This window comes from Brachycentrus maculatus, unplaced genomic scaffold (assembly GCF_059751285.1).
Source record: "Brachycentrus maculatus isolate JH-2025_06_01 unplaced genomic scaffold, ASM5975128v1 h1tg000409l, whole genome shotgun sequence".
NCBI lineage: Eukaryota > Metazoa > Arthropoda > Insecta > Trichoptera > Brachycentridae > Brachycentrus > Brachycentrus maculatus.
In genome coordinates this window covers 71,932-144,020 of record NW_028281158.1, presented here as the reverse complement: position 1 = coordinate 144,020, position 72,089 = coordinate 71,932, and the positions used below count along the sequence as shown (strand labels likewise).

The window sequence follows — 72,089 nt, the reverse complement described above, 5'->3', positions numbered from 1 at the left end:
GAGATGATCCGGAGGACGAGTGAAAATTTTACTATGAATTTTCTTCCCCAAGGGGGGAGATGTAATAAAATAACTAGGTACCTACCTATACATTTTATTAAGTACTTACAAAAAGTACCTACATATTATAAAACAGTTCTACCACAGATGTCGCATGCGTCGCACAGAATTAAACAAAAGAGATCCGATAGGAAAAAATAACTGTCAGAATCAGATAGATATAAAAATTATTGTAAAGATTAATTAAGAATAAACTTTTATTGTCGTTTCTTTAATTACAAAGCAACACATTGTTTATTTTATTATTATACACCCACTTTACATATTATTTACACTTAATTTTCAAAAGGAAAATATTACCACGTTATATATATATATATATATATATATATATATATATATATATATATATATATATATATATATATATATATATATTTATATATTTATATATATATATATATATATATATATATATATATATATATATATATATATATATATATATATATATATATATATATATATATATATATATATATATATATATATATATATATATATATATATATATATATATATATATATATATATATATATATATATATATATATATATATATATATATATATATATATATATATATATATATATATATATTTATATTTATATATATATTTATATATATATATATATATATATATATAATTATAATTATATATGTATATATATACATTTATATATATATATATATATATATATATATATATATATATATATATATATATATATATATATATATATATATATATATATATATATATGTATATATATATATACAATATATATATATATATATATATATATATATATATATATATATATATATATATATATATATATATATATATATATATATATATATATATATATATATATATATATATATATTTATATATATATATATATATTTGTATATATGTATATATATTTATATATATATATATATATATATATATATATATATATATATATATATATATATATACATATATATATATGTACATATATATATATATATACATATATAAATGAATGAATATGTATTCCAGACGATTTGTTTCAAAGGCGTCTCACGCTTCGATCAGCTACAACAACTCTTGTGAGAAAATAATCTAACCAGCAAAATAAATGAGAAAAACATAAGGTAAGAAGCATATTTAAAATAAACCAGTGAAAAAATATAAAAAAACATAAGGTAAAAACAAAATAAGAAAATATGACTAATTACTACATAAGTATTTATGTATCTTTCCATAAAGTACTTTTCAGATCATTTATTTTGGATTCCCAAATGCTGCAAATTTAGTAGTGTTTATCGGCTCCAAATGTATTTTGTTATATCTTCGTGAATTATAATTATGTTTTTTTTATCATAAGTGCATTGGTGTAACAGCTTCTAAATAAAGATTTGGAGATGCAGGATTGTTGAGGATGTACCCTAAACTTGTTCGATATGCACAGATCTCTGCAAGTAGGATGCCCAAAGTCTGTCTGCATACGGCAGCTCTTAACTTGTATGTAGTAGCTTTTACAATGTGAAGTCAGGTTAGTTTCTAGCTGTAAGGTTTAGTGAGTAGTGAGTGCTCTTGTTACTGACATGTTCGATGTGTACTCGTGTATCTTACATTTCGCAATACATACATTACAAATAGGTACTTAACCTAGTCGTATCGACCAGGGGGATTAAAACCCCCCGCATAAGAATTTTAAATCTATAATTTTAGTATTGTAAGAGCCACTTACTCAATCAATTTCGTTACATCTAAAATAATATTTATAAACCACAATCAGTCCGTATCGCGAGTTCCATATACTTATATCTCAAGACATTTTTTTGCCTGAAAGCAACATATTATTTCTCAAGGAGAGAGAGAGAGAGAGAGAAAGAGAGAGAGAAAGAGAGAGAGAAAGAGAGAGAGATAGAAAGACTATTAGATTACTTCGCTTTCGTTTGATTCGGTTTCTATCCACTCACTTAGTCGGCGCTTAGCTACGCACTGGAAAGGATGTGGTATCTGTGACTCATTTACAAGATGCGTAATGCGATTTCAATACAAATATGAACTGGGGTATTTCGGTACCCACGTGTTATTTTTGGATGAAAGGTGCGGGAAAGGTAAACAAAATTGTATTAAATTTCAACATAGATGAAAAATAATATGGATGTTTTATCTGTATAATGAAATTTTCATTCGTATAATTTTGTTTTAATCGTGTATAATAGTGTGTTTACGAGATCTTACAAACAATAATTTGATTTTGAAGTTCTTTAAGTTAACATTTAATTAGATTAGCACATTACTGTTAAGGGGTATTACTCAAGTCTTAAAACGTAAATAGTAACGTAACACTTCAAATATAATCATAATATTAATACAATGCGTAGTGAAATACACGTTTCTGTATAACATAACTTAAGTTACCGTCGACTCACAGCCATACATCTTGTACTCATAGTAGCAACAGAAGCAAAACTTTCAAGTACTTACCGAGCAATAGGCTCTAGAACTTTTAGAACTTTTAAATACAAGTATGAAAGGTTTGTTTTATAAATGAAATATATCAGGAAATGTCAAGTTGTTTTTTTAGTAACACATTATCATTATTTTATCTTAACATTGATATTACATATGTTAAATATAATATAGCACAATATTTTAAATGACTCTAAATACTCATTCACAAATCTGGGTTTCTCCACTTATGATTCATATTTACATTTATGACATCTGAAAATAGAGGAAGAAGAATATAGACGTCTGTGTATTTAATAATAATAAAACCCTTACCGCACCCCAATGGTGCATAGGGCACTGCTTCATATAAACGCAGTGTTTATCTCGATCGATTACACATGAAGGAAAGGTGATCAGCCCTCCACTTCAGGTACCAGTCCAGTGTAATATTGAATAAATATTAGAGTGAAAAAATCACTTATTTTTATTAAACCCCCCTGGGAATCGAACCCGGGACCTCCAGAACGGTAGGTGAGCATGCTGACCATTACACTACGGAGGTGGACTTTATGTGTATATAGCTATAACCTATCATAATAGTCTATTTTAGGCTATAAGTCATGTAAATACCCATATTTTAATATTCTACTTCAACTAAATTGAAGTGTCATAAATGTTTGTTTTATAATTTTTTTGTATAAACTTAAATATGATTGAAATTCAAAAATAAAATTGACAAGAAAAATAATGTTAAAGTGTTTGTATTAACAGAGCTAAAACGACCTGTTATATGCTAGTTTAAGTGAGTAGTATGGTTGTAACTCATGGGTGAATATTCACGAGTATCAAGTGATCACTTAAACCAGCCTGTGAGAGGTCATAAGCCCTGTAAATAACCAGACATCCGTATCCTTCTATGTTAAGATGTCAAAATAGGTAATTTTTTCCTGGAGTCATCGTTTTTTTACGTTATCAGGTCGATATTCTCTAGATCAGGGGTCAGCAACCCGCGGATAGTAAAATTATCTACTACGACATTTTTAATTACCCACCAAGAAAATATAATGATTATACTATAAATTTTTTAATATTAAATTAATAATTCTTTGAACGTAACAAGAATCACAAAAATAAGGTGAATAATTAATAATGTTTTTTTCACGTAATATTTTAATGTAAATAACAAAACTTCAAATGTTTGGGAATAAAATATTTCAATAAACTCCCCAAAGAATTTTTTTTTAAATATATAAAAATTCTTCAGAATTACATACTTGAAAAAAAAGACTAAAATAACATTAATTATATAAAACATTAAACCTTAAGTATAAGTCCCTCAGTCTCTTTTTTGGAGAGGCACAGCGAATCTAAAGCTATAAGTTTGCCATATGTTTAAATGCTTAGAAATTGTATTATGTTGTACTTAAAAATGTAAGTATTTTTAAAAAAAAGGTAAATTTTTACACTGTTATCATCGAACGTGAAGTGGCAACACTCCCTGACTAATGTGACACTAATAGTTCTCCCGACAACATTAACATTTGGTTGTGTGGCATCTATCAAACATTGTTTTTTCTCTCTCAAAAATTATGCATCAAATATCCATATCGAAGTTAATAAATAAGATTTTTTTAAAAAGTCCATTTAGGAACTAATACATTTATATATTTTTTTTAATTCAATTTATTTTTCACACAGTCTCTTGAAAAGTTTCCGATCACTGCTCTAGATATTATTCAAAGACGGGAAATTTATTTTTATACTATTATTATGGATAAAACATTGCTCCCAGAAATTTAATAAAATGAAAAACGTTTTTCGTGAAAACGCCATTTTTCTGTATTTGTCGAGGAATAAAATGGCCCGCAATATCGTCACATGGTAGATCATTTCCCATATAAATTCAAATGCGAGGGCGCCTCCTATTTTCTAAGAATATTTTCCCGTGTTTCCTTAGGATTCAATTTTTCCTGGAAGAAATTGAAATGTACTACCCTGTTTTGATAGACGGCGTGCTTATTTATTTTCCCTTTAGCTCCGTTAAAATGGGAAATAAACATTAAATATTGCCGAAAATAATTTTGAATTAAACTTAACATTTTTGATATCTCAACGTGGATGAAGAAGGATATGAGAATCTGTATTTACAGGGCGTATGACCTGTCATAAACCATATTTTGTATATTGAAAGCATAAATAACTTTGTGGTTTAGTAATAAAACACTCTCCGTATCATTCATTGTTTACTTTGTGTAATACCACTTTTACAAAAGTGGTATTACACAAAGTAAACATTGGATGATAAGGAGAGTGTATCATAAACTAGCCTATGGCAGATATTTTCACCAATATTTACAGGGCTTATGACTTATCAAAGGCTGGTAAAATGATCACTTTACACACGTGCATGATTGAATTCACAACACCAATCTATGATTGGATTTAGAAAGCTTTTATTAAGTAGAAACTCTTTATTAAGTAGAAAACTTTACGTATGCGCGTGCGGTTTCATATTGTTTTTGGGCGATTCTATTCGAAGTTGTTATCTACGCAATGCACAATAAAAATAACATTTGGGAGTTTTTAAATCATATTTTTAAATCATATTTTTCAAATCATATTTTCATATGTTGAACGGAGTGTGTGGAAGTTTTTGGTAAGGGAATGTAATTAACTTTGAGTATTTTAATATTTTTTAGTATTTGATTGTTTAGGAATTTAATAAACCCTGGTGATGACAAGGTCCTTGTCGAAACCGGTTGGTTAAAGTGTACTAATAATAAAATATAAAAAAGTGGTTAAAACAAAATTGTTTAATTTGATAAAGTTTATAAAATGTGCCACAAAATATCTGCGTAAGCATTCAAGAAAAGAAACTCTATTATTTGTTTGCAAGATCCGAATGCAGATTATTTCAAATACACACTTGAAAACGCCTGAAAACATGATTTGAAAAATTATTGAAGCATTTACTTTGATGCATGTTTAATTTTAAATATTTCAGGCATTGGCAGTCACATGGGAACATTAGCTAAGTATTTATGTATTTACGTATTTACGTGTACGTCAGGTAGTCCTACAAACAAATACGTGATTGGATCACGTGGTGGGATTCAGCAGTCCAGTCACGGGGCTGTCCGTTTGACGAGGTTTGAATGTGACCGAGGCAAACGTGATGGCAGGTTTCAAATACGGTTATTTGAATACACCCCTGAGAGCTTTAGTTAGTTGATGCAACGGGCACAAATGTTCACTTTTTACCATATATTAATCTGAAAATATTGTATAGTTAACTGAGTCACAATATTGAATACATGAGAAATTGTTTTCAAAAAAATATGATTTACACATATTTTAAAGAGACTGCAGGTACATATGATAGAAATCAACAAAAAATGGCCTTTTCATAGGTAACTGTTGGATAATATATCCAAAATAAAACAAGGTTTTTCGTTGGATTGAATTCTACATTTATTTATGTATATCTTAATACCTGACGCGTTTCGTCTTATTAGGACATTATCAATCACATATTGGAGTGTTTGATAATGTCCTAAGAAGACTTAACGCGTCACGTATTAAGATCTACATAAATAAATGTAGAATTCAATCCAACAAAAACCTTGTTTTATTTTGGATATATTACCCAACAATTCAATAAGGAATTCTACCAACTGTCAGCAGTTACAATAAATACTTTTCATATGTGTATTAACTTATTTTGTTGTGCATTTGTCTGAAACAATGCATTTCGACTGCATTTAGTCTACTTTCATTCTTCTTTTCCTCCATTCTTCTTTTTCATACATTAGGGTTGAAGCCAGAACTCCGTTAAGAATTTTTATTTGCTTTAACTAGATTTATTGCGCCATTCAGTCTTTTCGACTTACATTGACTCTGTTGACCATTCACAACATTTTAAGAGTGTCGAAATACTTATTTACAAATTTAAGATTCTCTAACGAATGGTTTGATCTTTGCATACAAAATAAAAGGGTCTTAATCCAATCATATATGGCTGTTGTAAACTCAATCATGGAACGTCATGAGATCAACATTCTCTAACCATTCATCGTTCACTTTTTACTCAAAGTAAGGAGAGTATTGTAATACCATACCACAAACTAAAGAATGCTTTTGATATATAAAATACGTCATGAGATTGATCTTATACGAGTATGTATGACTTATAAAAATTGAGTAGTAAGGTCGTCAATCATGGTTAGAATGGTGAATGTTACACGTGTGTAAAGTAATAATTTTACCAGCCTATGACATGTCGTAAGGCCTATTAGTACCTACACTTGTCATTTTGTCTCTCTCTTGTCAATCTCTCTCACTTGTATATACATACACTCCCACGACACGTGATTGTTTCTGGCCTGAAATCATTCACTGGAGAGTAATGTGACATTGTATTTATAATATATATCGTAATATATATTATAAGTATATACTTTGAACATGAGGGGTGCAAGATAAAGGCTAATTTTTTTTTAGCCTCATAGAGAATGGCCATGAAGAGCGGAGGCAACACCGCATGCAAATAAACCGCAGTAGCTAGGTCTCAAAGCCACTCTTTACGACGTTAGTCAACATGTGATATTTCGCAAATAAACAATAAGAAAACAAATAAATTCTTTACGCGTAGATCATGCATCACTTAGATCGCTCAGGCGTAGGAGAAAAAAAGTAACATTTCATTTTTTTATAATTTCATTCACTGAATTTGATATAATGAATATCGTTTTCCCTTTGTGAAATCTGGATTGATTAGGTCACTCGGGTTAGGTAGGTCAACACTCCGCAATAATGAAGCAATCACTTAGCTGAGGGATCCTTAGTTAAGTGAGTGCGATGACAATCCGCACGGCCATTAGGTGGGTCCACAGCTCACTTGGGCCGACCGAACCCTCAGCTTTTTAAAGGGCACTTTGAAAACAATGTACCATAAGTCCAAAGCACACATTTTAAGCATAATTTTTAAATTCACAAAAGCCACCTATAGAAAAATGCTGGTCGGTAAAAAATGGAAGTTATTAATGCTATATTATATATATATATATATATATATATATATATATATATATATATATATATATATATATATATATATATATATATATATATATATATATATATATATATATATATATATATATATATATATATATATATATATATATATATATATATATATATATATATATATATATATATATATTTATATATATATAAATACAATATATATAAAATCGGGATGAAAGTGACTTACGTATTTTTTTTTTTAAATAATCAACATGTCATTCCATAAACTTAATATCGATTGAATAAATAATATATAAAAGGGAAAAATTTAAGGCTGAGATAGGGCGTGATGTAATGTTTTGGATACGTAGAACGAATGAGTGAGGAAAAAGTGGTCATGGGTAATAAGGAGGAAAACTTGGGATGTTTCTTATGCCTATTTATTATACCTGTTTATTGTTTTTATATTTTGCCATGTATTAGTTTTGGTTAGTTTTTTTAAATGTTTTTTGTTACTTTATTATTCGTTTTCCAGTCTTGTTAACCTATATCCCATGTCCCAAAATGAGAAATAGAAATTACTCCTCGGGAATATTATTATATGACTTGTGTATGTAATATGTTTTGAAAAATAACGAACTAGCTAACTATCACGCCGCTTCCCCGCAGGGGTAGGCACAGAGAAAAGAACGCCACACCACTCTGTCTGCAAACATTCTTCGCCTCTTCCACGCTCATGCATCTCCTCATACATACCCGCCGATTATTACGACTCCTAATCTGACCACTTTCAAGTATTTGGCATACCTGATTGTGCCATGTTGAAAAAAATTGATATATCGCTCACTCCTTTCAAGAACGTCATAAATCAAAAATTGTAAATTTTCAGTTGTGCGTGTTTTCGGAATGTCCAAAAAATGTACTATATCCCAGCAAAAGCGGCATATTTTTAACTTTATATTTAACCGCTACAGGGCAGAAAGTGTTGTTTTTGCATATTGAAGAAAAGGCATTGTTTAAATTTTTTTTTCAAAAAACTAAATATTTTTCAAATGGAGAAAAAAACTTCAGATTTTACCTAAAAAGATCTGTTGCACAGTAAAAAGTTCAGTAAGTGGCTTGATATTTATTTTTAATACATTGTATTATATTCTTAAACTTTAAAAACGTTCTCCTGAAAAATCAAGTATTTTGATTTATGACGTTCTCGAAAGGAGTGAGCGATATGTGAATAACCCAGTGTCTGATTAGAATAAAAAACGACAATAAATTTCATTGAATAATTTCCACTGCACTTGTTACTCTGCAAAGATTTTAAGATGTTATAAATGATACGGAATATAAAGTATAGTCGCAATTTAAGTGTATTTATTCAGGAAATACATCCTGTTCCATTCCATAAAGTTTCCTATTCACTTCCTAAGTACTCCATTCAGCATAGCTAAGCCGAGGCATGATCCGTGTACCCTGATTCGTCATTATTAATGGTTGGTATTTCAAGGAACGTCGTTTCGTTTTAAGCGACGTAACCTCATCTTAAGTATGTTCTAAGGGAATATCGCGGGTCCTCTGCAGTGCTGGAAATGGAAACCTATCGTTAAAAAAGCTTTGTTTTATAGCATGTTTTATTGTAAAGTTACGATGAATGTAAAAATCGGAGACTCTTAACCATAGTATGGGCGTTGGTGGACGTCATGTATCATAAAGCTTGATTTTTCAGGAGAAAGTTTAAAAATATAAAAATGTATTAAAAATAAATATCAAGCCACTTATTGAACTTTTTAATGTGCAACAGATCTTTTTTGGTAAAACCTGAATATTTTTTCTCCATTTGAAAAATATTTAGCATATTAAAAAATTAATTAAACAGTACTTTTTCATTCAAATTTTCAGTTGTGCATGTTTTCGGAATCCCCAAAAATTTTACTTTATTTCAGCAAAAGCGGCATATTTTAAACTTAATATTTACCCGCTACAGGACAGAAAGTGTTGTTTTTGCATTTTGAAGAAAAGGTTATGTTTATTGTTTTTTTTAATATACTAAATATTTTTCAAATGGAGAAAAAAACATTCAGGTTTTACCTAAAAAGATCTGTTGCACAGTAAAAGTTCAATAAGTGGCTTGACACTTATTTTTAATAAAATTTATTATATTTTTAAACTTTAATAACAATCTTCTGATAAATAAATTTTTTTTAATATACATGACGTTGTTGAAACGAGTGAGCGATTTGTCACTCACTCGCCCGTTAATGTTTGTATATGCCACTTGCCTAGTTCAGAAAAATAAAGAAAAAAAAAAATTCATCAAAAATATTTATCGATTGGTGTGGTGCAAAGCGAAGTAGAGTCTAAGCGCAGTCGAAACAGTAGGAAATTGGTATTTTTATGAGGAACGTAATGCGTTGTATCATTAACCCCTTGATTGCAACTTTAGTGTAATGACACATATGTCTGTGTCATTACACTAATGTGTCTGCTATGCGAACACCACAAAAATGTGTATGATTTGTTGGGACTTTCCATGGATTATTTTGAAGGATTAACACTTGATGAGATTTTTTTTACTATTATGATAATGAGTCAATAACTGATAATTTTTTCCTACGTTCATATTTCTTTCCCGTTTAAGATTTGGTGTCGTAAATATAAAATGCTATAAATACGTAATATGCAATCAAATTTGTAGACTGATTGCAATTATATACTAAGAATAATCGAATCCATAAACCGAATTAAGGAGTGACTTCTTTATAAAATTCGTCATTTGTCTTTTATTTTAAAATCCATTTAAATATATAAAAAATATTTTTTAATCGGCGTTTTTAGCATTGTAAAAACATGGAACAACAACCGGTTATAAATTCTATAATCATTGGATGCAAAAGTTCACACGTAAAATTAAAGTAACTTTATTTAACCTTCCTTTCCCGGCGTTGTGTACCTTGTACACATTGCTTCTAATAACCATCAATATATCTATAAGTATTTTTTAAAAAAAAACATAAGGCTAAGATTTAAGGTATTCCTCCATAACGTATTTAAGCATTGATTTAAAAAATAATATTAATAATAATTAGAATTTATCGGGTACATCGGAGGTATTTAGTGAATATATAAGAAATAGTTTTTAAATGAGTGTTATAAAATATACCTTAGACACAGTAAAACTCAGTGAGGGTACATTATTGTAATGTATTATTATGTGAATTATAAAATAAAAGCAAATAAATTATAAAATAATAATGTGCTGTGCACAAAATCATCACTTAAATCAACACTGAAAAATTAAATGATTTGTAAATGGCCAAAGTATCATATTCCCATATCAAAATAATTATTCATCTTTTGTAAAATATCAATAAAAATCTTGATATAAACTCCCATACGTTTGTGCGTGAGTATAAACATATATTTAATATATTTATGAATTTATAAAAGAAAAACACTTATTTTTTACCAATTCAGCTTATTTTAGTATAACGACTAGTTTTGAGTTTATATTTAAACCTTAAGATGTAGGCATAGCTTCTGAAACTAGTCGTTATATTAAAAAAAAACTCAATTAATTTTTTTACATTTTTTTCATGTCTTAACACAAAGTGAATGCCGAAACAATAAATAAAATACGTAAGAATTTCTTGAATGTTTTTTTAATTTAATACATAAACCCTGATGATGACAAGGTTCTCGTCAAAACCAGTTGGATAAAGTTTACCAATAAAAAAAGTGGCAAAAGCAAAGTTGTTTAATTTTATAAAGTTTACGTAAGAGTTGATTGTGTACAGTTGAATCACTGTTTTCTCTGATAAATCGTCTTAGACACCCGAATTTCAGTATCAATTTATCACTCAAGTAAGTAGATATTCGATTCCCCGCTGGTTGGGGTCTGTAATGGTAAGAATTAACCCCTTTCACCCTTCGTTTGTTGAAATAATGTATGGAATGAAAACGTTCTCGTATTACCGAATCAATCGGATCAGTTTCAGAATCCCCTTACAATATACTTCAATCAATCCGTTAGAGCCAATATTGTAACAACATGCTCCCAATAAATTACAAATTATGTTATACTCATATTGTAATATAATATTATACGGTAATTCATCATATTTCTAGCGGATTGATTCGTGTTTAATCAAAGGTTACAGCAAACATATGTAACGCAAATACTTTGTTTTGCTATTCCTGCTGTTTCCACAATATTTAACCAACTTTAAACTTTATCGTAGTGCTTAGTACAGAGTTTTTTTTTATCATCTCATCAAAGATGAAGAAGAATATGGAATATCTCACCAATAGATGCCTCTAGTGAAGTTCTAGTGATTCAAGAACAAGGTTTATTCTTTGGTTCATATATGTAGAACTTCCAAGCAATGGGTAGAATTGGTGAATGTTACAAGTGTGTAAAGTCACTCAAACCAGCCTATGACGGTCGTCAGCCCCGTAAATGCCCAGACTTCTATATTCTTCTTCATCTTTGATGAGATAATATGAAAGATAACTCCTATAATTGGAGATAATCCAGATTTGTGAAGAAGTATTTAGACACACTCAAAATGTCGTACATATTATGCAGCTTACTGTATTTCGCTGAAGGTTCCGGGTTCGATTCTCACGAGGGCCAAAACAAATGAAACTCATTTTCAATTTATTTTTTTGACAACTCAACATAGGCGAAGAGGAAAATGGGAGTCTGGGTATTTACGGGGCTAACGACCCTCATAGGCCGGGTTATGTGATCACTTTACACACGTGTAACATTCACTTATTCTACCCATGATTGACAATCACACTATCCAAATTCTCGGAACTTCTAGATAACCTTAACCGAGTACAATTTTATTATTTTTTATCATTGTGCATTTGATAGGTCCTTGAGATATCTGCTTTAAGGAATCATACATAACAAGTTCCTATGGCTCTCATAATAAGTAATTGAGTATTCAGACGATAGCTTTGTTTGTTTTGTGAATGTAACATAATTCCATCTTCGGGCTTTATAGTTTCCTTAATGAATTCGCATGCCTTGAATTCTTAGGGGTGAAGCCTTAATTAGAACTCCCGGCTTATTCTACTAGGAGTGAATGAATATAATAAATAAGTGGTCTCAACAGTCTTAATACAAACAGGGTGACATGTGAAGATACGGGGTGATTTATTTATAATATATGTGCATATATTCCATTAAAATAAATATATGTTATTCTGTTCATTTCTTATACAAAACATATGCAAATCGACTATCTTATTCCAATAAAGACGTCATATGACAGACGTAGATAAGGGGTGAATAGAAGGGGTATTTGCAAACACAGAATTTAATCACCGGCTGACGACTGGAGAGGTCATACGTCAATCCACGTCCGATTTTTTTGAAGAATATAAGTATGTTGTTGTTTTTTTTTAGCATGTATAGAAAAATATAATTGAACTCTTTTCCTTTAAATAAATCTTTATTTTCAAAATCGCGTAATTATTTCGAAAGAAAACTTATTTTTTCAATGAAAGAATGATTTTTAAAGAAATCAATCAATTACGTAAAATGTTACGTAGGTTTAGGGAAAATTAAGTTGCAACTCTGGGCCGTAAATTTGTTTTAAAAACTTAAATAAGACCACTTTTTTGAGTTTATTATCACGACCAATTTAAGAACTATAGACGTTCTCATCAGCAAGTGAAGATAAAAAAATATATTTTTTATTTATTTGTAAAATAAAACACTAATATTTTATAAAGACCTTTTTCGAGTTTAAAAATGAAGTAGTTTTTATTTCACCAACCCGACCGATTTAAAAAACTACTGAAATTCTCATCACCAGTTAAATATACAAAGTGAGTTTTTATTTTAACATTTAAACTATCATGATATTTTACAAAATAAACGCCTAATCAATCAATAATATATAATTTTACGTAAACACCTACTCGTACATTCACGACTCTATAACTTTAACCTTTTTTTACGTAAAGTTGCGTAATATAATGTATTTATAAATAATCGGAGAAGGTAGATAAGCTATTTTTATATTCAAAAAAATTCATTTCATTTATAGATTTTTTATTACTTTATAACAAACTATTTAAATAAAAAAATTAAATAGTATGTTTCCATTATTATTTAAATTTTTACCTAATTATTCTCAAGAAAATAAAAGTTGAATGCGGAAATACTTAAGCTGCATAATTTTGAAAGAAAACAAATAAAAAACGTAATTATTTATATGACAATGACTTAATACTCGTTTTTTTTTTTAAATCAAGTTCCCATTGACAAAAAGCAAAAATATAATAAATTAATTAAAATATAAAAATAAGAAACAGCTCCTACCCTTCATTTTTCACCGTCCCAAAGACACAACGTTAAAATTTAGACTTATCTTCACATTAGGCGTTTAAAGATGATACGGTTTATGTTGAAACATGTGTTTTAATAGATTTGAAGAAAAATTGGTTGTTACTTAGTGAAATTGAGATTCAAAAAGAACAAAAATTGAGCTTAATTTTCATATCATAAGCAGATTTAACAGTATCACTCTGTATATTGTGGATAGAATTTGTGCTTGTAGCACAATTACTTTGTGGTCAAACCATATGTGGTTTGTCGAAGAATTTGGAATGTTTTAATAATAAAGGGTTTGTCGTAGACACATTTTCATAATATAGTACAAAAGTTATAATCTTAGGGAAGTTACAAAGGGTTGTCGTTGAAATTTTTGAAAAGTTGATCGTCTGTGTCAGACAGAAATAACGATTTTTTTCTGATATTCAAATATGTTTGTATCATTAATTGATTCGGCAGTCACATTGTGGTAAAATGTATCCATTTTCAATTGATGTTTTATTTAGTAAATACCACTTAAAAGTGGTATTTACTAAGTAAAACATTAATTAAAAATAAAAGTGTTTGTATCAATTTATTAATGTAACGTTAATTAAAATTGAGAAAAAAATCTAATTCATTCATTTTTTATGGTGTAAAATTCGTCAATTAGAAAACAATTTTTTTCTTTTTAAAACATAAACCATCTTTTCGCCTTGTAAGCTCATTTTCAAATTAATGTAAATCGAGAAAAGATCTTTATAAAGCTTTATAAAATTCCAGATACTTAAACATTGATTAATTTTTATTAAAGTATCCAATATTAAAAAATTATATAAAGGCTTGTCCATGAAATCTTCACAAAAATTTTAAATGTCCCAACAAGGCAAAATAATTATCACATAAGTATAGTTTTTATGTTTTTAAAATGAAATAAACATTTTACAAGGCTCAAATCAGTGTTTGACTGAAATATTAATGTAAGTTTATATATTTTATACAATGTCTGTCAACCTTTTAAAAAATATAAAAAAAATAAGTAAATGAAGGAGACATTCTTATTTCAGTTTTGTGTTACTATCGCAATTTATACCATGGAAAGATTTCAGAAAGGTTGACGAGGGGATATCAACTAACCCTCTTTTCACGCCTTTCAGAACTTCATAAATCACAATCTTGAAAAAACCGTAGTACTTAGTTTTAAAAAAGTGGATTGTGTATGATTTTATGTGTGTTATGTAAACACACCACACGTATGAAAGTATAAGACATGAGCTAGATATTGTCAACAAAATTATATTATTATTTTACTCTTATATGATTCAAAATTTATTTGGTTAATATTATTAACATCAATTCAATTCAAACCCTTATCCGCACCCCAATGGTGCATAGGGCACTGCTTTATATAAACACAGTGTTATCTTGATCGTTAACACACGAAGGAAAGGTGATCAGCCCTCCGCTTCAGGTACCAGTCCAGGGTAATATTGAATAAATATTAGAGTAAAAAAATCACTAATATTTATTTGATCCCCCCTGGGAATCGAACCCGGGACCTCCAGAACGGTAGCCGAGCGTGCTGACCATCACACTACGGAGGCGGACGTAATTTTATAAAGTTATAAAAATGTGCGTAATTTTATAAAGTTAATAAAATGTACCACAAAGTATCTGCAAAAAAAACATTCAAGAAATTATTAATATAACGCTGTTTTCTGCAGGGGTAAGCATATCAGAGTGTCGGTGCAACGTAACAATGTTTACATGATCGTTGATTATACTAAGGCAAGGTGATCAGTCATGCGCTTTATGTACTAGGTCAGCCCAATGTTTTATAATATGTATTTGATTCAATGCAGCTAAATGCACAAACCGTTGAACTATGAATATGGAAACAGTCAACTACGAGTATTTCAATGTTTTAGAATCAGTACATTAACCCTGAAGATGACAAGGTTCTTGTCGAAACCGGTTGAAAAAAGTGTACCAATAAAAAGTGGTTAAAACAAAGTTGTATTATTTTATAATTTTTATAAAATGTCCCACAAAGTATCTGTGAAAAACATTCAAGAAATGGAAACATTCATTTTCTGATTACTTTTGACATTTTGCTATTGCTTAAATTGATAGATAAACTATCTAAAAATATATTTACAAAGTAGTAGAGACCAATTTTAAACGTTTCCAAGAATTTGAAGCCAAAAGCGGATGAGTGACGAGACAGATTTACTCCTACAAGCGTGCGCCTTGTTATTGAAAACTTTGAAACGCTTTTTCTTTGGTTTTTATATTCACGTTTTTTAGAAATTGGTGGGCGCTGTAGCTAAAAAACAAAACCACTTGTTTCATTCAAATACCTTAGGGTAATTTTCACGTCAGTCAAAAAATCTTCTCAAAAAAAGTTTTTTTCAAACCCACCAAAAAATACAAATTTTCCTCCGTGTTCGAGTTTGTCCAAAAGAAATAATGTCCAAAAGAATAATATAAATATGTTAAATAAATACATTTTTTGATTTTTGTTTCAGTCAATAACTACTAGGTGGATTTTTTCCACCGATTGAAGACGCACGGGTAATGAACTTAAAAATCGGTTACGTATATTTTTACTCTACATTTTTAAGTATTTACTAAATATATATACAACCATACCTCAAAGGTCAGGACACCCCTTAAATATCAGAAAAAAGTCTTAAAATCGACAAATATAATTAAATGTTTTGATGCATTTTATATTATAATATTGTTAGAACATATCACTACCTTGAAGCAATGCATCGAAAATAATTCCCTTTCATGTGCTTACCTTGAAGAAAAGCTGTATTCCTTGCCATTATTATGCAGGCGACGTTTCATCCTCAGCGCATCCTGTTACCGGAGCAAGACGCAGACAAATCCAAAAGGAAAGCTTCCTTGTTTTTGGATCCAAGGAATCAGAAGAGCTTTCTCGTGCTAGCTTTGAGTTGCTATGAAATACTCGTTACGGCCATTGTGATACCTTCAACCGAGCTTTTCCTGGGTTCCCCAGATGAATTATTTAGATATTATATACAGAACGTTAGTTTTACGAGTGGAATAAATTTTAACACAAAGTTCAAGAAAAAAATATCATGAAAATGGTCGCAACGGGTCAAATAGATTTTATTAAAAAAATATTGAAGTCCGTGACAATTTTTTTAATAAAAGAAAAACAAAAACAAAAAAACACTTTTATAAACTCTAGTCTGGTGCGTACTGTTGTATGGAAACAAAACGTGGACTATCGAGCAAGCAGAACGTGGTCGTGATGTGGTGCTACAGTCGCATGTTGGAACAACGGGACTACGAACCTGACTTGAGAGGATGCAACGGGGCTGGGGACAACAAAAAAGCCTGGAAACTGTTTGTTGACTCCGTATGCTCAATATTGGGAGCGGATATGGTTTAATAATAAAATAATAATAAAAATGCATTTTCAGATTTCCGTTATTCTGCATATAATACTGACATCGATCGATATATGACGTGTCATCAATTAGATCAATGCATGGTGAACGGTTTAATGCTTTAGTTGCAAATTGCAACATTGCAACCTTGCACAATACGATATGTTACGTAGTCATTACAACATACAGAGATAAATAAATAATTAAACAACATTTTGAGGGTGTCCAAATACTTGTTCACAAATCTGAATTATCTCCAATTATAGGAGTTATTATTTTTTTTTTGACATCTCATCAAAGATGAAGAAGAATATGGAAGTCTGGGCATTAACAGGGCTGACGACCGTCATATAGAGCTTCCAAGAGTTTGAGTAGTGTGGTTGTCAATAATGGGTAGAATTGGTGATTATTTCACGTGTGTAAAGAGATCTCTTAAACCAGCTCATGACGGTCGTCAGTCCCGTAAATGCCCAGACTTCCATATTCTTCTTTATCTTTGATGAGATGTCAAATAATAATTTACACAATTTTAAATGAGTTTTTAACACAGACGATATTGGTAGATCCCCACCTAAGGTTTAAAAAAACGGTTTACTCCACTGATCAAAAGCTTGGCCACCCCTGTATTAAAAGAACAAAGGATATCAAAAATATGCCATTTAAACCTAGTAAATTAAAAATCAATGTCTCTTAGCTTCCGAAACTAGTTGTCACAAAAATAAATTCAAGTGGTAAAAAAACAAATGTTTTCTTTTATTATATCATTATGTCTTACCACAAAGTAAATGCCGAAACAATAAATAAAATATGTTATATCATTATATCAGCACTATGAAGAAATATTTAAAATCTGAACTTATTATTTATTACAGTTATTACAGGCAATGTGTGCTAGTTACACATCAAGGAAAGGAAAGGTTAAAATAGCAGCAAAAAACTGAATACGGTGCAAAATTCACATTCGCGACATTGTGTCTTTTTTAGCTTGACACGGTATAACACAACACCATAGAAAGAGTTGAATAGCAGGGAATGAAACGCAAACGTAAAAACTCCACCCGGTATAAATGCAATTGTGTCAAAACTGTTTTAATCTTGCTGAAAAATGAACCTGGCGCAGTAATTTTCATTAACTTTTCATTTGAATTATCTCCCTGTAATGCGGTGGAGAAAATGTAGGACATTTGAATTTCCAACGGGAAAAACTGCGCTGTTCATGGTTTATAACATTCTTATAACAGCCAAATGACGAGAAACGAAATTTCATCCTGATAAAGGTGTTTGATAAATTTGAATATAATTTATTAATGGTGGTATTTAATATAATTTATTACAAGTGATATTTAATTTAATTTATTATTGATGGTATTGAATTAAATTTATTATTGGTGGTATTGAATATAATTTATGAAAGGTATCTCAACTGAGATGATTCATCAATTGATTTTATTCAAAAGTAGATGGTCTCAACATCCCAGTGCTTTAATTGATTACTACTCCCACCATTGTGGTTATTATTGACATCCATATTGTATTATTTTTAATGTTGCATTAATTCACTGTTGTGTCGTTTCCTAAGTTAGATCCGTTGATACACCTTTACCTAGGTTTACCATAATTATGAAACTCTAAACCGGGATAGGAAGGACAGATAGGGAAAGAAAACAAATGCAGTGGAACCTCTTATAACGAGCATATTTCGTTCCAGCATCTTACTCGTTAAGCGAAACATTTTTTCGCATAGAAATCATTGTTTATTAGGATAATGCGTTCCATGCCGAAAAATTACTCAATTCAAAAACTATTTTTTAACTTATGTTCAAATAATAAAAAAAATGACTCATTAAAAGACTTTTAGTGTTAATTTGCTTTCGTTTATCTGATTGGTGTATTTCGTTTATAGCTTCTACAGATCACTCTATTTTTTCCCATTTTAGTACATGATGTGGTCTAATCCATGTAAAAATTAAGCCGCTACCGAAACTGTTTTTTTTCATAATTCTCAAAAGAAATGCACTGTCAGAATAGATAAATAGATAGTGCTCGCGAAAACTGGGACAACATCTAAACCAGCTGGGACTCCGGGACCCGTGTCTGAAACCGGGACAATCCCGGTCAAACTGGGACGTATGGTAAGCCTACTTATACCATACTATATGTTTATCGTCCGTAGGGTGAATAATCCTAATTATGTGTTGAAAATTTTTAAAAATATACTGGAATTCAATAATTATTTTTTTTTGGCACAAGCTAATTAAAATGTATCAGTCAATAAATAATTCACACTCTATAAATAGCTCAATAAATTTTCCGTTATACAAAATATCGTTAGTCCATTTCAAATACGTATGATTTCTATGAGATAGTTCGTAGGTGCATTCATATCTGTGAATCTAAATTGTTTACGGTTTTCGCAATATGACATTTTAATATCCGCACGACGTCAGAGACAAACTTGCTAACGAGAGCCTTCCTACCGTAAACGAGTCGCGTCACTAGCAGAAGCGACATAACAGGCTTCGCTTATTAACGATAATTTTTATCAACACATTACACTGAGTGGAATAATGCACCACATTTTAGATAGCACCATGAGCGAATTATTTTAATAAGGGATGAAATTGATTGTCTGATCATTGACAGAAAATTATTGGAAAGCTTTAATAATACGTCACGTGGATTCAAATACGTATGTACTACCCAGTAGCCTAGTCCAATGTTCCGCAAACTTTTTCTATTCAAGGTACACTTACCAAATTAAGAAATTTCAGAGATGTATATTTACCATATTCAACATATTGTGTTAAATATGGTTTTGTGTGTTTTCGCATAGAATTTTCACTCATGAATTATATAAAATTACAGTAACTTTAAACATAAAGAGTAAATCCACTCACGAGTAGGCATAGGCTATGAAACTTAAAAAGTTAAAGCCTGAGTAGGGTCATGATAAGCGGTGTTGCATAAGCCGTAGCTAGATTTCAGAATCACTTGGACATTAGGTAATTAAAAAAATATTATGTTTAATGCGAAATGTGAGCCTACTTAACTAAGCACAGGCAATCAAAATTTGAAGCAATTAATTTTTCAAAAAATTATACTTTTTTCCGCGGCACACCAACTAACCACCGCGGTGCACCAGTGTGCCGCGGCACACACGTTGCGGAGCAATGACCTAGTGACATTGAAAACATGCGTTCTTTATCATGTTTGAGGTCCTATCTTTGATGAAATGATGTATATGCATATTATTTTTCTGTCTTCAAACAATTATCTGCATAAAATGGTGTATGGGGCACTGTGTTGAATCGACGCAGTGTTATATTGATCGACAATCAAAAGAAGAAAAAAAAGTACGTATCGGTGAGGAGGCATATACTAACATTATTATAAACATAGTAGTAAAAGCATAAACCATCTTCTCAACATTGGATCAATGAAATGCAGTGCCCTTTGCATCATTGGGTGCGAATGAGGATTTTAAAAATCTCACCGTTCTTTATATATTTGGACATTTACAACCCTTAAAAAAAAATTATATGTGTTTGAGAAATGTATAGGAAAATGGCTTTATTATTTTATTTTTTGTTTGGCATTCACTTTGTGGTAAGACATGAACTTGTAATAAAAAACACTTGTTTTTTACTACTTGAGCTTATTTTATTTTAACGACTAGTTTCAGAAACTACGCTTCCATTTTCAGGTCTAAATATAAACTAAAAACTAATCGTTATAATGAAATAAACTCGAGTGGTAAAAAACAAGTGTTTTTATTTTATAAACTCTTACATATATCAAATAAATTTACACACGCTCAAACGTATGGGAGTTTATATCAAGATTTTTATAACAATAATAAAATAAACACAAGTTGTAAAAAACAAGTGTTTTTATAGTATAAATTCTTACATATATTAAATAAATTAATACACGCTCAACCACATGGGAGTTAATATTAAGATTTTTATACCAATAATAAAATTAACACCAGTTGTAAAAAAACAAGTGTTTTTCTTTCACAACTTTATTATTCTTCTTTTTCAAACCTTGTGGCAAATTAATCATAATAAGAGGGTTAATCTTCTGCGACATCGATTCCCAGCTTTCAATCCAAGTCTTTAGTGGTCTACCGGGAGTCGTCTACTTTGGGGTTGACTGTTAAATGCAATGTAGGGGTGTCTCGATGGTTCCATTCTCCTCACATGCATATACCATTGTCATTGCTTATTATGCCTATTTATTATACCTGTTTATTGTTTTAATATTTTGACATATATTATAATTAGTTTTAATTATATAAAAAAAAATTGTTTCTTTATTATTTGTGTTCCAGTCCTGTTAATCTAAATCCCAAAATGAGAAATAGAAATTACTCATTGGTAATATTATATGTATATATGACTAATGTGTGTAATATGTTTGGAAATAAATAAATAAATAAAAAATAAAAAGATATTTAAAATAATGTAGAAAATTAACTTAAACAATTTTTTGTGATAATGTTGGCATTTTTTTATTATTTTATACTTGTAAAAACATGAAATAAAACGTGAGAGTTCAATAAAAATAGCAAAGAAAAAAAGTGTCATCAGTCTACATATACGTGAAATTTACAAAGAAGCATAGGACCGTCACAAATGCAGAGACATCGTTTCCTAGCAGTTATGACTCGGGAAAAGCGTGATAATCGTAGACAAGTACTTTAACATCCAACGGACTATTTTTGATAGTGGATTTAATTAATTATTAAAGTTACGCTTCTTCCTGATGCTGCAGAGCATCTGTGAGAACTCGTGATACTCCAACATGTCTCTTCCCTTTACAGTGATGATAGGAGCATCCATCAGGGCGATGTCCACTTCTTCGCGGCTGAAGCGATCTCCAGATGACATCAAGTCATGACGAATTCTGCAAAAAAAAACACAAAAAGTCAAAAGTTTTGATGTGTTGAAAAATTAAAGCTTTTGAAAAAAATCATGGAAAAATTCAATTAAATAAACGAACAACCTTTCACACAGCTTTGTAATAGCGTTAGGTAGAAAGAATAGATCGCCGCACCACTCTGTCTTTGCAAACATTTTTTATCTCTTTGAAATTCATGCGTATCCTCCCACCCATTTTTCTGACTCCTGAGATGTCCACATTCAAGTGTTTTAGTTCTTAATCAAATCAAATATTCCACGGTATTTATTATGCTTCTATTTCTTATAAATAAGGCTTGAAGAAAAAGGTATTCCCTTAGAAAGCAGTTCTTATTAGGATTCAGTTATAAATAATTATACCGCTCGTGTTAAAGTAATATTTCGTAAGTTATTAATACTATAGGAAAAATTATAAACGTATAAAGTATTGGCAAAAGAAAATAACAGAAAAAAGAAAACACAAAAGATAAAGAGCTGTATAACATACTTTTACCTAAGATTTTTACCTGTTTTGACTATAAGTGACACCAATGAAAAAAAATACAATAATTTATATAGTAAATAATTTTAATATGTTTTGTATATTTTTATTATATTATGAGCGATATATCGTATTGATGATTAAAATTTAATTTTTGAAAACATTTTTTAGAATATTAATACAGTATATTCAAATTAAAAACTGGATTTTCACCCTTTGGATAAAACAACACCATTTATGGTCAATAATCGTATAATACAGGATCCATATAGCTCTGGCTAGCTATATGGATCCTGTTAGACTATAAACCTTAGGATCCTTAGACATCCATCTTTCTTTCGTGTAAAAATAAAATATGCTTTTTCCCTTTTGTGACATTCAAAATAAAGTTTTTTTTAAATAAAAAAAATAAAAAAATCGTAACTAATTGGTGCTAAGTATTTTCAATGTAGGCAAAGTAACACTAAAAGTTTATATTATTAAAATACTATGCAGCAGACCCATGTTAGCTGGATAATGAAAGCTCTGCCGAATACCTGTTTCCATTTTATTAATTTCTCTGCCCGTAGAAAGTATAAGAGTAGTTATTATATATTTAATGTCGTTCGTAGCGAGAAAGTTGGAATATTTAGCTACTTTGGACACAAAACACGGAAAGTTGTGCCTGATACGAGAGAAGTACATATTCGGGAATTGTCGCGCGCACTGCTCCTGTTCCCCGTTCGCTGTTCATTCCCTTATTCCGTGGACCCAAGTTGCTCCGAGCTCTGCCCCAATTTGTAATTTCCCCACTCTTGAGGTCACCAGTCGGGGGTTAATTGTTCTGTGGTACAAAACTATGTTACAGAAGTTATCTTTGCTGTGACCACCTATTACAAAACTGAGAAAGGCATAAGGAAGTTACATTTTTAATGTAAGTATTGCGGAGTTCAATTGATTTTTTGTCAGCCATTTAAAGCTGAAATAACCTATCATTATATGTGGAGGTCCTCACCAAAAAAATGCATTTCCAATATTGCACAAAAAATCATTTAAAACAAATATGTTTTGATTACTGCATTCTATCGAAATCTTAATTAAATTTGCGACAAAGCGTCCATTATTGTGTTTAGCCAATATGATATTATCAAATCGCTTCAAATGTAATAATTTATAAGCTATAATTCCTGAGTACCTAAAATCCTGTAGAATGTTAATATAACGTTTTGGTCTTCCACATATATTATATATATATATACAGATTTTGGAACTCCATTTTTTATATAATAGCATTTTTAACTTTGTGATATGGTAATATAGCATAACTCTCTCCTTATCATTCATCGTTCACTTAGTGTTATACTACTTTTAAAAATGCTTATTTTAACCCCATGTTATTTCATAAATTAAAAATTAAATTCATACACTGATTTTTAGAATATACTAAATTGTATTTTATTGTTTAAACACAATAAAATTTGAGACAATTGTTTCGCCTTGTAATAGTATTTTCAAACTAATGTGAAGATTAAATAGACCTTAAAAATCTTAACAATTCTAAGTTCTTAAGTAATAGTTAAAACATGTTAAATCAAAGTTAAAATATGTGCAGTGATAATTTACAGTATCCCAAATCCAAACCACGGATTATTTTAACAAAATGTGAAAATTTTATTTTACATAATTCTATACCAAATGTATTGATGTGTACGTTCAAGTTTGTATTTGTGTCTGTGTGTGTGTGTGTGTGTGTGTGTGTGTGTGTGTGTGTGTGATGTGTGTGTGTGTGTGTGTGTGTGCGTGTGTATTTACTTACTTGGCTAGTGAAATCAAACCGGAATTATCTTTATCCCATTTTGCGAGCGCCTCAGCCATAATATGTTCGGGATCCAGGTGTATCGTCCTGGTTCCCATCATATTTACGAAACCCTGCACATCCAGAGGTTCGTCAGACTGTAAGAAAATATTGGGGTTGATATGTCACACATGGTATGCCATCAAACATTGTTGACTGTACGGAGTTTTCGCACTCAAGAACAAAATAGATTTCATAACAAATTCATCTCTAATTCTAACCCTTATCAGCACCCTATGATACATAGGGTACTGCCTTGTATTCATGCTATTTGTCTTGATAGTTGACCCTAGATAACAGGATATCCGTAAAATTTATGACGGACATCCAATCAGAGGGGAGTAATACGGGAACACATGTAAAGGATGTTATGATAACTAACAAAGAAACGAGTACGTCTTGAAACTGGTAGAGTGTTTATAAACTTCACACAAAAATCTCGGTGATTGGTAATACTTCAGCATATATTTATTTATTTATTTCAAAACATATTACATACATAAGTCATAAATACATATAATATTCCCGATGAGTAATTTCTATTTCTCATTTTGGGACATGGGATTAAGGTTAACAAGACTGGAACACAAATAATAAAGTACCAAAAAAGTTTTTATTTAAATAACCAAAACTAATACCAATACATGGCAAAATATAAAAACAATAAACATGTATAATAAATAGGTACAAGTAGGATATTTAAAAGAAATAAATGAGAAAAACATAAGGTAAGAAGCATATTTAAAATAAACAAATTAGAAAATATAAAAAATGAGAAAATACAACAAATGAGAAAACAGAATACAAACATAAGGTAAAAACAAAATAAGAAAATATGAGAAATCACTTATCACTACATATATATCTTTACATAAAATACCTTCTCAGATAATTTATTTTATCCCCAAATAGGTTTTATTTTATGTATGTCAGGCAGCTGGTTAATTTGGGTATTGGAAATATAATTTAAGGACCTTACTCCAAATTTATAACTCATCAAAACCACTCTAACGAGTAGTTCAAGAACAGACGTATGGTGGATATTATGGAATAGTTGTAACGCTTTCATTTAGCGTAATTATCACATGTTCACACGCGCCGATAGGCCTAAAGCGCCGCAAAGGGGCGCCAATCATTAGGTAAACTGCGGAGCTAGTAATGGTATAATTCGACCACACGGGCCATTATTTGCCAACCGCAGGTGGGGCCCTAGACCACAATTATGACTGTCGCGGGTGTGGTGCGCACTTACACCACATTGCCATATTTACTATAAAGGAGAGAGAACTTCCCGCCCCATACGATCTAGTGTTAAACAATTATTATAGTTAATAATTGTAATCTGTAAGAAGAGTGAAATTTAAAACTATTAAATTTCATTTCAAATAATAATATTAAATTTCAGTCCGCCTCCGTAGTGTAATGGTCAGCACGCTCGGCTACCGTTCTGGAGGTCCCGGGTTCGATTCCCAAGGGGGGTAAAATAAATATGAGTGATTTTTTCACTGTAATATTTATTCAATATTACCATGGACTGGTACCTGAAGCGGAGGGCTGATCACCTTTCCTTCATGTGTAAACGATTAAGATAACACTGCGTTAATATGACACAGTGCCCTATGCACCATTGGGGTGCGGATAAGGGTTTTATTATTATATTATTGAATTTCACTCTTCATTTTCGTCCAATTATCGATTTTTGAATCGGCGCCTAAGAAGTAACACTACATAAAATAGGGTAATAATTCACGAATATATACTTACATCATTCAGCATTTTCTGTATACATTCGTCGGGTATATTCTGTCCCAAACTCACGAACGTTTTCTTAATATCGGAAAACGTTATCAATCCATCACCGTTGATATCGAATAATTCGAATGCCTACAAAAAATCAAGGAAGTCAAACTTTTTGTATAAGATATGTAGAAAGAATACCATCAAAGCTTTGAAAAGTATTTCTTACCTCTTCTAATTCTTTGAGCTTTTCCTCATCTATCTCTTTCATTATGTCAATGTTATCCAAATCTTTTTCGGAGAAGAAAATATCTGAATTTTTCATTCCTTTTTGTTCATAAATATCTTGGTCTTCAACTTCTAAATGGTCGCTGTAATAATTGAATTTAATTAATATTTGTAAAAAAACTTGGAAATTTTTTTCCAAACGAAACTAGCGGTTAAAACTCAATCACTCATTACGATGACAAGGTTATTAGACCAGTTTTACGAATGGAATAAAATATATTTATTTTATTAAAATTAAACACTTAAATATACCACTTTATTTATATTTACGACTAGTTTCGAAAACGACAGATGTTTTCATCTTCTGGTACAAATTAAAACTAACGAACAAAAATATATTTAGGTGTATATATGGGTTAGTAAAAATAGTGAGGGGGGTTAAGGAAAAAGATTTTTTGTAAAAGGAAAATATAAATAAAACTCATTAAAGTGATATATTCAAGTGTTTAATTTTAATAAAATAATCATGTCATTCCACAAAGTAATGCAGAATAAATAAATAATATAATATATTTAACTAGAAATAAATGAAGAAGTCAAGCAATTAGGATATAATTGCCATATGAGAAAGTTAGATACATACATATTATCCGCACGCGAAGGTGCATATGGCACTGCATGGTATAAACGCAGTGTTATCGTAAGGAAATGTGATCAGCCCTCCGCTTCAGGTACCAGTCCAGGTATAATTGAACTAATATAAGAGTGAAAAATCATTTATCTTTATTTAACCTCTCCCATGAAAATCGAACCCGTTACCTCCAGTGCGGTAGCCAAGCGTACTCACCATTACACTATGGAGGTGAATAAGAAAGTTAATTAGAAGAAAAATATTAACAAGAATGAGAGAACATAAGTATTGTTTAAGGCACTCGGAGTCACCCATTCGTACTCATAATAGCTTCAGTAAATTGGACATTGTTGTATTTGAATTTATATAGTTTGAAGATTATTGATTGATTGTGCATTAACTTTGTGGAACGACATTATGATTTAAATATAAAAATAAAACCTATGTTAAGTTTTGAGTTTATTAATATGAACATGACTAGTTTTTTTTTTTAACTACAGGCGTTCTACAATAATTAACAGTTTCCCTTATCACTTGCTTATTAAAACATCTGTAGTTTTCGAAACTAGTCATGTTTACATTAATTACCTCAAAAAATGGTATAATACAACATTTAAATTACTTGAAGATAACCATTTCCGCACTTATAACTTATTTTTGCCAAATCACGACTTACGAAGTTTCCTCCGACAACCACAGAATTTTCTTCAGAAATGGATGGTTTTAAATGTAAGCGAGGCGCAACTTTTATTAGTTGAGATTCCAAAAAAGTTTTAATAGAAATTTTAGGAATTTTCCATAGATTTTTTGGGAAATATTTAACAAGAATACAAATTCTTACCATTTATCTTCTTCACTTTCACTCTCTGTAACTTGTTCGAGGTCCATAAAGTTTTCAGCATTGCTGTTTTCATCGTCATATTCCGAATCCTCAGTCTCGGGAGAAGTTTCAGATCTAGTAGAATGTATACCCAGACCGGATGTAAGGGATGTCCGAGAAGACCGACGGCTACTAACGACTTCCGGTAATTGAAGACTGAATTTCCGGCTCTGGATGTAAAATAATGTGTCAATATTTTAGGTGAAATAAATTTCTCATTGGTGGCGCCACAATCAGTCATACTTCCAAATCTATCAAATTAAACCAAAAATAGAAGGTAACTTTTAAGGTGCAATTAAAATCATTGCATACATGCAGGTTTCAAAAATGAATACAATCTGGATGCTCAAGCATGGTCAGAATGGTGAACGTTACATAAGTGTATAAAGTGATCGCTTAAGTCAGCCACATTTCAGGTCGTAAGTCTTGGGATGCTCAGAATTTTTCTTTTATATAAAAATAACGATTGAAGTTTCGTATCAAGTTGAGACACCTATGATATTGAAAACACTTTTTTTTTAAATTTATTGACTTTGAAGTCACTTTGTGGAAAAATGTATATTTTTTATTTAAATTTTGCTCGGTAAATACCACTATTTCTGAAAATCTATTGACACACGTGTTTTGATGTATTCTATATCATTTTAAAACACCGTATAAAAAAATACGGAAAGCATCAAAGGTTTGTTACAATAAACTTTAAGGAAAAGTTATATATTTACTAAGTGATATTTAAATTCAAAATGATATGTGAACAAGGATTTGGACACAACCAAAATGTTGTGAAAATATTTTCGAAAATATTTCAACACTCTTCTTAACATTCATCGTTGACTTTGTGTAATACCACTTTTAAAAACTATAAAAAAATGCTACTTCGTGACTACCGGTTTCAGAATAATTATTCCAGGTCATTATCAGGTCAAATGTGTGTTAAAATGAATTTGTTGAGAAGGAAGACAAATAAAACTTTTAACAGACAAAATAGAAAATATTTTAATTAAAAGAATCCGACCCTGTGTAAATTAAAAAGACATTATATTAATTTTAATTAGAGAGGTGAATATTGCACCTTGTCGCGTCCATCTTGCGGGATAACTTCCGCTTCCGCATCCGCCATAGTCAACCGGATGCGACTGCGAACTTTACTGCAACTAACTGATGGTAGATAAAATTAAAGTTAGTTTCACGTAAGCTCTCTGGAATGATAAACTTAGAATAATTTAGCTGTATTTATGTATATTATAGCTTAATGCATTTCTCTTAAATTATAAGATTTTCATGGCCGTTCAGTTGCTATGTGAGTTATTATTTTCTTTTTATTAATTGATTCGGCAGTCACTGTGTGGTTATATCTATCCATTTTAAATTTTAGTTTTACTGTGTTAATACCAATATTCAAAGTTTTATAGTGGTAAAGTTTTAATTTATAATATTAATATATTGTGATGGATCAATTTTTCATAAAGATTTTTAAATTTATATTTTATACTGTCATTTTTATTTTTAATTGCATTCTATTTGATAAAACAACAATTTTATAGCTTTTTGTACTTTTTAGACCAGTGACCAGTTTACATTATAATCAGAGACAAACCTTGTCAGTGATCAAATAACAAGTGGAATGCGCTGTATACTACAAACAATATTAATCATATTTCACATATTATCTAAGATATCTTTGAAGTATGCACATCAAATGACACAAAGCAAAAATATTTCATTTTTTCAAGCTGTATTTTTATCTTGAATGTATCTTACTAATGAAACTTTAACTATGTCGAATTTCGCGATTAAAATATTTTTGAATTATTATTATAAAAATTAACATACATCATACCTTTTAGCGAGAAACAATGAAAATTTTTATATAAAGACTATGAATAATTATTATTTTATATTATTTAAAGTGTATTTATTTCTAATTATAGAAATCATTGAGAGTGAATGCTGGGAACAGAGTGAATGGTGCAATAAAATCAGTTTTAGCAAATAAAAATCTATCAGCGGAAGCTAAACTGGCAGTACACAATGGAGTTCTGGTTCCAACCCATATGTATGGAAGCAAAGCATGGAGTTGGCAAAAGAAGGATGAAAGCGGACTGAATGCAGTCGAAATGCGATCCCTCAGACGAACGTGTGGCAAAACGATGTTTGATAGAAATAAGGAAAGAGTGTAACGCTGAGATAAGCATTATCGATAAAATTAAGAAAGGTGTGTTGAGATGGTTTGGACATGTGGAGCGTATGAGCAATCAGGCATGTCAAATACTTGAAAGCGGCCGGGTCAGGAGTCGTAATAATTGTCGGGTATGTATGAGGAGATGCATGAATGTAGAAGAGGCAAAGAATGTTTGCAAAGACAGAGTGGTGTGGCGTTCGATTCTCTCTGCCTACCCCTGCGGGAAAGTGGTGTGATAGTTAGTTAATTAGTTATTTCTAATAATAAAAACATTTTGCCTAAAACTTTTAATATACCTTTCTGATCTAATTAAAAATATTTACATATTTATTAAAATTATTATTTATATGTTACTATTTTTAACTGTATGTGGATTGCGGCATTAGTTTCTGTAACTACAATTATCGAGTATTTTGTGAAAATCACAAATCTTCAAAATTTAGATAATAACGACTTCTTTCAACACAGTAATAAAAAAATAAAAATGTAAAATGAAGCAAAAACCATAATCATATAGTAAAAATTTTATGACAAGAAATATGGAGTGGTCGAGTAACGGGTGAAGCTTTGACTTTACTCCACAAATCAAATTAACGAGGATAAAAATATTGCTTACATTTATTGCTTAAAAAAATCGTGAAAATAATGAATGACTAAAAAAAATATCCAATACGCACATTGTATCTAAAAAGGCTTAAAATTTTCAACTGCTGCAAAATATTATGAATTAAAAAAACGTACCTTAATTTGAAATTTTAAAAAATGCGAGAAACGAATGAAAATAATTAATGAATTTTTTCCGGACTTAAGTGCAACTCGACTGAATTCTCCCTTCAAACTAAATATGAAATTATGATGTTTACGAACGTTGCTACAACATAAATATAAACCAATGATTTGCAGAGTCACTTCTGCACATGCAAGTAAATAAGAGGTATTAAACCCGTATGATTTAAATGAATTTTATATAGGATATTTCTTTTAAAATATACCACAAAGTTTCTGCAATCACAGTAAAAATTTAAGTATTTATTCATTTGTATTAAATATTAAAAACTTGTTTAAGATTACATTTGAGTTTATTATTGCAAACAAAACAGTTTTGAGAACTAAAGATTTCTTATTCGTATCTTAATTATTCATTGCTTAAAATTTCGTTTACATTAAGAAACTAAAAAGTGACATTTCAAGTTTTATTTTTATTCGTCTTAATATCAATTCACAAAGTTAATGACACATCAAAAAAATATTACATAAATATTTAATAAAAATTACATTCAAATTGAACTTCAAACATAAATAATAAAAAATAATGTTGAAAGATTCGAAACACGCTCACAAAACGATTTTAATTTATATTACCAATTATAGTCAAATATAGTAGGTACGTAATAGTCAAATTAAAGTTATAATATGAAAAATCGTTTGAATTATCCAAACCTCTCATTTTATTATTTTCACACACTTAATTTAAAAAAAAAATTTTCAAAAAAAAAAATAAATAAAAAAATGAAAAAATCTAATAAAAAAACGTAAGATGTTTCAAATATTGAGTCAAATATTGATAATAATAAAATTAAATTAATTAATTGATTCTCCTTAGTCACTTTGTTAAAATAAATATCTATCATGTCTTATTGAAATCGAGACAAGATAACACTTTTTCTTATTGTGACATGTTTTTTTATGCATATCGCATAATTTTCGAAAACAGTAGTGAAAAAAGTGCAATTTAAACTGAAAATGAAAAGTGGACATGGATTTGGATACACCTAAAATGCTGTAAATAAAAATTATTTAATATATTTTAAGATGTTTTTATACAAATATAACTTTTTTTGTCCTTCCAGAATTTTCAAAGAGAAATTTACAAAATTTAAACTTACTCAAAAAACGTAATGCTATTACATATCTAAGACTGAAAACAACTGGTGATAACGAAGCTTTCTGCCATTAATTTGAGATTTATAAAAGACAAACGAGTTTAAAAATTGTCTGCAGAAATCGAAATAAAAATTATATTGAGATTCCAAAGCCTTCAATCAAATAAAATCCTTAATTCAATTTGTCAAGGTGCTTCAATTGTTAAAAAAAAAAATTTTATCTTCTTAGATTTTAATTGAGTTTTCTTAATAATTAAGGTATGAAATATATTTTTGAATAAACTCACATTATTTTCTAAATTCCCGTTAATTATTTTAAGTACACCTTTGTAAAAGAAAACGAAAGATTTTTTTAATAAAAAGAATTTCACTATATGATCATACAAAAATAAAAAAAATTGTTTTCACTAAACGATTCATTAGCTTACCAAATTTGCCTACAAGAGATTTATGGAATTTTTTGTTGTTTCTTATTTAAATAATTGCTCAAAAATTATTTAAAATATATTTGTAAAACTTTTTCACAAGAACTTATTTGAGTCTGTTAATAAAAAAAGACTAGTTTTGAGAACTTCGGATGTTCTTATCAACAGGTGAATATTTACACTTATATTTATTTGAAATAATGTTTTTATTTTCACCTATGAGAACGTCTGTCGTTCTTAATACTAGGCGTGCTTATAACAGAGACGTGTTACTTTTTACTTTAATTGTTTGGAAAAGTATTCGATACTATTTTTCGGTTTATATTACATTCCATTTTAAGTGTTGATGTCAAAATTTCAAATATACTATGAGCTGAAAATACGGAATAAGCAATATTATTTAAGCACTGAATGACGTGATTAGCTGCAAGTAATCGACCACAAAAACCTCATACAGATAGGTTTTTTTAAAAAAGTATTTTATTCTGTTTTTAAATCATTTCGATTTCCAATCTCTGATTTACATAAATAAACTCAAAAATGGTATCAAATGAGCGTTTTTTTCAATGTTCAACCATCGTATTTTTCCACAAAACTATTACTTAACAAATTAAAAATGCGCCATTAATTTTTGTAGATAAGGGAAATTTTGAAATTTATACCTGCAGTGCAAATAGAAAAATAAATAATTCATCTCATCTGACCAGCATTTCCCCAATGAAAGTTTGCAATAGCACTTAAGTCGTAGGAATTTATACGATTTTATCATTTTCATAAGTTGCATCTTTGATGATTTATCTCTGGATATCAACATTACTATTTCATAAAGTTTTGACAGGAGCATACGATATAACGTTTATTCCGCTTGACCTACATTAACTGTTAAAATCTGCTTAATTTTTATACTACATAGTTCGAAGACGAAAATATCAAACTCATAAAATACAAATAAATAATTTCAATTGATTTTTCGATTAAATGTAAAAAATATCGTTTAATATTATAAATAAACAATATTTATTTTAAAACTGCATTGAAGATTTATTTTTATTCAATCAAGGAATGAATTTTATTTTTAAACTATTTTTGTGATATTTTTAACTGTCACTAAAAAGGGATTATGGTCCGTTGGATAGTATGACACTATCTTGTTATTTTTTTTAAATACATTTAAAATACATAAATTTCAAGAAAATATTTCGAATAATGGTGTGTTTTTGTTAATTTTTATATAAATAAATATTAATAAAATATATTAATTTTTAATGAAAGTATTTTTTTAACCTGTATCCGGAGTATATAAATTGAAATAGTATGTCAAACTTCATGCGCGATTGAGAAGAAAACTTTATTGGCATACGTTCGGTGATGTGAGATTATCCCAGTGAAATATTATGCATCCGAGCACTAATATTAGTATGCACCCCTGGTATTTCTAGTAGAGTAAATGGTCAGTCACCGAGAAGATATTATCAATTTAGAACTAGTATCTTTAACGCGCATATTTTTACATAAAATCGCTTTCTATGATGTACCACTGGTATGTAGTTAATAAATACTTTAACATGTTCTTTAAACTCGAATTATTTTTTGATAATTATTTCAAAAACTATTTCAAACTAGACAAATGTTATTATACAGATCTGAATGATGGAAGTTTAACTTCTGAAACATGTAGTCTTTAATAAAACTCAAGTGGTAAAAAACAAGTGTTTTCTTTAATCAATGCAACATGTCTTACCACAAAGTTAATGCCAAAACAATAAATAAAATAGAATTAAGTCAATTCCTTAGTACTGAAAAATACGTACAAACTATTTTTTTTAAATACTACAAATATTAGCTTATAATTACTGCGCAATTTTTTTATTTGAATTTAAAAAGGACTGAAAATATTTTTTTTTATTTTTTATTTTTTATTTATTTACATAAATTGTATACATTTATATTTTAAAGAGCAATTATACAACATGTATAAAATATTTTTTTGCAAAGACCCACCAATTCACTTTGTGTGTCTTGTCGGTGGAGTTCTTTCTACATACGTTATTTTATTGTGTTTAATGTATTTTAACCTTATATACACACAAAAAAAGAGAAAATACTAATATTTAATAAAGATTTGTATAATCCTCTTCTCATATACCAACAATAAAAATAGGTTAACATAAATCTCTCGCACATATTTATATAAGTAAATTACACTGTTATCATCGTCGACATCGACGGCTGTGCATTTAGGTGAGTAAACCAGAGTCGATATATCAATAATCAGTGCTCATCAGACTGTATATATCGCTCACTCCATTCAAGAACGTCATAAATCAAAAATCGTCTATTTTCAGTTGTGCATGTTTTCGGAATGCCCAGAAAATGTACTATATCCCAGCAAAAGAGACATATTTTTAGCTTAATATTTACTCGCTACAGGACAGAAAGCACTGTTTTTGCATTTTGAAGAAAAGGTATTGTTTAATCAAAAAAATATATGTTAGTTATTTTTCAAATGGCGAAAAAACCTTTAGGTTTAATCTAAAATGATTTGTTGCACAGTTAAAAATTATTTAATAAGTGGCTTGATATTTATTTTTAATAAATTGTATTATATATATTATATTTTAAACTTTAAAAACGTTCTACTGAAAAATCACGTTTTTTGATTTATGACGTTCTTGAAAGGAGTGAGCGATATGTATTTTTCTTGGGAAAATAAGTTGAAAACAAAAGTAATACATATTAAAATTTAAAAAAAAAGTAATCCCTATACTAACTTAAACAAGATTTTAAAATAGTTTAATTTAAATCCTTCAATATCTGTTTCAGTTACCATAAATAACTCAGCCAATTTAATGAGGTTTAATTGTAAGGCTTACCTAATCACCTGCTCCTGCAGGCACGATATCAATATAGGGAAGCCACATCACGTACGCCAACCCACCCCAAACTGGAATAAAATCCATAGGTAGCCTGTTTATTGTGCTAGGATCGGGATAAAAGCTAATGAAGAAATAACATTAAGCTTATTAAATTATAAAGAATGGTTTCCTTTTTGTTAAATTAACCTATATTTTGCCAATATATGAGTACCATATATGAATAAGAGAATTAAAGACATCAAAACATATTTATTCGGCGTTTCACTTGTTGAAATCCATATCTACTAAATTGTATTTAATTGTTATAAACATAAAATATTAAAATGTGAAACAATTGTTTCACCTTATTTTAGCATTTTAAAACTACAAGGTGAAACAATTCGCTTACTCCTTTCAAGAACGTCATAAATAAAAAAAATCGTGAATTTTCAGTTATGCATGTTTTCGAAATGTCCAGAAAATGTACTATATCCCAGCAAAAGCGGCAAATTTTTAACTTAATATTTACCCGCTACAGGGCAGAAAATGTTGTTCTTGCATTTTGAATAAAAGGTTCTGTTTAATTATTTTTTAAAATATACTATATATTTTTCAAATGCAGAAAAAACCTTCAGATTTTACCCAAAAAGATCTGCTGCACAGTAAAAAGTTCAATAAGTGGCTTGGAACTTATTTTTAATACATTGTATTATATTTTTAAGCTTTAAAAACGTTCTCCTGAAAAATCAAGTTTTTTGATTTATGACGTTCTTGAAAGGAGTGAGCGAATTGTAACAAATTAAATTTTTATGTGTTTTTAACAATAAAATACTATTTAGTACTCTGTGTAAAAATCAGTGTTTATTTTAACATTTGATTTAAATGGCAAAAGACCAAAGAATACATTTTTTTACATAAAATTATTACAACAACCCTTATTTTGTTCAAAATTATTGGAAAGTAAATAAAACATACAGCTATAATATTAGATTGAAATGTAAAAATTAACAAAAAATATACATTCACCTAAAAATAAACAATGTCGTATTATACTTCATTAATGTCATATATCATATGTATGACATTAATATAAATATGTATTGTATTACAAATTTCGCAGCTAATACGAACCTTTCCGAATCCGAACAGGCCACAATCCCTATTAGTTTGGTATTCCAGGCTTCAACTATAATAAAATTATGATAATGATGTTATAATCCCATAATTTGCTCCCTTAGCTACTATTAAGCATCACATGAAAGCCTTCTGAAATTCTGAAAAAATAGATTCGTAAAAAAATTATTGAAATGCGTAAATTCAACACAAAAGATTTTGTCATACGAGAGGGTTTAAAATAGCGAATAAACCATTTGTTGTTTATTCGCTATCTCAATGAAAAATTAAACTTTTAAAATAAAAACTCAATCATTAAATTTGTTAATTGCTCGATGATACTTGTACTGGCGTTATTTTTTTTTAATCAGCTCATTTTTTTACCAAAGTAACATATGTTCTTAATTATGTAGAAGCGTGCCTTGTTAGCAATTAGGGGTAAATGTTTGATGGTACTAGAAATATATATTTTGGGGTAGTTTGTGCTTTTCTCAACCCCGTTCGCCCCTGATATTCCGATCACGTTCTGAATAATGGTGTGTATATTATGGTTCGCTCTGCTCCATACAGCATCTTGAATATTAATCGATTGCGGTGATAATTAGTGACTTAAAAATTGATTACTTTATGCGAGTATTACACTAATCACACATGCCAATAACACATAAAAATAAATTGGGAAATAAATAAATGAATGAATATTATTTTGTGGTACATTTCGATTTTTTAAATGTATTATTAGATTAAAACCAATATTCTTAGCTTTTCCACTTTATTTTTATTTGACCAGCGACCGGGTTTCGTCGTTACTGACATCATCAGACCAGTCTGATGATGTCGGTAACGACGAAACCCGGTCGCTGGTCAAATAAAAATAATGTGGAAAAGCTAAAAATATTGGTTTTAATCTAATAATATATTAAAAATGCAATTCCATCACGAAGTGTCAGTGGATAATATAAATCTATCGATTTTTTTTACTGTAAAAAGAAACCATATTTCTGAAAACTAATTGCTGATTAATAAATACTTCTGACACTTTTTGAGTTTATTAATGGTGAAAACACAAAACGTTTGGTATTTTTATCTGTTTATTAGAGCATCGGTAGTTCTCAAAACTAGTAATTTTTACATAAATAACTTAAAGGTGGTCTTATATATGTGTTTTTTTTAAAATTTGAATCATATGTTATTTAAAAATCAGTAAACAATACAGTCGAAAGATTTTTGATACATATTTGTAAATAAAAAGACATTTCGACATCTCGAAGAATATGGAAGCCTAGATATTGATAGGGTATTTCAACGGCTGGTCATAGGCTGGTTAATTGATCACTTTATACACGTGTAACATTCGTCTATGTTTGACAGCCATGTACCGAGAGTACATTTTACAACACTTTCAACATTATGTTTCGTTTTATATGAACGAACATGTTTGAGCATTATGAATGAATGTTTTTATACCAATAACATTTTTAAAGGCGAAAAAACGTATTTCTTACATATTTCTACTTTCTCACGGTTCAATCATCTGGTAGTACGTTTACTTTCATGGTTTTTTAAAACTTGTAGCTGTGTTTTTTCTTCTTCAAAATAAATTTGATAAAATCTTAGTATCAGAAACGAGTTTTTTCTAACTTAAACAGAAAACACAATGACTAATGAAAAAGTTGAACTTTAAAAAAATAGTATTGAAAAGCAAAATAAATATTAGTTTTAGTTCAAATTTTCTTCTGATATAATAAAGATAATAATTTAATTTAACTTGGCTTTAAGTATTCTGAATAAAGTACTATTTAATACATTTTCATATAAAAGAGACTGTATTATTTGCCATCTGTCGGATGTTATGTAAAATTATTTTAGACGAAACTTTTTTCGTTGGTATTAATTACAGGTTGTAATCTTTTTGAATGCCAAAAAAGCTGCGGATAAATTTGTTCTCTTCTGTCGGAATATCGAAAATATATCTTTATAATAATTTATTGAAAACTTAAACCCGGTATTTGCGTATAAAAATTTTGTTTCACAAAAAATAATTTGAAATAGTTTTTCTATATTTTTTATTGTTTCATTAAAATTGATGAAGTATATGCAGGTCTTGACATTCATTATGATTTATCATACCTTGGTCATAAACATATAATATTCACCATTCTACCCATGATTGACAACCATACTACTCTTATTATGGATTTTATATTTAGGTTTCAATTGAAATAATTGTAAAAATATTTCAAGAATTAGACCATTTGTTCCTTTATATAAAGGACCGACAGAACATTACCTTTTTATGGTAGTACAAAAACAGTTTTCAGGATAATTTATTTCTGAAATTTAAGGGAAAAGCTTTTATGAAATGAAAAAAAAAAGTTATAATGATGTCGCCTGTACATGAATGTATAGTGACGGGGTTGTAATAATCCCTAATGCTTGTGTGTAAAAGTTGTCTCCGTGATTAAAGTATCAACCCTTAGAGAGGCTGTGATGTCATAGCCACCCTCTAGAATCATTACCTTTGTTTTATAAAGAGCAAATTTTCTATGTTACACACATTTACCTACATTCTATCCGTGATTGTTTTTTAAATATAGAGGTATTTTTTTTATAACAAACTTTTTGGTAAACTAACATTTATTTACAAAATTCTAAAAATTATGTCGTGTAAATTTTATAGAGCCATTTTTGTAAAGTACTACCGCAAGAGCATATACCACCTATTTTATAATTACATTATGTTAGTTAGTTAATAGAAAACAATAAATAAATAAATTAATATATATTATATGTCAGTCAATTCTACAGTAAGAGATTATTACTGGGGTGGTAACGCATTATTGAATAATGCTATTGTTGCCCAGAAATCAATGATGAACATAAAACTTTAAGTTCCGAGACAAACATTCACTAAGGAAATATTCAACATATCACACTTATTAACTGACATATGCATTTTAGAGTTACTCTCATACATCACAAGAAAGCAACTCCAAGCAAAGCACATAAATCATAATTGTGACACTTTATGGAAAGGAACATAGAACCCACATATGTACTTTGGACAAAAGAACTTTTATTATTATGCATTCAAGTTGGACAATCTGCCTTTATTTTTGATAAATCATTTAATAACAAAACTTAGTAAGTATGAACTTTTCATAAATAGATAATAGGTAAGTAGAATAGGTCGCACCATTTGGCCTTTAATTTTTAATTTTTTAATTTTTTAATTTTTTAAATATATTTATTCGGGAATAGTACATTACATTACATTACATATAAAAAATTATGTAATGTTTATCATTTACAATAATAAACATTACATTACATTTACAAAAAAATGTTACGTTAAAAGAAAGCCAATAAAACAATTCCTCATTTATGTTATAAAACTATTAAAAAACATTCAGAGATTAAACAAAAAAAGGGTATTAAATAAAATAATAGATTAAGCAAGAAGGAGAAGGAAAGGAGAGGAATTAATAAGGGTGGTTAAAGGTTTTTTTTTCTAGGTAAGAAGTATGGAAGTTTTTTCTCAGTAAAATGTTGTGTTATTAAATAATAACTTTAAAATTAAAATGTCTTCCTAACTATACATTAAAATATGTTAAATTAAAAAACTAAGTAAATGTGAGCTTTTCATAAATGGGTAATAGAGGTGAGTAGAATAGGTCGCACCATTTGGCCTTGTCTTACTTGATGCAGAAAATAATAGAAGTTTTTTTCTAAGTAAAATGTTGAGTTTTCAAATAATTACTTTAAAATTTAAATGTCTTCATAGCTATATACTAAAATGTGTTAACAAAAAACCCCAAGAGCCAGATGCGACAAATTAGACCAGGAAATCTGATGCTGTACCCTACCACTTTAAGTTGACATTCGACTAGTTCATTATTGTTTTGTTCAAGAATAAACAATTTATCATAAAAGATCACAGAAAACTTATCCTTGAGGAGTATTTTACGAAAAAAACACTATTTAAAGCGTCCAAAATTAGCGATTTTACTAAAAATTAAAACATTTTTTTTCCTTTACCAAATCAGCATGGCACAAATGAATGAAATCAAATAAAAGGCATTTTCTTTTTGTTTTGGATTGAGCCTTTAATGACCTAAAACAGGTAACAATATTGTGCCCCTCTGTTGATTGATTAATTAAATATCACCCTACAAATTACTGATTGCTACAAATCTTATCTGATTTTCTCTGTCACAAGCTGTGAATCTCAAACTGTGGGGCAGAGAAATAAAGTTTCACAGGCTCCTAGTAATAAATTCAATGAATCTGTGACTTATCTTTGCTTAAAAATATCCTTGCTTTATTATTTTTTGACATAAAAACATAAATGAAGAATGGAAGTCTGGAAATTTAATTGATCACTTTACACACGTGTAACATTCCAAAATTCTTCCCAGGATTGACAAACGCACTACTCTAATTCTAGGAACTTATATAAATATAAATATATTGTTCAAATTCGAAACATAGCACTTGACTCACTGGAATTTTACTAGAGACATCTATGGTGAGATGAAAAAATAAATTATATTTGAGATAATCCAGATTTGTGAACAAGTATTTTGACACACTCAAAATATTGTTTCTTTGCTTTAAATCATAATACCATATTAATATGAAAATGTTTTGAGGAGATGCATAGATGTGGAAGAGGCGAAAATTGTTATATATATATATATATATATATATATATATATATATATATATATATATATATATATATATATATATATATATATATATATATATATATATATATATATATATATATATATATATATATATATATATATATATATATATATATATATATATATATATATATATATATATATATATATATATATATATATATATATATATATATATATATATATATATATATATGGTTTAAAAAAATAATAACTGAGCTCACACCAACACCATTTTTCACTAATTAACACTAAAATGAGAAAAAAATTTACTTCTTTGATGTTTTGCAGCATTGCTACGTCTTAAAAACAATAATTATGATACGAACAACAAAAACAAATAATATTTTTTAATTAGAACACATTTATTTGGTCATAAAATTCATTTAAACTTGAAAATTACAAAAAAGGACAAGTGTCCCTAATAATTTGGCCACCCACTGTATATATATATATATATATATATATATATATATATATATATATATATATATATATATATATATATATATATATATATATATATATATATATATATATATATATATATATATATATATATATATATATATATATATATATATATATATATATATATATATATATATAAACCTTTTTAAGTTCAATAAATCTCAAAGATATAAAAAATAACTGTTTTTAATACCGGATTTCGTGTGACCCACAGTTAGCGAATCGGCGACCCAATCAGTTTTCTGATCACACCCAGGCCATCAGAATAGTAATTTATTTCCATCCGCATCCTGTTTCTTCCTTGTTCCATCGTTCTTCCTCAATCCATCTCTGTCAATCGCCTCCCCTACAAAGACCTAATTATCGGGATTTCTTTCCGCCATAGAAAAGATTTTGGCAAAGTACTCTGCCGGCGAAGGCTTTAGGGAATTATTATCTGCTCGGTTTATCCGGGGGATGCGATTAATTGATTTAAAATTATCTTTATTCAATTTAGAAGGGTTGAGGGAGTGATATTGTGGTGATATATTTAGCTTGAAGAAAGAAGGTTAAATTATATATACACTCTTATACTATGTTAATTTTTCTTTCGTACGGAGCCTGTTATGTTTTTATTTAAAGGAATAAGCTGTACCTAGACAAGCAATGCTATGGCTCAGTCTGGTCAAATGAAAAAAAAATAGAAATCACACACATGTTTTATTTATATGTCAATGTATTTTTTAATATCTTCTATAGATTATACAAAAAAATATATTAAGTGTTTAAAAAAGTGGTATTACACAAAGTAAACAATGGGTGGTAAGGAGAGTGTTTTATTTCCATACCACAAAGTTATCAATGCTTTTAATATCCAAAATTAATATATTTAGTTGTTATTTTAATATATAAAATGCAGTTCCACCAAGAAATGTCAGCACAAAACTTAAATTAATAATGTGTTTTGGGCTATTATTAATGATAAAGATGTAGCTTTATTTCAGTCAAAAGGACGGTTGATTAAACACAATATTCATCAGGAATATCATACAAGATATTTCAGCTTAATTCCGCCATGTGTAAATAATGCGTCAATGTACACAGATTAATTAAAAAACATTATTCTACCCAATCCCTTGGATGTAAGGCCATTATTTCGAGTAATTGTCGACATATCTCTTGTTTTTTTTACAAACATTTCGTGTTCATATATCAATTTTTGCATGGAATATTTGATTAAATGGGTCCCTGCGTGTGAGTCGGTCTACGATTTAGATTGAAACAGAACTCATAAAAAAAACTAATGACTTAATCAATTTCAGACACTAATAAAATACTTAATTTAGATTTTCATAAACTGAAACATATTTTTTAATATTATTAATTGATTCGGCATTAACTTTGTGGAATGACATGATTATTTTATTAAAATTGAACACTTGAATATACCACTTTAATGAGTTTAATTTATATTTACGACTAGTTTCGAAAACGACAGATGTTTTCATCTTCTGGTACAAATTAAAACTACCAGAATATTAGTTTTAATTTGTACCAGAAGATTTAAATATCCGTCGTTTTTGAAACTAGTCGTAAATATAAATAAAACTCATTAAAGTGATTAATTTCACGTGATTAATTTCAAGTGATTAATTTACATAAAACAATATTTTTTATATTATTTCTTGAATGTTTTTCGCAGATACTTTGTGGCACATTTTTTGAACTTTATAAAATGAAGCATCGTTGTTTTAACCACTTTTTTTATTTTAAAGGAACACATGAAATGCCTAAATAATATTAATTTTTCTGAATTTGATGAACATATATTAAATAACAATTATTCTTTTATTTTGAAAATGGCATTGAAATACTACATTTTAATAAATAAGTAAACTCATTGCATAATTTAGAGATTTTGGAAATTAAATAAGCGATTTAGTAAAATTTCATTTTATATGAGTAATCAATTAAATTTAATAACAGTCCTATTTTTGATATTTTTCCAATTTCTGTTCCTAGAAAGAAAAATCCCGCACAGTAAGTTTTTTTTAATATTTATTTTTTTATATAAAATCAAATTCATAAAACAACTTAGTGCAAACTAAAATAACTTTATAATTAAACAAAGATATAATATAATTTAGCACTCACGTAATTAATTTTCATATTTAGGAAATTGGGCTTCCCTGATCCAACACTGGGTGTCCCGGGACCGCTTATAACAATAGCATTCTAGTTTCTTTGTCTTGAGACGACAATCTTAGTTATGTTTGGAGCATTGTTAATTAAGGCTTGCTTATGTTAAGGGAATGCTTTGACAGAATAAGGTTCTATGAACAGTCACGTGTCCTTGAGGAATACTTAGTGGTTAGGTGAAAATGTATTTTGCGGGTGTGTGCGTGTGTGTATCAATGTTCACACATGATATTAGCATCGTTATATTGTAAATTTATTGAAACTCATTTTCTTTCAACTAACTGTACTCTAACATCACGATGTACAAATTTCTCAGCTAATCTGAACTTTTTCGAATCCGAGCAGGCCACAGCCCAAATAACTTATAATTTTCAGGGTTCAAGTAATTTTTTGTATCTAAAATAAATTAATAAAAAAGATAAAAAAAATATTCAATATATCTTCCTTTAAAAATTACCATATGCCAATAATCATTCCATCATCGGGTCATTAAAATAAAATTATAACGGTTCGACATTTGCACAAAAATAAAAATTTTGAAAGAGAGAAGAAGACAAATGAATCGCATTGGGAACATTTTTAAAAGTGGACTATTCCCGTTGTGATTCAATTGTCTTCTTTAAATATTATTTTTGTACAAATGTCAAACGTAATAATTTTATTTCAATGACCTGATGATGGAATGATTTTTCTGAAACCGGTTGTCACGAATAAGTGTTTATAAAAATGGTATTACACAATATGAACGATGAATGATATGGAATGTGTTAAATTACCATACCACAATGGTAATAATGTTTTTACTACTACTACTACTACCATCACGCCGTTTCCCCGCAGGGGTAGGCAGAGAGGATGGAACGCCATACTCTTCTGTCCTGACATACACTCCTCGCCTCCTTCACATCCATACATCTAGTCATAATGGCCTCCGATTACGCAGACTTTTGACACCGCCAGATTTTAGGTTCTGATTGACCTGATCGTGCCAAGTCTTTTTCGTTCGTCCACGTTCTGTTTTCCCTCTCACATTCGCCACATATAATTTCTTAGTCATTCTCTCGTTATCCATTCGCTCCACATGTTCATACCACCGCAAAGAACTCTTCATAATCTTTTCGATTATTCCTCGTTCAGCCTTACATTCCTTTCTTATATCTTCGTTTTTAATTCTGTCATACAATGATTTTTCACACATTCGTCTGAGGGAGCGCATTTCAACGGCGTTCACTCTGCTTTCATGCTTCCTTTGCCAGTTTCATGTTTCGCTTCCATACATTAGTGTCGGTACTAGCACGCCTTTGTGAACCGCTAGCTTGGCTTCCATGGACATATTCTTATTCCCAATCTGTTCAAAGCACCATTTATTCTATTCCTTGCATTCACTCTTCTCTCAATATCCTTATCCACTTTTCCATCCCTTGTGAACATGCTTCCTAGATATAAAAACTCTTGTTATACAAAAATTATGTTTTTTATGTACAAAATACCAATTAAATACAATGAAGTGTGATAAACATAAAGAAAATAAAAAGATGCGTCAGATGAGGGGTGAATTTAATTAAACATCGCTCAGACATTTCCATTGCGAACATTATTTAATGGGTGTAAGGGCTCTGGAAGGTCAACCATTTTGAATGTAATGAAATGAACTTTAAGGTTCTACACGGTTTTAATTAAAGTCACATACAAATTAATAAGACAACCCCTAACTACTGCTCCGCAACCCCTGTTATAGCCTCACTGAAGTGTTCGAGCTTACTAAGGGTAGTGAGAGAATATAGTCGAGACAATGGATGATATTATTTATTGACACTTTCGAATCAATGAGGTTTTATAAGTATAATAAATTACTATTTTGAGAAATAAAAATACTTTGTGTTTTGATCCACTCATATTTTTATTAACCAACTAGTTTCGGCAACGACCTGTTGCCCTCTTCAGGGTTTAATTTATGACTAAAAATTAAACCCTGAAGAGGGCAACAGGTTGTTGCCGAAACTAGTTGGTTAATTAAAATGTGAGTGGATCAAAACACAAAGTATTTTTATTTCTCGAGATAATATATCAATATGATCCACAAAGTTGATTCTTTCAATATTCAAAACAAAATAAATTACTTCTTTATTTTTTGATACTTTAAAATGCCATTAAATTAACTAAACTGTACAAAACAACATAAATATTGTTGGGTAATATATCCAATACTAAACAAAGTTTATTGGATTGAATTCTACATTTATTTAGGTATGTGTTAATACGTGACGCGTTTCGGATTATTAAGACATTATCAAAACACTCAACAATTCGTTCAACAATTCAACAATTCAAAATGGAATTCTACCAACTGTCTGCAGTTACAATAAATAGTATAAATATTTTCTAAAAATTTGTTGGTACGATTGACAAAAAACTTATTTACCATAACGCCATTTCCCAGCAGGGGTAGGCAAAGAGAATAAAATGCCACACAACTCGGTTTTTGCAAACATTCCTCGCGTCTGACCACATTAAAGTAATTGACCTGCTTGATCCTACCGCAATTTCCTCGGATTTCCTTGGTCTTCCTCTGCTTCTATTTCCTACTACTACTTACTACTTTTGCTTCATATTGATCAACGTTTCACATTTCCAAACCATCTCAACACAGCTTTCTTAATGTTAATGTTTCACGTAGACATAAAAAAGGAATTTATCATCAGAGAGATTTTTTTTCAATATTTTTTTTGAAAATTAAAAAAGATGTTGCATTTTCTGATAAAAAAATATAAAACACCTTGGGCAAATACAAGGCTACTGATCTGTCATTGGGCGAGACTGTATTTTAAATAAATTTTGAAATATTTGTTATTTTGCTTTTAGATGTTGACATTTAAGAAATTAGGTATTATTTTAAAAACTAAAACTATAACAACAGGATAATGCATAATAATATAAAGCAAAAAATAATGTATTTAGGTCCCGACGAGATTCGAACTCGTGATCTCCTGTTTACTAGACAGGCGCTTTGACCAACTTAGCCACGGGACCCTTGCGTTTAACCATTCAGGAATTCTTTTTTCTGTAAAACAATTAAACCGTTTCTTTATATTTTCCTATGTAATTAAACTTTATTGTGAAAATTACACGAAAACAGTACGAAGACATAAAACTCCAGTTGAAAAACCTGTAATAAGATTATCTTTATTTGTAATGAAATATTATGTAGTGTTGAACGTATTGTAAATATCAGACAGAAAATTAATAACAGACGATGTCGAAACCGTTTGGAAAAATTACTAAAAATAAATGGTTAAAAACAATGTTTAAAATTCATTTGATAAGGTTTATAAAATGTGCCACAAAGAATCAGCAAAAAACATTGAAGCGATTGAACAAACTTACATGACTTGTGATTTTACATAAATAAACGTAAAATACAAATATAAAATATTAAGAGCATTAAAAATAATGGTGATATATTTTGGAAAAGCATGTTTTCAATCAATGTTATTAAATAAATCTCAAAAGTTGTATAATACAAGTGTTTTTGTTTTAATTACCAAAATGTCAATCCACAAAGTTAATGCCAAATCTATAAAAAATATGAATTAATAATCTCTTATTATTTGTGCTCTTAAAAACACATTTATACCAACCAAGCTACGAAGCCGACAGAATTTTGCAATTACAAATGCATTTTCCTGATACTGTTATTTTTGAACCGTTTACGTCTTTCTTTACAACCTATCGTACGTTTTATACAATAGAGTATTATACTGCTTGTATTATAGTTACGATGTGTCATTAAACAATACATAAAATCGTAATGAAGTCAGCTGTCATAAGTTTTTACGAAGATAATGTTTAATAATTTTCAATAAATGCGTAACTGGTCCCGTGGCTTAGTTGGTCAAAGCGCCTGTCTAGTAAACAGGAGATCACGAGTTCGAATCTCGTCGGGACCTAAATACAGTTTCTTTTTGTTTTTCAGTTTGTTTTTAAAATGCATTTTCCACTTTTTGTATGGTAATACAACACATTTCTTGTCATTCATCCTTCACTTTGTGTCATACCATAGCTATACGAGCACTATAGTCTAAAGTTGATCTGAAGATGGAATGGTTATTCCGAAGCTGATGAACATGAAGTTTCATGTGGTATTACACAGGGTCAACGGTGAATGATATGAGAGTGTAATATTAGCATACCACAAAGTCATAAGTCATTCATATTAAAATTATAGGTTATGCTTTTTGTTTTATCGTATAAACTTTCGATAAAAAAATAAAACATTTGAAGAAAACAACTTATTTGAGTATAATTATGGAAACACCACTAGTTTCAAGAACTTAAAATGTTCTTGAAATTGGTCGTGATTACATTTATAATCTCAAAAAGTGGTCTAATACAATAGTAATATTTTAATCATAATATTACTCCACAAAAATTATGCAAAATTAATGAATAGTAAAAACTTTAATTTTCAATGATAACTTTATATTTTTATTGAAATCGTGATTTTATTTCAATATATTTTTATATAAATAAATAAGTAAAAAAAATCATCCACATATCAAATTTTGTTTTTTTTTTATTCGTTTTCATGTAGGATTCGATGTTTTCATTTGTTTCTCTCTTCAAAAAGATTTTTTATACGATAATATTTTAATTTATTAAAAAAGGATAAAATTAAAATATCTGATAATAAACGAAATTGAAGATCAGTTGTGATATAATCCTTCTTGCGGAATAAATCTTTAAAAGGGTTTGTAAAGAATCTGCTTTCCATGCACCCTGAAAGCTTTTACCTGGCCACACATTCGTGTTTATTGATCAAATAAGGTTTCGCGGGAAAACTGGACACGATAAAGGTAGCAGTCGTGAGCGAGGTAGTTGGGGTAGTAAATCCGGGATTCATTCCATAAGGGTTGTAAAAATGCATCCAGCACGTAAGGTGGAAAATAAACCCAAGAAAGATTTTTCAGTGACTGGCTTCTTAGGTTAAAATATTTCAATGTTTTTAAATTTTATTTTCTGATGTATATAAACATTTGTTTGATTTGCTAATTTTTAATAGTATAATCTCAATTTAAAATACATGCGATTATAAGAAAATACGAGTTAATGGGTGCAGAATTTATAAAATAACAATAAAATTAATCATGATATTTTAATATGATGAATCTTTTGCTGGATTCTTGTCTGTAAGCAGGGTGGTGAAAATAGGGAAAGTAAATATAAAAAAAATATATCGCAAATACCCTGAGCAATTAAAAAGAAATATTTTTAACTTGACCAAATTAATGGTAAAACATTTTGCGGTTTCTTGATTTCATATTCTTGATGACATATTTCTTGATTTCTTGAGTTTTTGTCTAGAATTTTCACTCATAAATTATATGAAATTATAGTAACTTTAAACATAAAGAGTAAATCCACTCACAAGTAGGCATAGGCTATGAAACTTATAAAGTTGAAGCCTGAGTAGGGACATGATAAACGGTGTTGCATAAGCCGTAGCTAGATTTCAGAGTCACTTGGATGTTAGGTAATTCAAAAAAAAAATGTCTGAATATTGACAAGCCTGACGACCTGTCGTATGCTCGTTAACCCCCCGACCTTACAATTTTCAAACTATTGAATAACTGGATCATGCCAAGTTTTTTTGGGTCTTCCTCTGCTTCCATTATCAACCAAATTATAATAAACGAACCACATCAATTTGTTTTACTTCTCTTTTTTCACTCATTCGATTCTCACGCTCAAACGATCTCAACACACATTTCTTAATTTTATCGATAATACTTATCTCAGTCTTGCATTATTTCTATTCATACATCGTTTTGCCACACAATTGTTCAATAAATTCAGTAAAAAAATGACAGTTCCTTTCCATTCTACATTCCTGAGGTCACAATTCTAACATTTAGAATTAGCATCGCCTACGGTGTTAGAAAATGCTGTGGAATGCATCGAAACGCGTGTCATAATAGATTTTTATAAATGATAGTATTTAACAAATGAAATAAAAATTCTTACTTTCATTGCAAAAGATAATTTTTGAGACCATCAATGTTACGACGTTTAAACTTATACATGTAATCGATAGAAGTTAAATACTTTATCTAAGTAGTTTCAATTATTTTGAATGCTGTGTTTATCTCCAGCACAAATGCTCAGCTTTATGCAACCGTGCTTCCGACATAAGCTTTTACCGTAATAGGCTCTACAAGTTGACCACAAGAGTAGTTCGGAGCCGCAGTGAAAGCCTTGGAAAAGCCTCTTACTGTCACTGTTCCTATATTGTGTTAGTTAAAAGACAACAACATGGTATGGAAGGGCGTTTTTACATGTGAATCGTGAGCTGACTCGATTGAATTTACAACGACGAGCATGCTTTTCACAAAACAACTGTGTAAATGTAACAATTCTTACACAAATCTCAATGTTTCAATTGTTCCAGGTTTTTTTGTTGTTATATAAGAATAATTGTGGCAATTTGAATGGCAAGGGTATTTTTTTATTGTTAATACTAAAGTTTTCAATAATTATCATATTTGTATTTTGACCAGTTATTTTATTCACAATATTCCACCTGGTCTGATGATGTCGGTTACGACAAAATCCGGTTGCTGGTCAAATAAAATTCATGTGGAAAAAATACATCCTTTTTATTTTATTATATAAAATGCAGTTCCACCAAGAAATGTCAGTACAAAACTTATACTCCAGTGTTTTCAAATATTTGTTCACATATTATTGCTATTTTTTTTACGTATGTATTAAATTTAATTAATTTATGAAAGTGAATGGTAGAGTTGGTAAAAAATGGATGAGGGAAAGCTGAATTCAATTGAAATGCGATCACTCAAATTCTTGGAAAAAGGAATGAATTCAATCTGAGATAAGCATTGTTGACAAAACTAAGAAAGGCGTGTTGAGACGGTTTAGACACGTTGAACAAAAATATACATAGGGCGAATGTATTAAAAAATTGAAGCACGAAAAACCTAAGAAAATTGGCATGATCTAGTACTTTAAAAACTTGGTCATGGACAGGTTAGGAGTAGTGAAATTTACACCCTTAAATATGTTAATCTATTAATTCAATTCACATTTTTTTGTAGTTTGTCATTACACTAAAATAATTTTCATGATATCTGGATCCTGCTTACGCAATACGAAACTGCAACACCTTCATTTTGAACATTGAATTTCAGAACATATAAATAATACCTGAAATGTGCTGGAGAGCACTCTTGCTAGGGTGGTTTATACGATCCCCTATCTGTCTTCAGCCCTGCTATATATTATACATTATGTGACTGCATGCTCGGACTAAATTGTGTACACAGCACTGCAGTTGAATAAATCCTTTACATACCTGTTTGATGCAATTTTAAAGATGCACCATGTCTCATATGTGGACGTGCCAGGGTTTTGATAATAAATGTTTCAAATTTGACCGCATTTTCAAGCGTGATTTAAAAAATAGATACACATGTGTCACAAAATCAAATTGTGATCTAGTGTTAGTGTCGTAAATTATACATTCAGATAGTCACAAACATTTTTCAACAATGAGTCGGTAATATTACTAAAATTTGTGTAAAAAAGGAAAATGACAACCCACAAAGCAAATGCTGTCGATACGAGTACTTATAAAAAATAAATAATATATGAGTCAGAGTTTCTAGGTTTGAACACACTCAGCCACACTTTAATTCATGTGTAAATATTTGAAACATGGCGTTTACCTTGATTAATATATTTTTAAATTTGGTATTAAAAAATACACTTTTGCTATTAATTTTATTGTATTTGTAAAATTAAATAAAATTTACGTTACAAATAGACTTATGTTTTTATACTTTGTATGTTAAAAGCATTGTTAACTTTTTGGTATGGTAATATAACACTCTCCTCATCATTCATCGTTCACTTTGTGTAATAAAGCGAACGATGAATCATAAGGAGAGTGTTATGTATTTAAACTTATGTTCAAATAAAACATAGCGCGTGCTTATCTGTGCTCGATAAATAATAGCAATATACACAAAGTATTCTCAATTGTGACAAGTTTTATTTTATGTTAACATGTATTATCAAAAACTTTCATTAATTTTATAAATATATTTTACAAATAAAGCTTTTGAAATTTATGTACATACATTTTTCCAAACTAACTTAAACTTTTTAATACTTTCACATTTTTTACAAATTTTTGCTTTCACCAATCATTGGTTGCTCGATTGGATTACTCAAACAATAAATCGCTCTTTAAATATTTTTTTAGAGAAATAAGATTTGGAATAGGCGAAAATTTACATTTTAATTTATATCGACAAATAAAAACACACACGTATTTTAATGCAAAATTGTGCGAAAATTTCAAACCAAACCATCAATAAATTAGTTAAAATTAAGATTTTGAACATACAAACATTTATATTTTTATGTTTATAGATTTTAAGAAAACGTTTATATATTCAGGGTGCTAACTTTAAAAAAGCCTATTTAAAATAATGAAAAGAAAAACACTTAAAAAGACATAAACATTTTCTTTTATGTCAATTATAAGTTCCTGCAAAAGTTGTTTCTCGAGATGTTTATCGTATACGAGCCGGTTCTCTGCGTGTTTCATTTCCATTTATTCTGTGTTCAATTTCACTCCTTTCATTTCATAATTAACAATTAAGCCATTCTTAACACGTCTATGTTTAATTAAGCATAATGTAAAAACTTTTGTTAAGAAACTTTTAATAAGGCTTTGTGCTTCTCCGTTTGAATCAGCTTTTCTTAGGGGAGATTATCAGTGCATTTAAAAATATATGTCATCGTTTTTGTTTTTTCTTGAATATTTCTTTAATAAAACTGTTTAATGGTTTTATCCAGGTAATTTATGGTAATTTATAATTTACCCATCGGTTAAAGATTAATAACCATTTCCCCTGTAGTTTTGTTTCGATACTTTATCCGATATTTATTAATAAAATATCTGTGACGGGTGGAGTTCTATTTTAGAATTGATTAAATAACTGTGAGGGGTGATGTTCTATTTAAGATTAATAATCATTTTACCCGTAGTTTTATTTCAATGCCTTATCCGATCCATATTAATAAAATATCTGTGTCGGGTGGAGTTCTATTTTAGAATTGATTAAAAAACTGTGACGGGTGATGTTCTATTTCAGATCAATAATCATTTTACCCGTAGTTTCATTTCAATACCTTATCCGATCCATATTAATAAAATATCTGTGTCGGGTGGAATTCTATTTTAGAATTGACTAAACAATTGTGACGGGTGATGTTCTATTTAAGATTAATATCATTTTACCTGTAGTTTTGTTTCGATGCCAAGTCTCATCATACATCAAAGTGACAGAAACAGAATCTTATTATTTGAGAGGCACGATATCATTACAAAGAAGAAACTTTGAAAACACATTATTAACTTTCATGGTAAAAGAACGAACTGTCAAAAGTGACATTCGCCCTTTCAAATAACGAATATCTTCGCCTTAACCTGTTGACGAATGGTTTCATAAAAAAGGACTTGGCATTATTTATTTAACATTATTTTCAAAGCAGGACATTTCCAAGAATATTGGATTTATGTTAAATACAGAAAACACTCTTGCAACTTATTCCTGAACGGTGACTATATAAATGTATTAAATATTGTCTTAAAGTTGTTTTTGTGGGAGTTTTATTGATAGGAGTTTTATTTATTATTTACCATGGTTATTTTGTTCAATTTTTTTTTATATAATTAAGTACTTTGTTTCTTTTAGCTGAATAATTTTATGTACATATATTGGAAATGACTTCAAGTTATCAGGAATTCTAGCTTGTAAAATTGTCACAATTTGATGCGATTCAATGATTTCATGGTCACGTTTTGTCGCAACTTAATTAAGATTTAGATGGAATACAGTAAATTGAACAGATTATTTGCATTTAAAGTTTTTTTTCACAATATTGGAAATGTAACTTTTTGACCTCCACAATTCTTGCAATCTTGTAAAGTGAGCTACATGACTCATGTAGGTCTTAAAGGTGAGCTATGATACAGAGGGAGGTGAAAATAGATCTAATATGATAGCAGTGACATAAGGGATGGAGAAATAATCTAGTGTGAGCAAATCAGGAACTCCTCAGAAGGTCTGGTGACTGTCGTCAACACATCTTCCGTTCCACTAGAAGAGGGTTAGGAGTCCTAGCTTGGTTTATGTTGCCAATGTCCTTCACTATTTTTGTCATATGTAAAACCATCTCTTGTTATGATCTGACACGCATCCGATGTCAGATAGGTCCTCACCCAGTCTCCTGCAACCGCCTCCAGCTCTGTTGTCTTTGAAAGCTGAAATAGGGGAGATTATAATAACTTTTTTACTAATTTACTTTTATTGCTTTTTGTTTAAAACTTTCATACCACTTAAATTTGGAAAGTAAAGAGTAAGCCAATTTTAGCATTTTCTTTTGCGTCATTAAACGCGGAAAAAATCTTGGAATCCAGGTTGCCTCACACCTCGAGTGAATGAACTTTAAAGGAACGTGATGTTAGTTGAACTTTGATTTCTCCAGTCATTGTATTCTTATACGAGGAGAAAAGTTTAAAGAAAAACTTAACGTCGAATAAAAAATAGAGAAAAATAGAGATTTTAAATATATGAACAAAATTTACATTTTGACAACTCAATATACACGAGGATGGGTTTATGACCTGATAAGGGTCGGTTAAGTGATCATTTTACACACATGTAATATTAACCGCTCAACCCATGATTGATATTCATATTTAATAGCATCAGAGTTAAAAAAAATAAATTAAATTAAACAACTAAATTATACTAAACTAAACTAACAATTATTTTAATAAAAACCTTCATGGGGATTTAAAATTGTATTTTATATTTAATACACTTATTTTGTTTCACGAAAATGTTTCATATCAAAACAGAATTAATGCACAAAGTATGTGGTTTAATTTTGTATTTTTATATGTATAATATATTTAAAAAAAAAACAACCTAAGACCATATTTTATGAATTCAAATGCATATTTTCGTCAGGACTCATCAAGCCATCTTATGTATCTTATAGGTATAGTTCTTTTTTCATACATTTTTTACAGTTTTTTTTTTAAATCTATGTTAACACAAAATATGAAAAAATAAAAACCATTTCACAATATTTAATCTAGATCATTTACCCAATCCTTTATACCATATTTTTGTATCTAAACTTATTGAAAATAGAAATACATATCATAGAATATTCGTCGTAAGAATAGTGTTAAACATTATATGTACAAGTATTGATATCTTAACAATAATGAAAAATAAAATGGAAGTATGAGTATTTACAGAAAAGGGTAGTTTTTCAGTGATGATATTATACACCTATAACATCCATTTATCTACCCATGATAAAAACCACAAACCTAGAATTTGTGAACGCATGTTTGGCCAAAATATTGTAATTTATTATCTATATACATAATATACTATTTATTAATCGAATAATATAAGGTATTGCCATTATTTTCATAATATGCTAATAAAAGTAGGTATCCTACGGTTAATGAAACAAATATAACTGAACCTTAACACGAAAACCCTTTCAAAAGTACCTAGGCACTGAATAAATACTTTTAATTAGAAATATTCTTTGAACGAAAAAATGTTATTACATCTGGATGGCAGCGATTTTTGAGAAAATGATTAAATCCCTTCAAAAATATTTTAACATAAAACTCTTAGTTACCACAATTAAAATGAACTACTGCCTTTTCCCCAAGGTAAGAACGGGCACCTTCGGAAAATCTAATTGCAGCGAGCTTCCCATTTTTCAAAGCCTAACACGAAAAAAGCTTTTATGATCTCATTCTGGCTTTATTAAGCAAACCCCTGGTAACAAACTGTGTTCAGCTTATGAAAATGTACATCTTTTTTCAGATTTTGTACTTTCTTGAATGAAAAATATTTGATAAACGAAAGTCTTGTTATTTATTTGAATTCTGTCTTAACAAATAATCAGTCCAAGTCTATAGGGAGATTTTTTTATGTTTTTTTTGTATAATTTTCATCTCCATCAAAGATTATCACTTATTCCATAATGCATTTCACCGATTTAAAAATAAACCGAAATACCAAAGAATTCTCACAAATAATTCAATTTTATTTGGTTAATACTTATAAAGTAGTGGTAAGTATTAAGGAAGTAAAATTTATATTAATGATGTAAGAAAGTAAGAAAGTGGTATTTAACAAGTATCATGATGCATAACATCATTGGATTTATACGTTGCTTCGTGTGTGAGTACGCGGCAGTCTCTATGGTTGATTTGAGCAAGTTTTTTATTTACCAGATACTTTTGTAAATGATTGAAAGATCCTGACCAAATTATTTTACAGATTGGTAGAAGCTTGAAAACTTGGGTTTTAATTTTTATTGCAGTATAGTAATATAACTCTCTCCTTATCATTCATCGTTCACGTTGTGTAAAACCACTTAAAATTTAATTTAATTTTTTTTTACTCAATTTTTTTGTTGTTGTTTGTGTTTGTATTAAAAATAGTCATTTACAATTTTGTAAAATGTTAAAATATACCTTATATTTTATCAAGTTTGTCTTCAAAAGAGTGAACAAGAAAGTCAGAGCGATGACACTCTCGAGGAAGTGTGCGCTTAGCAATTATTTAAATTAAAATGTACCCATTATGAAAGGCAGATTTGAATAAGTTAACTTCCTGGAATGATTGAGGAGTTTTTATGTTTTTTCCCCTAAAATTTCTTTTATTAAACAACTTAACTCAAATTTTGTCATAACATTTTCGAGTAATCTCGGCCAAATGAAATATTTTAGAATTCCTAAAGTCAAGACAAACATTAATTTAATACAACATCGGTCGGACATTCGTGATATTTCATTGTGTTTCTTGTTGTTTATTTTTCACCCCTTAAATATTTACCCTCAATGAAGAAGAATATCGAGGTCTGGGTATTTACAGGGCTTTGGGGTTGGTTTTAATAATCACTTTATAAGCGTGTAATATCGATCATTCTACCCATGATTCACAACCATACTATTGAATTTTTTTAAACTCGTACAAATGTCATATATCTCATATAACTTAATTTTTGAGTTTGAAATTAATGTTTGAGTAGTGTGGTTGTCAGTCATGGATAGAATGGTAAATGTTACAGTGTATAAAGTGATTACTTAACCAGCCCATGATAGGTCATAAGGCATGTATAGTAAGATGTCAGAATGTAATAATAATAGTCACCATTCTAACTTATAAACGCCCAGATTTCTATATTCTTCTTCATTTATATTGAGATATAAAAAAAAAGTACAAATAAGTTCTTTTTTTTAAACCTTTTTCCGCACCCCAATTGTGCATAGGACACTGCATCATATAAACGCAGTATTATCTTGATCGTTAACATACGAAGGAAAGGTGATCAGCCCTGCGCTTGAGGTACCAGTCCAGGGTAGAATTGAATAAATAATAGAGTGAAAATATGACTTATATTTTAAAGACCCCCTCTGAGAATTGAACCCGGGACTGCTGACCCGGAGGAGGAGGAGGACAAACAAACAAATCAAGATCTGTGAACCAGGATGATACACTCAAAATATTGACATTTATCCATTATCATAATATTAATTGATTCGGCAGTTTATTTGTGGTAAATATGTATCCATCCATTTTTGAAGTGACACTAAGTAAATACCACTTTTTCGAAAAATCCATTGTGACAAGTATTTCGATACATTCCGAATTATTTTCAAACACGCATTGATGTTTAAAAGTAATTCAATTCAATTCAATTCAATTTATTTATTTATAATTAACATACACATTACAAACTTAAAATTAAAATTATTTTTAAAATACATTAAAATCAAAAATATTCAAGAATACTAGATCATAGAATACTTAACAAACACATGGAACAGATCAGTATCCAATGATATATCGTTCAACATAGCGGTAGCTCTTTCTACAGGCAAAACCATCGGCAGGTTGGTCCTGTGTATAGGAATGATGCGAAATGCATTTAAACACGTGTCACAATAGATGTAAAGAAAAAGTGGAATTTACTAAGTAAATATTAAATAAAATAAAAAAAAATATTCAACCTTTGCTTTATTTGAAATTGCCACTGTTTTTCTATCCTGGTAAATATTACAAGGGAAATTTTTCCTAATTTGCGTATCACTCCGAAGCTTTGTTCTTTATTACTATTCACATTAGCTTACTCTTTTGCCATATTTTTCTTTGCGCACAAAAGGCATCGGATTGAATGCCGGATATTGGAAAATTTAGCTGTCGGGTCATCAGGTGCTAATTGCCGCGCGCACACCCTTCCCGCGCTTTTGCCGGGCGGAAATGGGGCGAACTGTTTTCCCGCCGAAAAAAAGTGTCGATCGACGTCATTTGGGTGTCATGGCTACTGGAACGCAGAAAATTAATTGCAATCCGCTGGTGAAAGCGAACTAACGGTCTGCTGGGACAAACAAAAAAAACAGTGAAAACTTTGGATTCAGCCGCGTATCAATTTGTCGAACTTGCACTGTTTGATTGTTAGTTTTTACACTAAGACATTTTAAAATATTTTTGTTAGTTTTTACAGTTATAATTTTTGTTAGATTTTACACTCATACTTTTTAATATATATATATATATATATATATATATATATATATATATATATATATATATATAATATATATATTTAAATATATATATATATATATATATATATATATATTGTATTAAACGATATCCGCTCCCTAAGTGGAGCATATGAAGTCCACAAACTGTCTCCAGGCTTTTCATATATATATATATATATATATATATATATATATATATATATTGTATTAAACGATATCCGCTCCCTAAGTGGAGCATATGAAGTCCACAAACTGTCTCCAGGCTTTTCTGTTGGCTGCCAGGTCCCTTGCATCCTCCCAAGTCAGATCGGCGTCCCAAAGTTCTGATGAGAACTGCCGACGAATTGTCAGCAGTGGTCGTCCTGGGCGGCGCGAGCCTGATGCCTTGTAAAAGTGGCAAGCTTGATTAAGGCTCCCGGGAGGCATGCGGAGTACATGGTCAAGCCAACTGAATCGCTTTTTTTAAATATTCTCAATATTATTAATATTGTATTAAAAGCATTTACATTGTGGTAAGTCATTTTTACTTTAATATTTCTTTTCCAAAAATGTTAGTAATATTAGTATGTAACTACTCACCGAGATTTTTATGTCTACTGGTTTCGACACGTACCCGTCTCTTCGTCAGGACAATCTCTATCACAGCATGCAAACAATAATACCCGTCACTACTATAGCACTTTTTACACACTTAAAACTACACAAAATGTATAACACATGAGATTTTTGTCGACTCGAAGACCAACATGCACTAACTTTTTTTTTAAATTTGAGCTTAATGAAACGGAAACGACTTATGATTGCCATATGCTCAAACTATGGAATGAGTAAAGATGTAGAAGAGTAGAAGATAATGTATAAAAAAATTGAAGGTCCCGACGAGATTCGAACTCGTGATCTCCTGTTTACAAGACAGGCGCTTTAACCAACTAAGCCACGGGACCGATGCAATTCACCAAAGCAAATGCATTTTTGTATTGTTTAAACTGTTAATGGTTCAATTTATTCCTTTGTGTACGTATTGTAATGTTTATCGTCACGATGCCACCGTTAAATATACATAAAATGATAGTCAAATGCACTGTCAGTAAATATTAACACATGTTATCTTTTGTTATTTCCAATAAATGCATAACTGGTCCCGTGGCTTAGTTGGTCAAAGCGCCTGTCTAGTAAACAGGAGATCATGAGTTCGAATCTCGTCGGGACCTTTGATTTTTTTTTTAAATCTTCTTCTCTTCCGCATCCATGCTCACTTTATAGTTTGAGGATATGGCAACCATAAGTCGTTTCCTAGTAATATTGCGACGCACCATTTTTTTTTGCTTAGTCTTAGGTCACTCCTGCGTCCCAAAAATTCACTGAGTACAGTCGTTGAATGTTCGTCAGCCCTCTAAATCCTCGGGATAAAAAGAAGAGACAAAAGAGATTAATGTTCTCAGGCGGCATTCTCAGGAAGTGTCGCGATCATGTCCATCTTTAATTTTAAGGACTTCCGATATAAGGGATCCGATATAGATTTTGAGAAATAGTATTAAAATCTATTATGGCTCATGTTTTGATGCATTCCGCATCAAAACACGTGTCACAATATATTTTTAGAAATAGTGATTTTAACATGTAATTTTTTTATTTATATTGAAATTGAAAATTAATATAATTTGATCATACCATATACCATATATAAATAAAATACCAAAATATTATATACCATACAAATATCTTAATTTTTTATGTACTTACATAGTTGTACTTTAATTTTTCAGAATAACAAAAAAAAAGAAAATTGAGTCAAAATATGACCACTTAACACCGTTCAATGGTATAACAAGATTGCTATTAAAAGACCTTAATAAAAAAAATTAACTCAAAAATAATACAAGTTATATTTTAAAAAAATATTAAGGTAGTTCGTATAGTATATAAAGTTTAGTATGAACGACGTTGGTAAAGAAATACAGTAGGTAAAGATAACATTGTTGCCATAAGGGAAACTGAAATTAAGAAATAATTATTGGAAAAATTAAGAATATCATCAAACATTACGTCACTTAGGGTTGTATACCCGTGCTTATGGAGTTTGCGTAAGTTTTGTCCCTTGATCTCGTGGAAATGAAAGAAAAACAACAATCATCATAAATGAACGATGAAATTAATGAAAAAAATAGGTGTAAAATATTTAAAATAGTGCGAATACTGGGTGTAAGACAGTATGACTTCATCAGGAATGAGGACGTAAGGAAATGAACGCAGCAGTCTTTTATATCAGAAATCCTTAAAAGGAGAAGATCGACATGATTGGGACACATCCTGAGAATGCCATCTGAGAGCATCGACCCTTAATGTCTCTTCTTCCAACCCTGAGTATCCAAACCTCTGACGGCCATTCACCGACTGCACTCAGCGAAACTTTGGACGTAGGACTGACCTGGAAGAAAGCCAAGAAAATAGTGCATGTCAGGATGGCTTAGAGACGACTTGTAGTTGCCTTATGCTCCATATAAGGAGTGAACATAAATGAAGAAGAGAGATGACTATGTAAAAAACAAATCAAGGTCCCGACGAGATTCGAACTCGTGATCTCCTGTTTACTAGACAGGCGCTTTGACCAACTAAGCCACGGGACCAGTTACTAATTTACTGAAACTAATATATTCATAAATTAGCATTGACAGCGAATTTAACAGCCGTTTTATGCATTGTTTAAGGCGGTTACGTGACAATAAACATTATAATACGTATACTAAGGAATAAAGTAAACCATTAACAGTTAAACGATAGAAAAATGCATATGCTGTAAAGAATAACATCGGTCCCGTGGCTTAGTTGGTCAAAGCGCCTGTCTAGTAAACAGGAGATCACGAGTTCGAATCTCGTCGGGACCTAAATACTTTTTTTTATTATTTATTCTCATGATAATATTTTTTTAAATTAAAATTTAACAAAAAATCTTCATGCTTGTATGCCTCATAAAATGATTGAGTTAATTTAACTGTATGTTTTTAATTTCATTTTTTAAACCGCATTTTAAACAATTAATACTTACAGATTAAAAAATACTTACGATTTGAATGATGTATTTGCCTAAAATTCCTTTATAAAGTGATTTTACACAACGTTATTTGTAGTTTTGAAATAGGAGAACGAAAATTTGGTTATGTAGCACTCTCCCTATCATTATTCATCATTCACTTTTTAGAATACCAGTCACAAATGTTTTAGGTGGTTTTATACAAAACGGACGATGAATGATAAGAAGAATTTTATATTACCATATCGCAAAAATTAAAATGCTTTAAAAATTCTAATTTGTTGGTTTAAATATTGGCTAAAGAAATAATTTGAATATATAAATACAAAATTAAGAAAATAATTAATGATTATATTTAATGAGTATATTTAATGTGGTTTCACCTCTTTTTTTAAAAAACTATTGTGACACGTGTTTCAATGCTAAGTGCACCGACACACGTGTCACAATAGACTTTCATAAAAAGTGGTAATAATCTAGTATTGTAAATATGTACCTATATTACCTCCCACAAAGTGATAAATATTTTTTGACATCTTAACATTGATGAAGTAGAATATGGAAGTCATGTCATTATTATTGTTATTATTTAATAATAATAACTTCTTTAATTGAAGATAATCTAGATTTGTGAACAGGTATTTGGACACACTCAAAATGTTGTAAGTGGTAAATATACTAAGTAAAACATTAATTAAAAATGGTAAATATACGATTAAATTAATAAAGTATACACCTTTATTTATTATTGAGGCTAAACTGGTTTGTGGTATTAAGAAAGCAATTTCGTAGAATTATATTTTGGCATTGATTGAACTAAGATAATGGAAACTCCCAGTGTGCAAAATGCTTTCCTTTTGTCTTCGTTGACTTATTTATAGAAATTCGATGCGGAAAGCATTGGAAAATCGTTCCTCCTTTAAAGAAAATCTGCGGAAAACTAAAAGTTGTTTCTCGTGTGTCTTGTTGTGATTAGTTTGTGTCTTTTGGTAAACTTCGCGACTTGATGTCTGAAAATCCCGCTTGGTTCTAGGAAAGCTTTATCGATCAATGACCGAATTCTCCCTTTGTGCGGTCTAAAGGAATAAATGTTGGAAATTCTTCATTCGCTGGCAATGAAATTTGTTGATAGATTTTTTCCGATTTGGAAAAAAGCTTCCCAAAGTGTTTGATTTAAAGTACAAATTCAACTTTTACATTTAAATTGTACAAAAGCTATTTTCTTATTTCAAATAAGTTTGTTATAAATAAATGTGTTTTTTTAATCTTCCACAGTTCAAATATTTTAAATTTGTGTTGAAACCTTATATCAGATAAATGTTATGCAAATTTTAAACATTTAATTTTTCTTAAAACGTTATTTATTGAAATGGTATTAACTTTATCTCATTAACTCTATGATAATTTAATATCAACCAAAAAAAACTTTTATACAACTTCTTTTAAAGTACGTGAATGCGGCTTGTTTCAATAATTACAGATATTCTCATCAAAAAGTGAAAATACAAAATGATAAATATTTCGAATAATTATTTTTAAATAATCATTTTATTTTCATAAAATATTGTGTCAACTCACACGATAAATAACCTGCTGTTGTGTGCATCCTTATGTATGAATAAATGAAGAAAAAAAAAATTATAATTTAAATTTAATGTCTCATTTTTGTGCATAATCGACTTGTTTTCCAATTAAGGCATACAAAAATATCCTAGTTGAATTCTTGTACTAAAATATCTTTGTTGTTACTATAACGATAGTAAAATATATAAATTTTCACAAAGACATCGTTTTATATGTTCATATAATTATCTTCAAATAGCAGTGCTATTATCAGCACAAAAAAATCAGTACTGGGTTGAACAAGGTAAATTTGTTCGCATTTTATATAAACAAAATAAACTTGCAATCTTTCGGCATTCCCTTTCATCAATCTCACCCACGACGTTAACCTACGCTTCTACCTTCTATCCACCCTGATATTATATACAACTATATATTATACGCCCTTACAAGTATCGTTTATAACAAATATAATAATATTTATACATAACAATATCCCAATGTAAACGTAATCCTAAATAGACATGGCAAACATTGATATTGAGACTTAAGGTAACATTGGGTATAAATATGTTTGTATTATGAATACTTTGAAGGGATATTTCATATTGAGGTTGTATTCTCAGATCATTAGTTTAACCAGAGAAATCCTTGTATGAATTTATAATACGTACCTACTCCATCATGTTAGAGAGAGGACATAATCAGTTTCTACGTTCCCGTCTTCTTTGAGGGTATGCCTTATACCTTTGTCCCGCAAAGTGTGTGCCGCGGCACACTGGTGTACCGTGGTGATTAGTTGGTGTGCCGCGGAACAAGTCTAGTTTTATTTTATTTTATATATTTATGGTTTACAAACAATGAAAAACATATTACATGAAATGAATTACAGTGCAAAACAAAATGTTTGAATGTTTTTCATCAATTAGATGAGAACACAACAAGCTTCCAGAAACAATAAAGGTGCAGGTCAAATACATAAATAAGGAATAGAAATTTGCTTGAAAAAAGGTAATAACAATTGAAAGTAATGAAAAAAAAAATAATTGTTAAAATAAAAAGTGTAATTAAACTATGCTAATAGGGGGTTGAATTAGTTCTCGCCGTTTATAAAAATTTAATATTTCTCTGTGATTTAAATAGATTCCTTTTCGTTTTTTTTGTTTTCCTGTCCCTCGCTGCCTTGAACACCCACGAAACACTTTCAACCGCCTCAAACCGCCTCAAAATTAAGGCTATGGGCCTTGTTAATCGGCAGGGAAACTGGGTCCCGTATGCTCTGAAGGAGAGAGATATGGAAAGGCGACTTTGCATGTGTGATTCACTCTTGCAACGGCATCACAGAAAAGGTTTTTCGCATCGCGTCATCACCAGCGATGAGAAGTGGATCTTCTTCGACAACCCCAAACGCCGCAAAGTCATCTGCCAGCCAGGTCAGCCACTCCCTGCTGAAGCCAGCATTGCAAAACGCAACATTCACAGCTCAAAAACGATGCTTTGCATTTGGTGGGATCAGCAGGGTGTAATTTTTTTCGAGCTTCTCAAAGCAGGCCAACAGTCACAGCAGAGGTTTACAAGCAGCAAATGATCAAACTGAAAACAGTAATTGAAGAAAAACGTCCAGAATACGCAGCCAGGCACGAGTCGAATCTCATTCTGCTCGACAACGCGCGCCCGCATGTTGCCAAAGTGGTAAAAGAACAGATAAACTCCTTTGGCTGGGAGATTCTGTCACACCCGCCCTACTCCCCTGACGTCGCACCATCCGATAATCATCTGTTTCGGTCCATGCAGCATGGATTATTGGGAGAAATTTTCAAAATTTATCGAGAAGTCGAGTTATGGGTTGAAAATTGGATTGCCTCAAAAGACAAGGTTTTCTTTTATAGGGGAATACGACTTCTTCCTGAAAGATGGGCCAAAGTAGTCGAGAAAGAAGGGCAATACTTTTAATAAATTCTTACCTTTAAAAAAAATATATTTTCAATTCAAAATACTACAAAAAACGGCGGGAATTAATTCAACCCCCTAATATATAAGGTACAAAATTCAAGACTCCACCAGATTGGTGAAATCAATTTGAAATTGATTTCACCAATCTGGTAATATACTTCTTGTATTTCTCCGTGCCATCATTTAAAATGTCAATGGTGACATTATCAGTATTTTCTAAATTATTAGACAACCTAGAAATGGAGTTAAAGTGTGCCATATTATTGTTATGTACTGGGAGAGAAAATGTGTTGTGCCTTCTTAATCGTGAAAATAACACAATTGCTCCAAATTTTAATTGCCTGTACTAATTTAAGTAGGCTCCCATTTCACATTAAACATGTGAAATATATTACCTATATGAAAATGTGAAAATATTACCTATATGAAACATGTGAAATAAATTACATGGTAAATATATAACCATGATATGGTAAATATGCACTTCTGAAATTTCTTAACTTAGTAGGTGTACCTTGAATAGAAAAAGTTTTCGGAACATTGCCTTATGCAATGGTGATCACTCCTGAGCATGTGTTTCAAGTGTCATCTTGTAGGCCTGAAGATGTAATTTTAATTCAGAAAATTACTTATTACATCAAATATTGATACAACCCAATATAGCTAGTTTATCGACAGCAAAGGATGAAAAATAATTTGGTGCATGTTTAACCTCGGCTCGTACCGCATGTTTGTGATGAAACCTTTAGTGCATGTTGGTCTTCGGTTGACCAAAAATCGCATGTGTTAAACATTTTGTGTAGTTTCAAGTGTGTAAATAGTGCTATGGTAGTGAAGGGTAGTATTGCTTGCATGCTGTGGTAGTGATTGTCCTGATGAAGAGACGGGTACATCTCGAAACAGGTAGACCAAAGAGGTTTTATATTTATATTTTTAATATTTTTGTAAAAAAAAAAATAAGTACAAAATGATTTTTCACAATTTTTTGAGTATGTCCAAATACTTGTTCATAAACCTAGGTTTTCTCCTCCTTGGAGTTATTTTTCCTTTTTTTTTAAATATCTTAACAAAGATGAAGAGGAATATAGAAGTCTGGGCATTTAAAGGGTTTATGACCTTTCAAAAGCTAGTAATGTGGAAGTTTCCCACTTAGGTATTTTTATTTTATTAATATTGTTGACATCTCAATAGATGTCTATCGTAGGTAAGGCTTATGACCTGTCAAAGCCTGGTAACATTTTGCTAACATCAAGTGTTAAAATATGTGCTCACAAATCTGGATTTCTCCACTAAGGAGTTATTTATAAAAATTTTAACATTTCAACAATAGTGAAGAAAAATATGGAATCCTGGGTATTTACAGGTCTTACAGTCTGTCATACACTAATTACCAGCTTATGTCATGTCACTAGCCCGTAAATACCCAGTTAACATATTCTTCTTCATCTATGTTGAGATGTTGATTTGCAACAAAAAAAAAAATATATTTTTTTAATAAATTATTTTTCTTACACCTCTTCATAACAACACTGCTGACAATTCGTCGGCAGTTCTCGTTAGAACTTCAGGACGCGGATCTGACTTGGGAGGACGCAAGGGAGCTGGCAGCCGATAGAAAAGCCTGGAGACAGTTTGTGGACTAAATATGCTAAATCTAGGGAGCGGATGTGGTTTAATTAAATAATTCTTCATAACAATATCGACTAACGTATTTCCAATAACGCGATTAGCATTTCAAAAACAATATGGGAGCATTTATATTCTCAACCCGCGCTATTTTCCAATCGTCAAATTAGTTTCTTAACTTTCTTAGCTAAGAGCCCTTCTCTCTAATGGATAATAAATCCAAGTCTTCGGCATATAACCTTTGAAATTTAGCTTACCCCGTACTGATCATCCAAAAATAGCACGTGATCTAAAGGGGGGTACAAAAAGACCCCCGTTCAAATTTGTGTGGAAATCGTAGTACGCAGCTCGTAGCAAGCACCAACTCACCATAGACAACTGAGTCATAGATTTCATGTCTGTTCCATAACTTATTATTATTATTATTTAAAACACTCTTTTTATCATCCATTGTTAACCTTGTGTAATACCACTTTTATAAACACTCATTTGTGACTACCGGTTTAGAAAAATTATTCCATCATCAGGTCATTAAAATGGAATAATTATGATTTGACATTTGTTTTAAAAATACATTTTTGAAATAGAGAAAGACGACAAATGAATTACAATGGGAATATTTTCAAAAGTGGACTCGAACAATGTATTATAAGGAGAATGTTTTATTACCATACCACAAAGTCTTTAATCAATTCTTTTAAAACACAAAATAAATTATTATTTAATTGTACTAACAAGATTTAAATTAAATTTTATTGAAAGGTAAAAAAATATATCTTATATAAATTTAAAATATGTTGCAATAAGACTTTTTTTGCCACCATAACGTTATGGCGACAAGAAAATAAAGTCTTATTAGCATTCGATCAGGTATGCCAAATACTTGAAAGTGGTCAGGTTAGGAGTCGTAACAATCGGCGGGTATGTATGAGGAGATGCATGAACGTGGAAGAGGCGAAGAATGTTTGCAAGGACAGAGTGGTGTGGCGCTCTATTCTCTCTGCCTACCCCTGCGGGGAAGCGGCGTGATGGTTAGTTAGTTAGTTAGTTAGCATTCGCTTCTATTATCTCAACTAGCGATAGAATAAATATTATCATTTACAAGGGCAGTATTTTGAAGGTAAAGAAAACTAAAACTAATAAAACAGTTTCTGCTCAATAAAAAGCTAATATTATCTCACCAATAGATGTCTCTAGTGAAGGTGATTCAAAAACAATATTTCGAACTTGGTTTATATATATAGATCGTCCAAGAATTTGAGTAGTGTGGTTGTCAATAATGGGCAGAATTGGTGAATGTTACACGTGTGTAAAGTGATCACTTAAACCAGCCTATGACGGTCGTCAGCCCCGTAAATGCCTAAATTTCTATATTTTTATTCATCTTTCATGAGATGTTAAAAAATAATATGATATATAACTCCTATAATTGGAGATAATATAGATTTGTGAACAAGTATTTGGACACACTCAAAATGTATGTCAATAATATATGTTGACGTTCAACAATTAAATCGTTCACTTCACAGTCTGAATAAAAAGAACATAATTCACGTTATGCATTTAAATAAAGAAACAATACTTATACTCGTACTACAAATAGTAGTCAATATATATTTTTTAAGTGGGAAAAACGTTGTTTGGAAAAAGATGCTTCAATTTGTTGTCTCTTATCTAATGAAATGTTTTTATTTAATAAGTCTATTTTACGTAATGCTATTTTAGTTTTGTAATAGAAGTATCCAGACCGTTAAACCATTTAATACTCAAGAGACTGAATCCAATTACGTTTAAACTTGTATTACATACATAGTTTTCAGATGTTATTGCTGTCAGCTTTATTCTGAAAACATGCCATTTAAATTTACTGTTGATATAATAAAAATGTTCCCAGTGTATTGAAAAAATCAGTAACTATAAAAATCTTCTAAAAAATATTGACAAATGGAGTTTTTAAATTATATTTTATAAATTATTTGTTTATATAATTTATTTTTGAAGCACTTACTCTGCAATTTTCCACATTAAAAATTAAAATGTAACTTTGTTTTAAAATCACTGTAAAAATTTTATTATAACTTAATTATACGGTTTCGAAACCGGTAGACATTACAATTTAATTATAATACAATATTTATAGAGATTTTGAAAAAAAGTTACTTTTTACTTTATATTATTTGTATACGTTTATACAGTAAATTAAATTGAGTGGCAAAAAACTCTTGTGTATAATATTCAACCCTGTTCGAGTACTGAACTAATATGTCTTCGAAACCGGTAGACATTATAATTTAGTTACAATAAAATATTTGTAGTGATTTTAAAACAAAGTTACATTTGAATTATATATTTTTTGGATACGTTTATACAGTAAATTAAATTGAGTGGCAAACACCTCTTGTGTATAATATTCCACCCTGTTCGAGTACTGAACTAATAGGCCGTCTATAAAGGCATTAACACGAGAAACGAAGTAACAGTCATTCACGTGCCTTTTGCGAGGCCTTCCTTTTGTATTATTTGTGTCCCATTAATGAAACTCAAGTGGAAAGTCAACATTACACGGGGCGACTTCAAAGAATTGCGCTTCGCTTGATAAAACAAATTGAACATTTCCAATTAGGCCCCAGTTTGTGGGACTACAAATTAAAGATTTCAGTATTTTTTCGGTAGATCCGAATATACAAGCTTTTTTGCATTTGAAAACCACTAAATGAAAGCCTTTTTAAGGGCCAGTATTTTTCAAAACCATGATCCAAACAGCTGAAATAAATTAAGAACGATTGAAGCAAAGAAAATCTAAGAGAAAACCAACAGTGTCTAAAATTTAAGATCTCAACATGGATGGCAAAATTTGGAAATCTGAGTATTAATGATCCGACATAGGCTGGTTTAAGTGGTCATTTTATACATACGTCACGTTCACCATTCTACCCATGATTGACTACCAAACTACTCAATTTTTTGTAAATCATATTTACATCATATAATTTACATATTGTTTACGTGTGAATTCTCTGTTGCATTTATGGTTGATCTAAGTAAGATTTTTATACCAAGCAGAGAACGTTATTGAAATATTTGCAAGACTCCGAATCGTCAACATACTAGGAAACGCAAGAACACATAATTTTAATATTTAAAAAACCTGTTATTTAACTAGTTATTTTATTGGAAACGTTGTGATCGTATGTGTGTTTAAAATTTGATCGCGATCGGTTTAAAACTTCAACAAATTAAGATTTGTTACAAATTGATATTTTTATTTTTATTTGTATAGATGTATGTACCTAGTCAAAAAAACAAAACAAACTAACTGTGAGTAACTTTTGAGTTTTTCAATGTTTTAGAATTAGTACATAAACCCTTATGATGACAAGGTTCTTGTCGAAACTGGTTGGAAACACTGTAACAATCAAAAGTGGTTAAAAACAAAGTTGTTTTATTTTATAAAGTTTGTAAAATGTGCCACAAAGTATATGCGAGAAATATTCAAGAAAAAAAAACAAACACTGAATAAACACAAAAAAATATTGTTCTAGGTCCCGACGAGATTCGAACTCGTGATCTCCTGTTTACTAGACAGGCGCTTTGACCAACTAAGCCACGGGACCAGTTACGCATTTATTGAAAATAACAAAATAAAATGTCCTTAAATAATATTAACGACTTGTTTATTACCATTTTATGCATTAGCTAAGGCGACACCTAAATCACTAGTATAAAAATCCATTAACAGTTTTGACATCGACATAAAATAGCATTTGCTCGTGACAAATTGCATAGCGTGCGAATCCAAATGCAACGTTGTGTCAAATTTCAAAGCTTCTTCTTCTTCTCCTTTTAGATCCTAATGATCTGTTTGTCCCTCCGCTTGTCACTCTGAGGACGTTGACTCCCAGCTATTTTTCCACCTTGTTGAAGGTCTACCTGGGGGTCTGCGTCCTTCAGAGTTTCCTTGAAGGGCGATACGTGGAAGTCTGTCTTCTGACATTCTGCTTATATGTTCATTCCAGTATCGCCTTCGTTGTCGTCCCCACCTCACGATATCTTACGCATGCTCCGGATATCGGTGTTTCTTACTCTTTTTTAAATTTATATAAATAAAACAACTTTGTTTTTAACCACTTTTATTCGTACGTTTTTTTCTCCTATCGGTTTTGACAATAACTTTGTCACCTGATGATGATGGACTTAGCCCTGATGGGTTAACCATGTACTCCTGATGACAAGGTTCTTTTCGAAACCGGTAAGAGAAAATAAAACAGTAAAAAAGTGGTTAAAAACAAAGTTGTTTTATTTTTATAAAATTAATAAAATGTGCAACAAAGTATCTGCGGAAAACATTCAAGAAATTATTTATTTATTTAAGTCTCAATCTTCCCTTGTACCGCTCAATAAACCAGCAAAGTCTAACTGGACTTCAATTTGGAAGCACAGCATAAAGAGACCAAGAAGTTTATTGTATAGAAATTCCCTTGCATAATGAATAATGTATGGGCGGGAGGCAGCTTCGGTGCCTAGATGAATATGCATTAGTTATTCTTTCGAGATCTTACTAATGGAACAACCGATTCCCTCATCGGACTAAATATTCTGGAATACTCATAGAATTGGCGAGAAAGGTGAGATAAGCTAATTGTATGTACGACTTCCCACAATCGTTGCTAGTTTTAAAAATACAAACACTTTTTAAAACTTATTTTTATTATTCCCTTACCGGTATAAATATTATAAAATACTCATAGAATTGCCGAGAAATGTGACATTAGCTCACTGCTAATACGATTTATACTTTTTAAAAATACGAATACTTTTTGATAACTGATTCCTTTACCGGTTGAAATATTCTGAAATCCTCATTGAACTGCCCAAAAACGAAAGATAATCTAATCATATGTACGACTTCCCGCAATCGTTGCTAGTTTTGAAAATACAAATACTTTTTGAAAACTATTCCATTACCAGTCTAAATATTCTGAAGTCCTGATCGAATTGCCCAAAAAAAGCGATACAAGGTATTTGTATGAACGACTTTCCACAATCGATGCTTGTTAAAAAAATACAAATAATTTTTCAAATTTGTTACCCTTTTCCTTCTTTTTCTTCTTCTTCAAAACCCTTATCCGCACCCCAATATTGCATAGGGCACTTCATCTAATAAACGCAGTTTTATCTTGATCGTTAACACATGAAGAAAAGGTAATCAGCCCTCCGCTTCAGGTACCAGTCCAGGGTAATATTGAATGATTATAAGATTGAAAAAATACTTATTTATCTGCCCCCCCTCCCTGGGAATCGAACTCGGGAACTTCAGTACGGTAGCTGAGCATGCTGAAAATTTCACTACGGAGGCGGAAAAATACGATAATAATTTATGTTGAATATTTACAACAGTATGAAATATATATTG

The 72,089-nt window shown here is 29.9% G+C and overlaps 7 non-coding genes across 7 annotated transcripts; 3 read left to right on the top strand and 4 right to left on the bottom strand.

The window, feature by feature from the left end:
* Positions 1-46,782: 46,782 nt before the first annotated feature.
* Positions 46,783-46,856, bottom strand: TRNAT-AGU (transfer RNA threonine (anticodon AGU)). The gene has a single exon. It is a non-coding gene; the product is annotated as a tRNA-Thr (tRNA).
* An 843-nt stretch (positions 46,857-47,699) lies between these two features.
* Positions 47,700-47,773, top strand: TRNAT-AGU (transfer RNA threonine (anticodon AGU)). Its single transcript has one exon. It is a non-coding gene; the product is annotated as a tRNA-Thr (tRNA).
* An 11,600-nt stretch (positions 47,774-59,373) lies between these two features.
* Positions 59,374-59,447, bottom strand: TRNAT-UGU (transfer RNA threonine (anticodon UGU)). Its single transcript has one exon. It is a non-coding gene; the product is annotated as a tRNA-Thr (tRNA).
* Positions 59,448-59,640: 193 nt separating this feature from the next.
* TRNAT-AGU (transfer RNA threonine (anticodon AGU)) lies at positions 59,641-59,714 on the top strand. Its single transcript has one exon. It is a non-coding gene; the product is annotated as a tRNA-Thr (tRNA).
* A 1,342-nt stretch (positions 59,715-61,056) lies between these two features.
* Positions 61,057-61,130, bottom strand: TRNAT-AGU (transfer RNA threonine (anticodon AGU)). Its single transcript has one exon. It is a non-coding gene; the product is annotated as a tRNA-Thr (tRNA).
* A 184-nt stretch (positions 61,131-61,314) lies between these two features.
* On the top strand, positions 61,315-61,388 carry TRNAT-AGU (transfer RNA threonine (anticodon AGU)). Its single transcript has one exon. It is a non-coding gene; the product is annotated as a tRNA-Thr (tRNA).
* Positions 61,389-70,216: 8,828 nt separating this feature from the next.
* On the bottom strand, positions 70,217-70,290 carry TRNAT-AGU (transfer RNA threonine (anticodon AGU)). Its single transcript has one exon. It is a non-coding gene; the product is annotated as a tRNA-Thr (tRNA).
* Between the last annotated feature and the right edge of the window lie 1,799 nt (positions 70,291-72,089).